This window comes from Hetaerina americana, unplaced genomic scaffold, assembly GCF_022747635.1.
Source record: "Hetaerina americana unplaced genomic scaffold, ioHetAmer1.1.p SCAF_7, whole genome shotgun sequence".
NCBI classification, from domain to species: domain Eukaryota; kingdom Metazoa; phylum Arthropoda; class Insecta; order Odonata; family Calopterygidae; genus Hetaerina; species Hetaerina americana.
Window position 1 is genome coordinate 34873547 of NW_027287316.1, and position 72089 is coordinate 34945635.

At 38.2% G+C, this 72089-nt stretch overlaps 1 protein-coding gene across 1 annotated transcript; it reads right to left on the bottom strand.

Moving 5' to 3' along the window:
• Positions 1 to 28662: 28662 nt before the first annotated feature.
• On the bottom strand, positions 28663 to 44831 carry LOC139696628 (ataxin-1-like). Its single transcript, XM_071595437.1, has 3 exons — positions 43005 to 44831; positions 31731 to 31959; positions 28663 to 29837 (listed from the first exon to the last, which is right to left on the bottom strand). Exons 1-3 carry the CDS (start codon positions 44829 to 44831, stop codon positions 29494 to 29496), a joined length of 2400 nt encoding a protein of 799 aa, XP_071451538.1. The 3' UTR covers positions 28663 to 29493.
• Between the last annotated feature and the right edge of the window lie 27258 nt (positions 44832 to 72089).

Sequence of the window (72089 nt, forward strand, 5' to 3'; positions counted from 1 at the left end):
GCATTCTATACTATTTTAGAGAGGTTTTCCAAGATGTATTAAAAATAGTGTAGAAAATACTATCGGGATTAAAGATAAAATTAAGTGACGATTTTAGCTTTTGAGTTCTTCTTAGGTGTTCGTGAGATGCCCTTTAAAATATAATTTACCAAAATACACGAGGTCACACCTTTTCAAGAAAAATCTCTCCGGCCAAGCGGCTCAAACTGCCTTCACGTATTCAAATTGCAATGGAACCGAATTCAACTGATTCCGTGCAAAAATTAAGGTAGATGAAAAATTAATATACTGCATTAAACATTTTAAATCGTGATATTTCTATATTCATATACACACAAAGTTACTCGAGTTACGAGTTGGAAAATATATTCTAAAACTGTCTTCACAATATCCTTCAAATTTTCAAAAAAACATTTAATTCAATATCAAAATCAACTTTATGAATGAATGCAAATGCTCTGAATGCAACATATTTATTTACGAACACTTTTCAGTGAAGTATAGCTCGCATATTAAGTTCTCGCGGGTTTTCCACCAAATCAGGTGCCCTCTGTATTCGTATTGAACCCGAGAGAACCCAACTTTTAGCATACGCCGGGATAACACCAAAACCTTCGATTTCCAAAGTTCCTATATTCTTACTGACGCATTAATCCGTTGTCCCACCGTCCCGTATGGATTTCGTTTATTCTGCCCGTAGACACTTCTGTGCAGGAGGACGCACGGTACTCCGGCTGCAGCGGTCGAATCGTATTTAAATCATTCCGGCATACAATAAAAATATCAGATCTGTATTCAAAATAAGATAAAGAAAAAATTATACTAGAGGAATTTCTTAAAATATGTCTTCCCCCTGTATCAGTCTAAATTTCACGCTCGAATGCTATCCAAATTGAATTCTACCATTACGAGTATTAGAGTCAAGGATTAGAAACAGTTGCATGGTTGTGGTGATTCACTCTCGAGCTGTTCAAGCATAGTATACTACATATATATGAGTATTCGCAATTGACGCTAGGAGCATAGTGCTTGAAATTATAATTTAACTTGATAGCAATGAATCAATAAATCTGAAGAACGCCTTTCAAACCGTATTTCATTGGGATGAATATTGACGGAGAGTTCTATGAGATTTTGACTAGCCTTACTAATGATCAACATATACTGAAATCATTTTTTAATATCTGGTATTTTATTAAATTCTGAACAAGGGAAAAGTGTTGTGAAAGGTATACATTTCGGAAGCAAATCGCTGTATTTCCTTCCGATACACCCTGGATTGTCCTGCCGAGAAGTTAAATTAGCGCCTTTCTTTGAAGATGCCTTTCCTCAGATATCATTCGTGGGTTCCTTTTCTTCCTTTCAAATCGACATAGCAAGGAGGAAAGGAACTCACTGTCTTCGCGGCAGCTCTCTCGGATAATATGCTCAATTTTGTCGAGACCCCCGTGGTTCATTTTGTTGCGTTACCACGATGCTGCGCCGGTTAAGTACTCGAAATCGCAAAAACGTTTCCTCTGCATCAGTGTTCTTTGAAAATGTCTGCATATCTGACCAGACCGTGCCGTGGGCGTTGAATAATATGTATGAGTCTCCGGAGCGTGTCACAAGTCAGTGGAAAGTTCGCGGTGATGGCCTTGGATTTGGGCCGATTGTAACTTCATCGAGGGAGACGTCTTTAGTGCAGGAAGTGAAAATATGATCAACCTCGTCGGTGGTATCTCCTATGTAGTAGATGTGAAGCTACTGCGTACTCATGGCATACTCTACCCGAAACCTTCCTTTACGTACGTGATTAATCCAATGCTATTTGTCTAAATCACATAAGATTTTATAGAGTTGGCTCAGCGAAAATAATTATAAGTAGGCATCCTCTTTTCGATGACCTGATGTTACGTGATTGATGGATTTTTTCGTAATTCCCTTTGAATTCGAGGTACATGCCGACCGGAAAGATCCTGTAATTTCGGTATTTTTAATAAATATTTCACAAAGTTGCCCGTAAATGTGTTTTTTTCAAACTTATGTACGTTTTAAAAATCTAATTCTGCCGGAAAAAGGTCGTTGGAATGGAAGGAAAAGTGAAATAACCCTTGAATAAAAATAATAAAAAAGCGAAAAAACCGAAAAAATACATTTACATTATACACTTACCCTACGAGTTGTCACATGGGCCTGTGGCAGGAGAAAAGTAGGATTATCAGAAAAGAGAGGGACTGTTTTTTGAAAGATCAGGATAAAAGAAGGAACTTGCGTTATCGGAGAAGAAGAGGAGGACTTAATGGTAAAACTACTTCATTTGGGAATTGGGTAGAGTTTGAGGATAGTAGCATTTAGTTGAGGAATGCTTAGGATAAAAATTTCCTACAATATTTTCATTTATATGCTCTTCTTATTCTCTTTTTCTTTCATTGTCATACTTCACTTCAAACTAATATGCGGAAATTATTCCCTCCGTTGAAGAAATCGTACCCTCAAGACTTGTTTCCTCCAGCGAATTCATTACCATAATTATTCAATTTAATTCCTAAGCCGTCCTATTTTACTACTCTTCTTTTATTATCTTTTCCTCTCTTTCTCACCCATATTTTTCTCTTCGTAATTTTTTCCAGAAGTAGGTATTTTTTTGACCAGTAAATCTTAATTCCCGCCTGCCGCACTAGTGTATATTTACGCGAAATGCTCACCTTAGTAATGATGTAACCTTTCCATTTTTATCGGTATACAATGCAAATCAGGTTCTGAATTCCTGCTAATTCGCGAAGGCAACTTAAATTGAAGTTACACGCAGAATTTTTGATCCTCAGACGTCGAATCCGCAACTTTATTTTTTAGCTTGGATTTGCAAATGGTTGAGGCAAAAAGGAACTGCTACAATAGCTCCGGAAAATCATCACGTTCTTAAGTGCTAAACGTTTTCGTTACTGCTGCATATGATCTACTGGAATTGTTTTGAGCAGTGTATTGCAGCTGATTAGTATCCCATGAATTCATGGAATAAAAGCATTATGAGCCAAAGGGGATTATGATAACTTAGATGGAAATTGTGTATTCGAATTATTTTATAATTTGGATCAGATAGAATTTTAAGCATTTTAAGCACCACTCTTCAAATTATTAACATTCTGTTTCTAATTCTCTCAATAAATAAAGTACACTCAAATTTGATGAATGAATATATTAACCAAACACGTAGGATGTATCTGTCCTCTATCTATTTCTTGTTGGATTTATAAAAAAAATCCTTATGGCTTTCGTTTTGTCTGTTTGTCCATTTGCAGTCAATGAAATCTCAGCGAAGAGTCTGTCCAAGAGAATAAAACTCTCATGTTGATTATTAACTATTACTTTTGATGTGTTGCAATTTTCGATCTCAATTTTACTGTAGACCAGGTCAAGGCCTTGGAAATTCGAACTTTTAAGGCGTAGACGAATTGTAGACGAATATTGTTTTTGATTACAAACTTTATATTAGAGCTGCTCTTATATTACTGGTGAAATTATGTCATCACATTTTTCAAAATGTTATCCGTAGAGACATTTTTTCTAATAGTTAACAAAAGAGTAGTTAGGCATTATTTAAACCAATGCCAATGCTGGAGGCTAAGAAATTTAATGGCCCTCGGTAAATTTTTTTATGATTGAGTTATCTTAGTTTACGTGTTTATTTGATTCATATTTTAATGTATTATGTTGATAACATGTATAAAATTTAAATCAAATCCCTGCAGAGTAAAATACCCTCCATCTATTGGCCCATTATTAGGCGATTACCCATCAATTTCACGCCATTATTTATCCAGTCAATCCATGATGGCAACGGATGCTGCCTGGGGAACACGATTACTTTTGCGAGTATTGTATTTCGGCCATCTTGTTCCCTCGGCGCGGTTTTTCCAGTTTCATTTGGTTATTAAATATTTTGGGTTCCAAGAGTAAGTTGCGTAGCCTGAAAAATTTTTTATATTTTTAGTTTGTGCCCTCAGCACGTGAAAAAATGCCGCTCAACTGCCTTTCCCATTGTTGCCAACAACTTTCGCGCAACATTCATAAATTTTCTTTGATATTTTGTTCTGGTTTTGTAATTCTTTGTCGGGGAGTCGTCATCTTTGATTGATATTTTCTCGCAAACAGGAAAGCGCGACAGACTACAATGATGTCACCCAGTTCCCTTGGGAGGGGTCGTGGACAATGTGGCGTCATTTTGGCAGCCGTGAAAAGAAAACGTTATTAATGTAATGCCGCTGTCGACCCCTCTTTCGCACTCAATCAATTTTGTACAATTTTAGCGTTCCATGCAAACGACCTAAAAACCTTATCATACGTGTATGATATTCCAATTTTTTCTTCCTGTTTAAATCTCTATGTAGTTTGTTTCCGTGGACCATTTATGAAAAAACATTAAAACCTCGTTTCGCCAAAGTATTCGGTACTTGATCGCCAGTGATCTATTTTGATAGTCATATTCATCCAAGTTTATTTAGGAATGGCAACGAATACACGGTCTTCAAGTAAAAAATGGTGTTTAACCTTGGTTTTGTTATGATCGAGACTTGAGTGAGGGTAGGAAAAGTAGGTTTATATTTAAACGCACTACGATAGGAGTCGATTGTTCCTATTTTATTCGAATGCACTCCGATATTAAGTTGGCTCTCAATAACTTTCTCTCTTTTGTCATAAATAACCTGGAGGGCCCTGTGTCTTAGTACAAGGTTTCTGTTACTTGCCGTCTTCAGGAGTGGAGGAACTTCTAACCTAGTTCCTTTCTCGAATCTAAAAAATCACCGCTCTCCCCCAACCTCCATCTCTATTTCTTCTCGCACAAAAGATAAAATCTTGCGGATCTTCTTCGATATTTATCTAGTTTCTCATTGATCACTGCCTTATACGATTTTGTAGGCTTGTAATATATTTTAAAATTAACCTAATGGGCGTAACTGAAACGACTTTTCTCCTATATTTTCAAAATTATTTTTACATAGTCTCTTTAATTGAGTCAGGTTTCTTTTAGGTGAACACGAATATTCTGGCTATGTTTGTTCTCTATGAAAGATTGGATGTTACAGTAATTCTTAATGTTTTGTTTAATCCGAGCAATGTAATTAAATCCTGCTCAAATTATATGTAATCTTGTGCTTTTCACTTCCTTTACCCTAAATGTGAGTTTGTTAATATGATAATAATAACTATGGTTTTTAGTAGGCTATTGTGCCTCGGGATAAGTTAAATTAGTATCCCTTTTCTTCTTGTTAACTGTCCTCCATAGGATACTCTCTTCGCCCACTTTTACTAGGACCTCTTTATTTGTTATTCTCTCAATACGTTGTATTTTCCTCATTCTTAGGCATCACCAAATTTCTATCACCTCCAATCTTCTTTTCCCAGCTGCTTTTATCGTCCAATCCTCACATCCTTGGAAAATTAGACTCCATGTATAGGATTATTGCTGTGATTTGGTTATTTGGTGCTATGCGTAATTAATAATGACAAAATGACACTATCTTCGGATAACCACGCTTTCCCTGAGCACTGTCTCGTGCCCCGATCGAGGAAGGGCTGAATTGCATCTCTCTCTTCCGCAGTTGGACGGCAACGGCATCTGCAGCATCTCGGGTCGTCCGTTCGACGCCACCCCCCGGCTCCGGGTCCTCTCACTGAGGCACAACCGCCTGGCCACGCTGTCCCCGGCGCCCTTCCGGCGCTTCCTCTCCGCCGCCGTTGCCGCCACGCCTTACAACTCTCCCGTGGGAGGTGCCTCCGCTGCGACCTCTTCGCTAAGGTCTCATGCTCTCCTGCACCTCGAAGGTAAGTCTAGGGGGCGACGATGATATGTGAAATTCCGATTGTAAATTTACGATTCTGTCATATGATCCCTCTCTAAATGTACGATTCTGTCGTAAATTTCAGTTACTATTGTGTTCCATTTGTACTATATTAACCACCGGACTTTTAAATTAATCAATTTTGATCAACTAAATTGAATTAATCAATTCTCATATGCACATGACCTTATGGAATTATGAAATTGTTTTACCAAGTTGCTAACTATGCGAATAAAGCGGTCAGAATCTAACTGGGTATCATTGTGGATTGGCTAGGAAATTGATTTTTTGTGAATGCTCAAGAGAGACATATTGGAGAAGAGGGAAGAATATTGATTTTTTACATTCATTCTCAGGTAATCCACTTTCGTGCTCCTGTCGTCTTCTTTGGTTGCAAGAATGGCTTCAAGAGATGGAAGGTGAAGGAGATAATGAAGAGGAGGAGATGAGGCAAGGAATAAAGTGCAAAGATGGTACCCCACTTCATCAAAAGCGCCTTTCACGTAAGGATTGCCAACGACAGTTGGCCACCTCTGCATTGATTAGCGCAAGGGGTGACTCCTCCTTGGTGGAAGATTTGGAGAACCGTGATGATGAAACCAGTTGCAGAAATGAAGATGGTTCCAAAGGTATGTTGGAGTGAAAGTTGCGGCTGTTTATTATTTGTATCAACCCTATATCATTCTCAGAAAAGTCTATCGTCTGGCCATAAGAGTTGCATTCCCACTGAAGAAGGGTTTCATACTGTCATGACATCCCTTCTTGTTTGAGACATTTATGGTAACTCTTTCTTTCTTTTATGAACCTAATATGCTAGAATTCAGACTAAGAGATATACATATTGGAAATATTTCTATGCCCACATTATGAAAGGGACTATTAGAAAAAGTCATATAAACTTCTGTGTCAATGTAGATCTTAAAATCTTGGGTGCACATAAAATTGACATTTTGAATCATTCATAGAAATGAAAATAAGACCTACTTGAACAGAGAATTGCTTTAATGATTATTTATAATTAAATTATGTTTCATCCGAACTTAATTATTTAATGTGTTCTTTTATAATAATATTAAAAATTTGAAGGACTATATTTAATATTATATAGCAATCAATATCTGAATAAAAAATCAACATGGTCTCTTTTAAAGGCCAGGGATAAGATGAAATGAGTTTTGTGTAATTTTAATGTTTCACTCACATATCACAGAATCATAGCATTACAACTGTCTAATAATGGGCTTTCATGAGTGCCAAGGATATAAAAAAAACGGAGAAGCTGGAAATACATAAGTACATGCCCATGGAAATGAAAAAGTTTAATTAAAGTGAGTTGGTTGTTATTAACTCACTTTCCTTAATCCTACTTCATTTTGTATGCCTTTTCATTAAGGAGCATTAAGCATTCCACTGCAAGATTGCTAAAAGTTGCCTCATTGCACCATTCCATGACCAGTGAAACTTTTAAATTAGGCAGTTTCGTTTATTACCTTCATTAAATATGTTTTGATTGCTTCTGTGGTGAATCATGCAAACATTACTTTAGAAACAAAACACTTTGGTGTGAATACATATTCATTTCTGCAAACAAGAGTAACCCTGACTGACTTTCAGATATTTTTTTTATGATGACAAAGAGCAATTTCCAAATAATTGATTTACTTGAATCTTTTAAGCAGTAACTTATTAAAGTGGCTAAAACATTGCAGCATTTTAAGAAAATATCATCTTTTCAATATTTCAGCACATGCTTCCCCACCCCAGGAATTGCTGGCCAGGCCATTACCAAGCTCTTCACTTCAGCATCAACAGCCACCATCACCTGAGGAATCTGAGTACTTCTACGACCAGTATGTTGATGAGATTCACCCTGCTGGACCTCTTGGAAATACAGGCAACAACATTGTGGATGACAGTCACAACGGGCATCTGAATTCACTGACTTCCACAACGACCACGACCACAGAACCTGTAACAATGCCTACCACGACTGAAGCATCAAACGATTACATCCCAGGGGACACCCCGACCATCTATGCAGGAACAAGGCCCAAGAATGAATCATGGATGGACAACAAAGATGGTGATGGTGGTACCGGTGGCAATGGTGGAATTTCTATATTTGGGATCCCATTACCTACATGGAGCAGTCTATTTGGTTCTGGAAAGAAGAGAACTGGTGGAACAGCTAAGGTTGCAAGAGTCAATGGTCCCTTCAGAGGTCAGGCAAATGGGCAAAGTCGCAGACGAGGTAACCCAAAGGTCATGGCAGACAGAAATTCCATCAGTCGCCCTAAACTCGAGTCTGGTTTCAGACCAATTTTCCCAGGTTCTGGTGGTTTTGTGCCCATTACAGGGAAGTTAGATACGTCATCTGCAGAGAATGCAACGCAGGACAAAGGACAATGGACAGCTTCCCTGAGTAACAAACCAATAGTGATCTCACATTTAACGGCTACACTTTTCCCCTCCAACAATTTTTCAACTGCAACCTCAGCAGAAACTCTTGATGGTTCACCAGTAACAGTCACCACTCATTATGATCAAAAAACTTGGCCACCTTTCCCTTCAAACACAGTGAAACCTTTTGATCCATTTCCAACTCCCGAGAGTTCCACAAAAGGTGATTCCACAAGAACAAACAAGAATGGGAGTGTGAGGGAGTTTTCCACAGCAACTGAACCGACAGGAATACCTGGGCCATTCCCATCTCTGGGAGATAACATGGGTAGGTTTCCAACAAAGTGGACAGGCACCAGGGCCATTGGCACAGTGGAAAGGGTGGAACTGAAGAAGAATGTTGGTATTGAGGTTGGTGCAGTAGGGTCTGTTTCCACAAGCAATCGAGGCTTGAAGGGCAGTGTAGGGAAAGCTATAATGGTCATTGATGAAGGTGAGAACAATGGTGACAGTGTGAAAACTGAGAATGTAAGAAGAGGGCCAGGTGGCAGTGTGCATACGGTACCTGAAATAATTACAGTTCGTAGTGGATTGCTGGAGAATGTGGATAGGACTAATACTACTTCAGCAACAACTGCAACATCCCATGCTCCATCTACAGGGATGCCCTCCTCATCCAAACCATGGGAGAATTCTCCTTCAGCAGTATTGCAGTCCACTGCCCACACAACTCAGTCAATGGGCAAAGATCATGTCACTTTACGACCTGCAAATGAATCAAACGATTTAATAATAACAGAAGAGTTCACATTACCAACAACATGGATGAGCTCTGCCAAACCTAAAGGTGCAACCAAAAGTTCAGGTAAGAAGATATATTTATGTTTATTTCAATAAGTTAATTATTATGTAAATTACCATAAAGAATCCTAGAAATGATATAATTATCTAATGAGATGGCAGTAACCAGTGGGGTCAAGGATTTATGACAAAAAAAACAACCAAGTTCAATGATGAGAGAGTGAAATTGATATTTCCTTAATTGAAGAAATTGACATTTCCTTGAAAGTACTTTCGGAAAAAAATCCCAAATTACTTGTAAATGTATACAATGTAGCGTGTTTAGCCAAATGTCACATGTGATGTTGCTGCTAAACTTATATACATTGGGCTACTGAGGATGTTCTCCCTCTGTTAACACATTCATCTTGTCTCTCTCTATAAACTTTGAGTTTACAGGCACTCAGTGTTAAGTAGTGTGAGAGTGTCATGAAAGCATAGAAATGGTTTTTTAAATACAAATTTTGATATCCTCAAAATAATGACAGAAAGTAGGCATTGCATAAAAAGGTCAAGTGACAGTAAATTCATGGGATCTTAAGAGAGAATATTTTCATATAGTATTGCATTGAAACTTGAAGCCATGTTCGTATTATAGAAACAGGGCAGCTGAAAGATGTTTTGGCCCACCTCCAACTGAAAATAGAGGAAGCAGAAGGTGAATTAGTAAATACAGATATGAGTGAAAAGAACTTGAAATTCATGTGCTCCTGAATGACCAAAGCTTGAGGAACATGTGAAGAAGTGTATAATAAATCACAGAATGAACGGGATGCCTATTTCAACAAAAATGATTTTTATTGAAGTGAGAAAATAAGCAATAGGTATGTGTATTGTTGATTTTTCTGAGAGAAAGCCATGATAGAAGGATTTGTGAAGAGAAATAGTCTCTGTAGATGTGCTATAAATAGGTGCATTCAATCTACGATAGAACAGTACTGCCATTTGAATATGAAAAATATGTTATAAGGCACCAACTCATGATGCCTCACCAACAGGATGAATGAAACAGTGGTTGATTTCTAATGTTTGTGATTGGTTGACATAGTTCTGTCAAACATTTAAAAGTGAGACTATCATAATATCTGTTTAGAAATTTGAAATAAGCACTGCATAGGATGGAAGTGAAGGTGAGATTGCATAAGAGGAAAGTGAAAACCCTTTTGTAAATAACTGCAGTAATGATTTATTAGCAGTGACGGCAAATTTCTAGAATTCTATGATAATAAACGCTGATTTAGCCACTGATGTAACAATATTTTCTTCATGTCAAGTTTTTACATTAAACTACTAAATCCTTTTCTGCCAGATCCTAGTGAGTTTCAAATTCTAGCCTGAAAATCAGAGTGTGTCTCATAGACTGGGAAAAATTTTTTTAAATTGAATGTAAGGCATATTTCTTTCACTTGTGAGGGCTTGAAAACTTCTATCCCTTTTTTTTCAACTGTTTGAAAAATATTTTCAAGAATGTAACCCACACAAAATTAGTATATGTACTTTATGAATGTCTTTCTTTTAATTTTGTTAGTAATGTACAATAATAGTTCTTTGAAGTGCATTCCAATTAGTTACAATGCTCACATCAAATACTTTTGGGAGTCATCAATCACTGATCCTGGGTGTTTAGGGTGCTAATTGACAGTTTCAGTTACGGCACTTGATAGGGATAGATACAAGGATGTCTGCTCACTTGAGAGTCACGTTATGACAAATAAGAAGCATGTTGATTGGATAATCAGAGTGGTAACAAAATTTTTCCGAACAGGAGTCAGAACAAACCCTTGTTGTGAAACTACATTTAAATTTAGTGAGCAAAGATGTTTAAATGGATTTAAATATTTTTAAGCATTTCATATGAAGGCAAATTTACTGTTCAAACTATGAAAAATGTTTTATGTGCCCATTTTGTAAGAAAAGTCACAAAAGTTGCAAATGTACATAGATATTTCACATGTTGCAAAAACTTTTTAATTGCATTAATAATAAGAATTGGAAATCAATAAATATACCAAGAGTATATTTATAAAAAAAAATAAAAAAAGATATATTTTAGAAAGGAATGAAAAGCTGGTTTAAGTGCATATGTACATAATTTGGAGAGAATGGTAATGGTAAATTAATTAGAAAGGTAAAACGTAGAAAAGGTAAAATGTAGAAATGCTAGGCATAATGGGGGAGCAGAGAGATTTGCCTGGAGAGTTCCAAAGAGGGCAGAAACATTGGGTGTAGAGTATTTTGATTGGTTCTAAAATGCTGAAGACTGATACAAGGGAAAAAGTTAGGAAATGAAGGAGGAGGAAAATAAGCATGTTCGATGGAATGATAGTAGAAAATATGCGCAGTTATATTGTCGAGTGTCAGGTTGTGTATTCTTCGGAGCAGTACAGTGGTAGCAGTGTTCAATCGGTGCTCATCCAAAACCTACCTTAAATGGTGGACTTCCTAATAATAATAGTTGGCAGGATTTTAAAAATTGGGAAGAAAATTAAAATGTTCCTGCTTTTCCCTTCTAATTTTATTTTTCTAAGGTGTTCTATCACATGGTAATCTAGTGAATAGAGCATTCAACTACTGACAAGAAGGTTTCTTCTTCAAATCCCTAGTGAAACCTTTAAGCAGCTTCAGCTATCATGTGAAGTGGTACGATTTTCTAGAAACCAGGACCTGATAGATACTTGCATTTGGCTCAGGGATAGGAACTTTTCCCTTTACTTTATGTGTGACCTTAGCACTTAGTAGAAATTCTATTTGTTAACTTCAAGGCACACAACCTATTATGATAGCATATTTGTTGTCTGCATGGAACTTGTACTCCCATATTATCTCAAAATAGACGGGAGAAGGAGGTTCAAAACATTATTCATCTCTTATAAAATAAATGCTGTTAATCATGATATCATGGAGCCTAATAACAGTGAAAAACTGTAAATCAAAATATTTTAATTTTGTTAATTCATTTTTATTATAAATAATTGGACAGAATAGAATCTTGTTTTATACCTCAATCACATTCAACTGCTTGAAAATGCTTCTCCAACTGCGAATTCTGAACAATATCCCTAAGGAGAAAGTTGCCCAAAGTAATTTTTACTGGCTATTTACATGCTGAAATGGCAACAGAGGGATGAATGCCAGGAATGTAAGGCAAAGAGAGGCAAACAATAAGCTCAAAAATCTTTCTAAAAACTGGTATACTGCTGCTAAAAATATGCATGGTAAAATTAAATTTATTTTAGGCAAATGAAAATTACTTTTAACAGTCAATATTTAAAGTGGGAAGTTCTTTTTTGTTGTAGGAAAAATGAATGGCTGCAATAAAATTGAAGTTACTATGAAAAATTGGAAAATTGATGCAAAACATTTTATTTTTTCTGCACCAATTTTTTAACATGATCGCAGTCATTTTGTCAGCCCAATAGTTTCACACTTTCCAAAGTGTGCCATTATGGTGATATCCTACCCATTGAGTAGGTACTAATGGCTCACATGAATATTCAGTTCCACAATCAGGCTATCAAGTAATTATCCCCCAATCATGTCTCTAGTGCCTCAAGTTTAGTAAATTACCTGGTATCGGAATAATAATAATAACAACTGTTTATTACAGGTCAATTACAGTTCAAATTTCAATCCATATATGAATTATAACTTTATTATGCATGCAGGTTTATATCCTAGATTCACCAGCTTATCATATTTTTATGGAAAATATTATGCTTGAACAATGCTCATGGCATCATTATAACACAATCATTGATAGCAGGTGATGCCTAGGATGCTGTATTTCCATTAGTGATTCACTCAAGACGATTTGTAAGAATTTTGATGAGCCATAATATATGTGCATGCTTTGAGAAATGGGCTCAGCACTTGGTGGCCTCAGCCCTCACCAATCAAACCAACCCTTGGGTAGATAGCTTTGGTTTGGTTGGTTCTGTTATGAGAAATACTATCATTTAAAGTAACATTCTATGCATAGCAAATTTGCCAATATCCCTTCTAATTTTTATAAAAACTTTGACCAAAATGAAATAAGACTTTAATTTATCATCATGTTATTCTCAAAACCAGGCAGTTTAAGTAACGGAACACCATCAATGCTAAAGTTCAAAACCTAAAAAAAAAAGGTTAAATTCTTTGGGAGCTGCTATGTCCCCATCATATCCATGGTATTTTCATTGAAACTATTAAAAGTTGTGAACCATGTATAAAAATAAAAAATCCTATTGAATGCTGCCTCTTGACTCTAACTTCCCTGATTTTGTCTAATTTATCCATTGTAATAATAACCACCCTGTACCTCTGTATGTCCATCATAATTTACCTCAAGGTTTACCTCTGTTTTTGATGATAATACATGACCTCCCATCCTAATTTTCTTGTGCATCATTACTTTATGAGAGGGGCAAGGGCCTGTCCACATTTATACACTAGTTTCTGTTAGGTCGCACCAGAAATTTAAAGAATGTTGGACTGGGTTGGAGGTTTGATGTTTCGCCTCTGTACCTCTACTGTTGTTTTTCCTGTCTGATTGTGGGAGCTGATTCAATTGTGTGTTGACCCAATGGGCAACAAGGCCTATTTGCCTAGGGCTCCAATCGAAGGAGTATCTGTCCCAACAAGTTATTCTTTTACTTTATTCAATTAATTAAGCATTTACATATAAGGTAAAGAACAGGAAGAATACTTTCAGTCCTGTGATACCATCGTGTATATCTTTGGTACTGTTTCTCAGGTGGTTCAAGTTGTTCTCAGGCAATGCATTTTTAAATTATAATAAAACTTGGTAGGTAATATTTTTGCATGGTTCCTCATTGGATTGCCCTGACTATATAAAGCTGCTTGGTCTTGACTAAAGATTAGAATGGGAATCACAAGTATCCGTTAGCCTTATTAAACTATCCAAAACAATGTATTTGCGACACTGACTTAAAACCCAAAATACCCTGAGAATATTTGGATTCAATTTATTTTTCAACTTGTTATCTCAGCCATCTGATAAATTATATACTTTGAACTCTGGGGAAATGCTTTGGCAGCTAAAGATTCATTCATTCCAAAGACAAAGCTGTTAGGAATATTGCGTATTCTCGTTCAAGGGAACATGTGAACCAATTTTCAATCAGCTTGGGGTAATGAATCATCATGGTCTTTATATTTAAAAATCTCTTTTTATGTGAAAAAAACCTTTGAAATTGGAGCCAATGTACACCTTTACAAAAGGAAAAGATAAGATTGTCGTGCATCAGAGTAAGCTACCGAAAGCCAACTCATTTTAGGTTTTTCAGCTTCTTACCCCAGGAAGCTAGAAGTGTTTGAATGCCAAATATATTTTAAGTAACCTTGTCAAAGTTTAAATAATTATTTAAATTTTAACTTTTATGATAGCATTTTAAACATACACTCCATTTCTTTGATGTCAAATCCCTGACTTAAAGTTATAAGTGATTTTGTTCTGAATTGTCCATTGATGAAAACTATTCTCGCTCTGCATTTTTCTCTAATGTCTGTTAAATATAGTATTATAAAATGTGTAATCAAATCTAAAGATCTAAGTGCAGGATAATGATATATTTTTCATAAAAATATTTCAATAATGAATTGATTTAACAATAGTGTAACCTTATAATTCTTTAGAACCATAGTTCACAGAAATATTGTAGTATAGGAATAAAAGCAACCTACAGTTACCTAATTGTTAACTTCCCCATTCCAGTTGAACAAGGAATAAATGTAACAAAAAGTGAGTTGGACTCCACAACTGATGTGCCACCAAGAGAAAAGTCCACCAAAACAACAACATCTCAGGCAGGCTCTCAAGGGACACACTTATCTTCATATCTTCTTGCACCAGGAGGACAAGCCAAAGTCACAAAGGTATACATATATGCTAATGTAATGTGCCACTGCTTAGATTACTTGTTCAACTTCTACAAGGTAGCATAACCTAAGTATTGCCAGCAGACATGGGTAATAACACCTTAATACATTGAGTTGCAAAGTTCATTTTCTAGTGACTAATTGTTGATATTATTATTGACTAATTATTGACTTGTTATTCATCTTCTTCAATGGTTATTTTTTTCAATGAGACAAAGAGAATATTTTTACCAGATTTTGTAGGAAAAAAATGTAATTTGAGGATTGACTTAAGCATAAATCTGATTTCACTTAAGTAACTGAAATTAATAAAATATCTTGGTTGTGAAAATTAGTGACATTTTCAGTGAAATAACAATCATTTCTAAATTAAGATTTATATTCTCCCTCATTCCTTTACCTACCGCACTACAGGATAATAAGTTTGCACATATGTCAATGTGTTAAGAAGTCAATTATTTCTTTATTATACTAATTTTTAAAATTTCTTAAAGATAAATGTAAGCAGTATATGAAATTTAATTAAATAGTTCAACTGTCCTTTTATGCCTCTGTCACTGACTACTTTACTATGGAAATTTACCACATTCTTGTTACTAATTTTTTGAAACATTTTTGTGGAAAATATCCATGCTATGTACAGAAAATGTCAGTGCTTATAAAGGGTTGGCTAATCTTGATATTTGAAGAGTAACGCATGCAAGTATCTGAGATATTTCTGATATAATTTTTTTGGATGTAAATTTCCTGAATATGATATCAATGGTGTTATAATTTTGAAATGTGACCGCCATAATCTTTGTATTTAGCATTAACTGTTACTATTATCATTTTTAGGTTTCTAAGACATCTGAGCATCATCAGCAGTACTCATCACAGTATGAAGGAGAGTATTATCCTCATGCATCTCAGGCTTCTGTCGACGTTGAGTTCCATGACATAGAGCTTCACAAGCAAGACAGAACAAAAAGTGGTATAGGGTTCACCAAATGGCCATCGGAAGAACATTCAAAGCGTTCACGTTTACCAGAGTGGTACTATGCCAATTACAATTCCACAGACAGAGATGTTTATAGGGGACCACTGGAAGATATAATTGTTACAGAGGGATACCCAGGTTTTCCATCATATTCACCAGGTTTTCATTCCAATTTACTCTCATTAAACTCAACGCTGTTTGTGGCCATCATTATAACAGTATTTTTAAAACCTATTAGGTAGATATTTTATTTTTGTATCTCAAATTTTCTTTTGAGAAAATAATCAAAATAAGTCTGATTCATTGATGCCTGTTGCATTAATGTGTACATAAATAATATAACTAATGGACTGTAGTGTGTTATGATTAGCCAAATGGCAGAACATTTAGCCATTATGTTGCATACTAATAACCAATAGGTATTTAGTAGCTAATGATGTATGTAATATGTTATTTGAGTAACATTTGGTTTGAAATACTATTGTAAACATAGGTGTCCTGGAAGAGTGATTAACCTAGAACTTATGTATCAACATATACCTGCATGTTTTTCATTGTTGGGATGTAGATCATTTCATTTATGGTTGATAGTAACATGATGCTGCTGTATAAAACTGAGAAAACAACATTTCCATCTAGCTATTTATGAAGTCATGTATATATTTTTATAGTTGTCCTTGTCAGTTTTGGTACCTACGTAAGAATTTTGATACTTTTTATGGAAAAATATCTACAGCAGGCATGTCGTAATGGTTTTCTATTGGATGTAAAATATTCATATAATTGTTAATATTCCTGATACAAATAAAATTGAAAAATATTGTGATAAGAATGGAAAAATTACTTAAATTTAATATTTCAGGCCTAATACAAGCAGCCCTCCTATTGATTACAGCCTTGACGTGGTGGAAGGGCTTCTGCGTTCTAATGACCCCAAGAGCTGTGCTGGATATATCATATGCATGAAGTTTAGGAGCCAGAAGAAATGTAGTCCTCAATGCGTCTGTTCCTCAGTGAGGTGGCTGCAAAGGCGTCTGTTCCCAGTGGGGCGGCTATTAAGTGATGGTGTCACCTTAAAAACACTATTGAGGGAGGCCATTGGGAACCACCTCAATTATTATTCCCGAGACTAAAAACAGACAGTGGAGAGAAAATCAGTCCAGGCACTATGGGGTTCGGCCCAATGTGCCGTGTTGTGCCCAGCAGAGGGAGAAGCAAGGCTTCTGCGGTCGTCATCTCATGAATACCTTGCAAAGCAAAACCGACAGCAGCAGAACAATATGCTGAAGAAGAAGAAAACCAAATTAGTTATAATAGGAAATTGGAATGGTGGGACAATGTTGAGGACAGGAAAATTAAAGAATATTAAGATAGAGATGGAAAGAGGGAATATAGATATTTTAAGTTTATGCGAAGAGAAATGGAAGGATAGCGGGCATTACTGGAGTGATACTAATAGAATAATATACACTTATAGCGGAGTGGATGAGGAAAAAGAGGGGTTGCCATAATATTGAATAAAAAGGTAAGAAGAAGCATAGTCAACATTTAACAAGCAATGGATAGAATATTACTTGGAGAGAGAAAAGCAGATCCGACGAACTTAGTCATTGTTCAGGTATACATGCCGCCAAGCAATCATAAGGAGGAAGAAGTCGATAGGATATTCGATCAGTTAGAGGACATAATAGCGTGTGTACTTGCAGGGAAATATTAGATAGTGATGCAGGGTTGGAAAGCAGAGATAGGCGAAGGAAGAGATGGCAATGAGGTGGGGGACTACGGTTTAGGCACGGGGCATGGCAGTGGGGAGAAAGCAATTAAGTTCCGCAGGAGACAGGGGTTAGTCATCACCAACACTTGGTTTAGACACCACAGAAGGCACAGGTATACATGAAAAATACCAGATGACTCAGAAAGGTATAAGTAAGATTATATTATGATTAGGAACAGATTTAGGAACAGTGTGATAAAGTCACACAGCTTCCCAGGAGCGGATGCAGACTCAGACCACAATTTAGTTGTTATGAAATGTAACATCTGTTTCAAAAAGATCAGGCAGGGCGGCGGGTTAAGAAATGGAATGTAGACGTGTTTAATGGATTGACAAGGAAGGAGTACCAGCAGGCTGCAGAGAAAATAATGGAGGATGGTAAAGAGCTGAGTACTATCGCAGAAAAATGGGAATGTATCAAGAAAGGGTTATCGAATGCCGCAAAAGACACCATTGGAACCGTTAACGTGAAAAGGACTAGGCAACCATGGATCACGGATGAGATGATTGCAAAGATGGATAATAGAAGAAAATGGAAGAATGTAAACACAGATTTAGGCAAAATGAAGTACAAAGAATTAAATAATTAATTTAGATGGGTAACAAATAAAGCGAAAGAAGCATGGTGAAAGATGCAATGCAAGGATATGGAAAGTCTACAGAGGAAGGGTGGAATTGGTGCGCCATACAAGAAGAAAACAGTTGCAGGAAATAAGAAGGGAAGATCTGTGCTAACAGTTAGAGATAAGTTAGGTATGCTAATAGTTGAAACAGAAGAGGTCCAAACAGATGGAAGGAATATATAGAAGAACTTTGTGGTAGAGAACTTAGGCCAACAAGCTTAGACATAAAAAAATGATAAAGGTGAAAGAATAACCAGCAGTTTGGAAAAGGGTAACTTATTCAATACCTTCTTTCAAAGTGTTTTCACCAATGTCTCCGATAGCTTACCAAATCGTGCCAATCCACCGATGCCCGAAAATGAAATATCTTATAATGAAATAGAACGTTTGCTGAAAAATATTAAGCCTAATAAATCCTCTGGGCCCGATGAAATAGCCGCTCGTATAGGGATCTCGCTTCGGAAATTGCGTCGTACCTAGAAATAATATTTAAGAAGTCGCTGATAGTTCACAAGGTTCTCAGAGATTGGAAAACGGCTAACGTGATACCAATATTGAAAAACGGGGACAAAGAGGAACCAAGCAATTAGACCTATTTCCGTCGCATCCATTTTGTGCAAGGTTAGGGAACATATAGTTACTAGTTCGATCGTGAGACACGTCGATAATCAGGATTTAGTAATGAAAAATCCCGAAAGGATCCTGCGAGACTCAACTTGCGCTTTTTGTTCACGATATTCTTACTTCGGTAGTGAGTAATGTTCTAGTGGACGCAATTTTCCTAGATTTTAAGGAAGTCTTCGACATAGTACCTCATAGTAAATTATTGAAAATGCTAGAGGCACATGGCATAGATAAAAATCTCCGGGTTTGAATTAAAGACTTTTTGAATGGTCGGGTACAAAGGGCATTCATAGATGGAGATAGCTCAAATGCAATAGAAGTTACTTCAGGTGTTCCCCAGGAAAGTGTTATCGGAACTCTTTTTTTTCCTACTTTACATTAACGACATTGAATCCGTAGTCACTATTAAGATACGTTTATATGTCGACAATGCAGTAGTTTACCGTGATACCCGTAATCCTGATGACACAGCCGCTTAATCAGATGACCGTAATGCTATACAACGCTGGTGCGACACTTGGCAATTAGAATTAAACTTAAAAGGTGCGGGATGAGAATTTTTTGGAAAAATAGCAATTGCCATCCGAACGCCTGCTGCATTGGGAACACCGAAATGGAATGTGTAGACTCAATTAAATACCTAGGCGTTAGCCTCACCTACGATCTCTTCTGGGTGAAATGCATACGGGGAATATGTGGCCAAAATAACAAAAAATTAGGATTTATGAAAAGAGCACTAGGTAAATGTGATGAAAAGGTCGAAGAGAAATGCCATCTTTCGCTGGTTATTGGTCATTAAGAATATGCTGCAAGTATACGGAATCCTCACGAAGGTGGATTAATTGCCGAATTGGATCGCGTTCACCGTAGAGGAGGTAGAATTTGCAAAACGTTGTTATGATAAACTTAGTAGCGTATACAAAATATTAGAGCAGCAATCACTCACGGAGCGAAGTTTAAATTACAGATTGAAGCTCTTTTATAAAATGGAATGAGGTCTCTTCTGCAGTGATGCTGAAAATATATTGTTACCCCCATCGTACTTCGGTAGGAGAGTCAATGTTAATAGAATTAGAGAGTAGAACAGATAGATTTTAGATGTAATTATTTTCCACGAACGATAAGGGATCAGAGTACAATTTTCCGATCGTAGGGTCGTATTCGGATCAAAATTAGTCTGGTGTGTATTCACCGCCTGCACACGCTCTAGCGGTGGCTTAAAAGGTACTAAAATAAAAAAGTAGAGAATATGACGTAGATGAAGATAGCTTAGGTCCAGGCATACTCGACAATGAGAGGGAGATGGGAGGGGGCATTAAGGGAGATGAAATCAAATAATGCCGTCGTGGTAGAAAACATTCCTGCGGAACTTCTAAAAGGCTTAGGAAAATGTGGTAGGGAGAGACTCTATGGACTGATTCGTAGAATCTATGAGGAAGGAGTCCGACTGGAAGACTTCGAGAGATCAGTGTTAGAGTAGTTTGATAGAGTGAATTGGGAAGAGCTAATGAGTATATCGCAGAAAATAGGAATACATTGGAGGGATAGGAGGCTAATCTGCAACTTGTACATGTCTCAGAAGGCTCAAGTGCGAGTGTGGAACGGAGAGTCCGGAGGGAAGAGGTATAAGGCAGGGTTGCCCATTATCACCGGTGTTATTCAATTTATATGTGGAGGAAATGATTAAAGATGCATGGAAGGAACTGGAGATTGGAATCAAAGTCGGCAGAGAAAACATAAAATCAGTTTGGTTTTCTGATGACTCAGCTCTAGTGTGTCAGTGAGTCAAGGGGTTGCAAGCATTGCTGAGCGAATTAGAAATTTAGTGCGATAGACATGGGATAAGAATTAATAAAAATAAAACAAAGGTTATGCGATTTTCTAGAAATAAAAAGGCTAAGCTAAACATTAAAATAGGTGGGCAAAAACTAGAGCAGGTAGAACAGTTTACGTATCTCGGTAGTGTTTTGGACCAACACGGTCAAAGTAGTAAGGACGTAAGGAGAAGAATTGCGTTTGGCAAAGAGGCTTTCACAAGGAGGAGGGAGTTGATGACGGGGACGTTGAGTAAGGATGTTAAGAAAAGACTCGTAAAAACTTTAATATGGAGCGTAGCTATGTACGGCGCGGAAACGTGGTCATTGAAGCAAGAGGATAGACGGAGACTGGAGGCTTTTGAAATGTGGGTGTGGAGAAGGATGGAGAAGGTGAAATGGACCGAAAGGAAAACAAAGGAGGAAGTGCTAGGTATGGTGGGCGAGGACAGGGGTTTGTTGGGAGAAATCCTATGGAGGCAGGAAAAGTGGATGAAGGGCGTATTGGCCGATAGTGGGACGCTGAAAACTGTAATAGAGGGGTGAATATTAGGCAAACGAGGAAGGGGCAGGAACAGGATAGGGATGCTGGACGGTATGAAGGGAGGAAGGAAGTACTCAGAGATGAAGAGGGACTTGATATAGAGTAGGTAGCTGGATTGCGTTTTGTTAGGAGAAACAAAATATTTATTTGCTAGTATTGTCCATCGAAAACCCGACGTTAACCGGCAGATTGCCTCATAAATAAAATCCAAGTAGACTTCACATCATTTATTATTATTAGGTAATCTACCGGTTAAGGTAGGTTTTTGGATGGACACAGCTCCTAAATAAATATTTTGTGACTCCTAGCAAAATATCTACATCGGGTCCCTCTTCATCTCTGAGTACCTTCTTCCTCCCTTAATCCCGTCCAATTCACACCATTATGCTCTTCAAAATATCCTTTTCGACTTCCATAACTAGAATGGTTATATATAGAACAAGTCACCATAAACAATGTTTACAATTGCTTTTAGGACTAGTATACTACCTGTAATACATATTGTATACCTTTTCGTCATGAATTCTTATATTGCTGCAGAGAGAAATGTATTTCATCACTGTAAAAATGAACTTGATTTGAATGACAAACTTGTTAGGCACCGGCAAATGATTATCATTTTGAGTGTAAAATTGTATATAAATCTCATATATAGCTTCTGCTTCTCCAGGAATGTTTGCAACCTTTTGCTGCCTCCAACAAGGCATACCAGATACCCTGTCCACTTCCGCAGTCCTCCACACCTGGGCCAGGCTGTGCCAGTCAGCCAAATGCTCACTTTTCATCTTCGTGCAGGGAAGTAAGATTTCACTTAACGAGAAATTGCAAGAAATCATGCCATACCAAATTAAGTGCAGTCGCTCACTTTTGTGAATGCAAATGGGTGAGTTTTCCATGAGGGATTAAGGTTCCAAACCTGGGTGAAATGACTTTTTACGGTGAATTGCTAACATTTGAATTAATTTGTTTATTTAATATTTAGTATCTTATTTTTGCAATAGTACAGCAATTATTCCCTTAAGTATTCTAAGAAAACACAAGTTCACCCTCGACACTACAATAAACCCCTCTTAAATTACCGTATTTCCCATCGACAACACGCTCGTTATCTATATAAAAATGTTCAGCTGATCGAAAAAATGACGATGTGCGTTATATAATGAAAATTGAACATAGACGTATGTTTACACACTCACATCCGTTATATATATAAACCCTCAAGATAACTATGAAGCCCTTGGCGCGCGGTATCTATACAAATTCATGATAACTGCAAAGTTCTGGGTGCGCGTTATACATAAGGTGCGCGTTATCTATGAGAAAATACGGTATATTCTTCCTCCCGTCATTCAGTCTCCAAAGTCTAGTCATAGGAGAACATAACATGCTAGGAGGTATGCTCGTAGAAGGTTCGACTTTACTTCGGCTACTCATACCCCGGATAATTTCCCCTCCTTTTACTCTCGCCACTGTATATCATTGGCTGAGGCATTCTTCCTGAGGCCACAAGTAAAGGAATCAGAAAGCTACGCTCATTGGCTGGATATTTAAAATGGGGCTGGAGGCTCCGCCTACACAGTCTCTCGGCCAATGGGATGCCTTCACCTGTCATAAGGGCATGAGGTAGTTTTCTCGCGGCTGTAGTAGAAGGAGTCAAGTGGGAACTTTCTACGAGGATACCTCCTAACATGTTATGTGCGCCTAATACTAAATTTTGAAAAAGCAGGAATTTTGGCTTGCTCGAGCGCTTCCGAAGCTCTCGAATTTGCAGAAGTATGATATTTCTCTAATTTCTTCGTTATTAAGTTACCAAGAAGCTTCGAACTTATGCAGCAAATTCAAATCATTATATATTAATGAAAAAAACGTCCATATTCAAGATTTAGCTGCTTGAATGAATAATTGTAATGTGGGTGACTAGGTTGACTGCTTGCCTCCACTCTTACCAATGACTTTCTCTTCTGTTATTATCTTTTATATTTACAACTCATGAGTTATTATTCTTCTCAAATATACATAATTGTATGTTTAAGTCTGGCAATCATTGTCAATTGATAGCATTCATCAGGTTACTCAAGGGACAGAAAATATTTAAAAAATCAGTTTGAGACCACACTGAAATTGAAATAAATTAATATTGTGATATTATTGTGGTTTATCACTGTGCCTTTTTCCATGTACTGGCTATTAATGGCATGAATTTCAGTATTTGAGAAAGAATTTGATTGGTAAATAATAGTGCCATATGTTTTCATAAGACCTCTGAAATCTCGGTCAATAACTCATTTCAAATTTATGTTCTTAATCCCCGACATTATTCACAAACAGCCAAATTATAATATTTATGGCCATATCAACTTTCTGCATTTGGGTGATATATGAAATCTCTTATTGAAAATTTTCTGTCATTTTGGATGAATATGCTGTTATATTATTTAACTATTTTTTTATGTACGAGATACATGCACATAACATGATATTTTGGAGATCTTTGCTCTCATGCTTTTGAGATTGGGTAATAATTAATGACAGTTAGCCATTTTTTTGTGTTACTTTATATTCAGTGGTTGAATAAAGTTTTTTTGATGCACACCCTTTCGATACTTAAATTTTTCGAGCATCTTGATATGGTGACTCCTCACTGATGTGCAACAAGGATTTAGTAGAGGTGCATATGGCCATTTAATTAGTCTAAATATTTAATAGGTAGTTTAATGTTATTCTATCTCATAAGAAATGTGATGGTAAGTCATTTTTCTACTTTTATTTCTTCAATTTATTTGATACTTAGCCTATCTTCCAAACATTTTCGACATTAATTAGGAATAGACAAGGAATACAAAATATAAAACTCTGTAATAAATTGAAAGTTTGGTTGATTAGGTGACGTTAGAACTTAAATAACAGGTACTAATCTCAATAGTTTGTAAAATTCATGAATTAGGGTAAGTAAGCCTTTTCCTTCCCCTGTATCACCCGAAGATAGGTATAAACAGCTAAAATCTTAAGAAAGCACACAGCTTGGATGAAGCTGGCGCTGCTCAGAGGAATTCCTTGGGAGGCCCCCAGGTCAGTTGCTCAGCCCTCCACCCATTGAACTGCAATGTATCTAGTTTTTATAGTAGCAACCACAAAAAACTATTTCCAAAGCAATTTTTGCTCCTCTTGGCATTCAAATATAGTTGAAGTTAGTCCATGTATCAAAAGACATTGCCAGCTGAGAAATTCAGAGCAATACTTAGACATAAATGAGAGTGATTAACCAATGCATGGTCAAAGCAATATCAAATTCATAGAATCATTATCAGAAGGTTAATGTCTTTAATGTGCATTAAAATACAATTGACAAATACTAAAAAAATTGGTATGCCACTGCCTTGTCATACTGCCTACTGATATCAAAGGAAATATGTTTAGCTTATAGTTTTTATGGGAACAGTTCAGAGGCATGGTTTGAAAAATAATTCTCATAACTCGGTGTGCAAGCCTCATTCTTACAAAACATTTGACGCTGGTATTCCATGCATATAATCCATTCTCATATAATTCATATTAAACAACCCATAGGGCTGGTTGATGGGTTAGGGTTAAACTCGCCTTGTACTAATAATCCCTGTATGGTATATGAAATTCCACACATTCACAAGGTACGTGGGGACAAGTTTCATTCTCTTGTCACCTCTAGCTTCCCAGGAAGATCTGGTACCCAGAAACTCACACTTTTTGGGGTGTCCAGGGGCATCACGCAGAATCAAACATGAGCCCTTCAATCATTAGACCAGCTCTCTACCCATAGCACTACCATACCAAAAATTTATCTAATATTTATGACCAATTTAATGAAAATATTTTTTTGGATGGTACTCTTTCTTAAAACAATTGCACCTTTATAATTCATACCTAGAATAGCTAAATGAATAATTATAGGGCTGGAATTGGTAAGGTGTTTTTTGCAGAGCAGGTGCATTTTGTTTTAATAAATTATTGATAATACCTTCCTTCATACTTATTTCATGGACTGAATAACATCAGTTTGATTTCCCTCAACTACCAAGGATACATATATTGAAGTTGAGTTGTTCAACATAAGGTTATAAAACTTAAATGAAACTGAATTAAACTTAAAACTTAATTTTATAAAAATAAATGTACACAAAAAGAGGTAAGATAGATGTCTTTATTTTGCAATTGTATAGAAAGCCCTAAAATATTCTTTTTTACATGTATTACTTATAAGTTATGTGAATTCCTTTGACATTCAACATAATTTTTATTTGTTGTTATGGCCACCCTTCCATTGATTAGGGCATCTATCATCAAAATATAACAACGATAATAATCACACAATATGGACATTTACTCAAGGCACTTGCATACCTACTGTTCTCACAAAGTCTTTGTCATGTTTAAAAGCCTTCATCTGCAGTGCAGTGTGTCACAGTCTTCCTCATGTTAAACCAAAAGTGAGAAGTCAGCCATGATCTGTCATCACCTCATGCTGGCTTATTGGTTCAACTTAGAACATTCAGAGATTGTACATACATTATTGCCACCAAAACTGAAGATGACCGAACTCACGAACTGTTGGAATTAAGGGTGAATTAGCTGCTATGGTCACTTCCATCGATCAAATACAATTTTGCCACAACATTATTAATCATAATAATAAAGAAAAAAATAAAATATTATGAACAATGTCAACATTGTTTAAGTGTTTCCTAATTTTTTCCATAATCAAATTCAAAATTCAATTAGCTCTCGAAATTGGTGCTACAAATTTATGTAAACAAATTTTCAGTAAATTTATCATTGTTCATGGAAACTAAATAGTTTTTAAATACATTTTATTAATAAAACAGGGTGTTTCTCAACGATACATTTTGGTAGCATGGGTACACCAATAACGGTATGCTATAATCAACCCCACAGAATCTTAACAAATGCTGTTTTTTTTAACCACTTTTTCCGTTGATACATTAGTATATTTTCTCACCTTCAGAATAATACACAAAAGTAGAGAATGGAAAAATGTTCTCACAAAAAATAAAAAGGCATAAATCCAGATGAATATATGCAAAAGAGTCATAACTGATAGCCAATGTGGTTGGCCCCAGAATGAGGTATAGTTGTATCATGCAAAGCAGAAGTTTATCATAAACAAAAAAAAATACATCCTGATGATGTTTGATTTTGAGGACCCAAAAAACTGGTCCGGACATGACTACTGGTTGGAGAGGCAAAAGCTTGGTTTTTAACAAAAGCTAATCTAACAAACAGCTTTAAAAAGCTACATTAACCCACAGAAATTCAGGTGCACAGCACCACAGGGAAGGAAAGTGGGAGTTTTCCACTAGCAGTGGGAGAAGCCGATATTGCCTTACACTGTTGCATCTATGAACATTGCCTCTCAGATACTTGGAATTTCACATTCAATATTATACTAGAATTCAATTCAAGAAATATTGTTCAAACAGCTGCTCACACCTGCATTATCAATCATTAAAAAAAATGGCAATCCACAAGACCTTGAGGCATGTCAGGTGTCAGGAATTAAGGTAGGTATGTACTTCTTTCATCTCTTTCCAGGACAATAAAACATTGAGTACATTCGAAAGCATTTGAGGAATGAATTTTGAGAAAATTTTGATACCTAAGGTCTATATCATGTGTTATTGATCATGCTCAAGTACACATAACAATTCATCTGTGTATTTCAGGTCGAAATAAGTGATACTCAAGCACTCATTTTAAGTGTACACTCACCATTGTTTCTTGCAAATTCTCTCATACCATATCATTGAAATTCATTCGTTTAAATCATCATAAAAAAACTATGAATGGAATAGTTATTACTGGCATCCCTTGACTAGTGCATGATCAAGTGTCATATGATACAGACAACATTATGTGACGCATTTGGAAAAACTGAAAGAAACTGATACCACTCTATTAATTTACCCTTGGGTATGAGTTTGATTTCTTAAACTGAGAATGAAAATGAAAACTTATGGTCCCTCTTTCACAGTTATATTCCTAGCATGAAAAAACATTTGAATATTATTTTGGTCAGTTTAATTTTTATTAAACGAATGTTCTGCCAATGTGTCTAATTTCTCTGCAATTTTGACACATTGTTTCATTTTTCATTAAGTACAAAAAGAGAAAATTTTTCAAATCAAAATAATAAATTTCCTAGTCAGTTCGTCCGCACACAGATGCCCAAGCTTCCTGGAGCTACACATGGAAGCAAACCACACGTTATAAATTTCTAGGTAGCATTCAAAGCATTCTGTTTGCTCCAAAAATATCTGTCCAATGCAATTCATCCACTAGGTAGCCACTTAAATATTAGCTTAAGTGTTCTGGGCTTCTTTATGGATGTGTATTAAATGGCTCACATATGATTTCCACCAAAATCATTCAAATTATTTTCTATGCTTGGCAATTTCAAAGATTTGGTTCATGCTTTGTGATTAATTTCAACGGTGGATATGGGAATTTCAAATATGGTAATATCTCAACTTCTAGCTCTGTGATATAGACCAGTCACTAGGTCACATGGTTTATTCTCTGGGGCTATTGTTATGATATCATACTTCCCATTCCCACCATTTATTATTTCAAAGAACAAATGCTCCTGAAAATTTATCAAAACTGGTACACACTTGACACAATTGTATTTGACTGGACACATCTGTTTGCATCAGGACTGGTTAAGAACGACTCTTCAAAATTTACACATATTCATCATTATGAGTAAAATGAAATTTAGCACCACAGACACACACCTTCATCATGAGGCAGCTAAGCGTCTTAACAACCATAACACTCACTAATGAATTTTTTGTAATCATGGAAAAAATAGAAGAAATAATTAGACTCCGTAACATGATGAAGTGATACCAGCACACTCCAAATGCCTAATTGCACTTCACAAGCATAATCATTTTATGTAACACAGCTTCAAAGTAACACCTAAGAGAGTTGGACCAGCAGTTTTTAAATCCTCTGGCCATTGCATCAATGAGATCGAAAATCACTCTTTTTTGTATTTGTGAGCCTGAGATAATTTTTCTTGTACAGGAGGGAGAAGAGGGAAAACACTGGTGACAAAAATCATAACTATATAATCTCCTTATATGTATATATGTATGTATGTGTGTGTGTATGTATATGTGTGTCTGTGTATATGTATATATATATATATATATATATATATATATATATATATATATATATATATATATATATATATATCATAAACAGTATTTGTAGTTGATAAGCCCAATTTATTTTTTCAGAATGCTTATCTCTGACAGAAAAAATTAAATCATTCACATAGATTTCCATTGTAAACAAATATCACGTTAAAAGTTCTTCCACTTCAGGAAAGAAAACTCACAATAACTTTAATATATTTATATATATATATATATATATATATATATATGAATATCTATGTACACAACTATATTGCCTAGGTAAACTGTTCTTAGGACTCTTTCCAACTTTTGGTAGAGACGCTAAGAAACAATTCTTGGAAGGAAATTAAAAATCCCTGATTCTCACACTTTTTGAACAACAATCACCCATCAAAATATGTGTTGTTAATCAACTATGAAGTGGTCATCATATCATAACTCACCAAATTGTTGGTAGAGGCCAAGGAAAAAACACACAATAAATGGCTCTTAGAGGGAAGTTATAAATGCAAAAAACAAATTGACATATGTACACTCATCCTTCCAGGAAGATTTTAAAATCAAAGCATTAAAACTCTTGTCTTTATCATCCCATCTTTGCCGTCACTACCATGGAACACAATTTTTGAAATGAATCCATTATTTCATAGCAACTGGAAACACAAAAGCTAGGATTTTCCAAATACCTATGTGATTCAGATAAAACTATTGGGGCTGGGATGCGCCTATAGGTAAAATAAACTCAAAGACATTTTTGCCTTAGACATCATAGTAAAAAAATGCATGCAAGACACATGTACACCACCAATCACATTCATTCAACTTTTCTGCACTTTCTGACATATCTGCTCCCCACTCACATTGTCACTTTGAATGGAACTCAATTATCTGACAGCAACACTAAATATAATACATGCCTTTTTGCTTAAGCAGCACACCCTTTGTTGGTGGTGAGAAACAATCCTATGACATCACACCAACTTTTTCTCCTTCAGGAGTCCACTGAGGTGTTGACACTTGTCACTCCTAAACTGGTTCGGTTTTGTCGAGGTTGGATTGGATTGGGATTCTTGGATTTTTCCTCTTCATCGTTGGAGAGGGGACCTGGGGCAGACCAACGCCTCTTCCTGCTGGCGGGAGAGAGGGCTCTTTGCTGACTCTTATCACTTCCGTCTACATCGTGAAGAGGTTTTGACTCTGGTGAGTGCTGCACCTTGGAGTCACAGGAGGAGGAGTTCAGGTTCTCTAGGTTCATCTTCAGCCTGCTTGAATTGTTAGAGGCAGAAGAGGGAAATGAGGTTGGCTGGTGAGAAGTTTTGCTCTCACCATTCTTAGCTGTGGAAAAGAAAATATGGATGGAAGTTGTGAGAAATAAATGCTTATTTGGCAAAAGGAAATGTCATTACAGTAGCATTACAACAAGTTTTGCTAGTTTGATCACAAATGTAATAGGACTAGAAACATCTGAATGGTGAATGAGCAATGATGCATTCAAGCACCATACAAATTTTAAATGATTTATTAAATCACAAGTCATTCATACAATTTGTCTAATGTGCTAAAAATATATTGTGATTCATTGGAATAAAAATTCAGGATACTTTGGACCAAGAAAAGAGAACTTTGCTTGTTTTTTGAATTATTTTAGCAAATAGAGGGTGGTGTACCAGACATATTGATACAGAGTTTCAAGATATCCAAAAAGCAAGTTATGCATTTGACTACTGACCGTAGAGTTCTGGGTTCGATTCCTGGGCAAGTCTCTGGGCACCTGCAGCTTCACTCAAGCTATGTGATTTTTTGGGGACCAGATCTTCCTGGGAAACCATAACCGGCTCAGGGAAAGGAACTAGCTCCCCTACCCTGATGTGTGAATTTCACACCCCGTCGGGCTTAGTACTGTGTGAACTCTACCATCACCTACCAAACCGACCGATATATATATATATATATATATATATATATATATATATATATATATATATATATATATATATATATGTGTATATACAAATGTACATATACATACATACACATATACACATATATACATATATACATATATATATATATATATATATATATATATATATATATATATATATATATATATATATATATATATGTGTACACGCACGTGTGTATATACGAGATATCTATTCTTTTTTGGCCAATGCCATCTCGCTCCTTCATTTGAATTAGCTAATTATATTATGTATAAAAACACAGTAATCAACCTGAAGGTCGGTTTGGTAGGTGATGGTAGAGTTCACCCAGTACTAAGGCCGATGGCATGTAAAATTCACACATCAGGGTATGGGGCCAGTTCCTTTCCCTGTGCCAGTTATGGTTCCCTAAGAAGATCTGGTACCCGAAAAATCACACTGCTTAGGTGAAGCTAAGGGTGCCCAGAGAGGCTTGCCTCGACCCTCCAGTCAGTATTTCAACACTCTACCTCTGGACTACCGCCTCCCACATGTATGATATATATATATATATATATATATATATATATATATATATATATATATATATATATATATATATACATATACACACACACACACGTATAATTAATTTAGAAAACTTAATAGAATGTAAGCTTGCTGAAGACAAGCTTTATCTTTACAAGGCCCTAAGGTCACTCGAAATACTTCATTAAACTTGCAAATCTTTTGAAGAGAAAAAATGGGAAATTGTGCTTTCATATGTGATACAACTTATGAATCTTCACTTGTCAGGTGAGCTGAAGACCCCATGTATTCATTTAAGAATAGCAATCTTCTTTCTTATCGTAGTACTGTGTGTGTATGTGTATACTATATACAACCCTGTCTGATGAGTGAATATATGCCATGCAATAAGATATTTTCCCCCTCTTTCATTTAAAAAGAATTGCATTTTTAATTAAATAGTTTTACGATTTGTGGGTCACATTATACTGATTTGCCCTGCAACCTATTACCCTGGATACATAATCGAATTGTAATTATTTAAATAATTTCATAAAATTGTCTCCACAGCCAGTTGAATAAATAAAACATTAATCTATTTCTACATACTATTGACACTTGAACCTTTGCTGAAGAAATGATGAACTACAATGCAAGTGCTGAAAACAGTTATTTCTTCTTCACTTTCTGGCATTCTAAAAACTCTCAAAGCTATATAAATGTCTTTAAGTGAGGCAAATTCAGGTTGAAAGGCCGAATGTGATCCTTTGCTCACCTTCAGAAGCTTTGATCTCAAATGGACCAGGCTTGGGAAGCTCCTCTTTCACCGCCGTCGAGTTGGCTGCTTTGGCATTGGGTCTCTCTGTCAGGGAAATGCACACGTGGCCTATCTTCAGTGGCAGGCATGAGAGACCGAAGCGGCGCAAGGAGCGCTCTGGGCAGACCGAGGCCCACCCTCGCCCCACCACGAAGAACGGCTGCTCCAGCGTGGACTCCAGTTCCACCTACCAAGGGAAAGAGTTTCCTTTCAGTACTTGTCATATTGATACATTTTCCATTATTAAAACGAATTAGTAATCCGGCCTCGACCTTAAAATGTTTTTATTGAATAATTATAGTCAGCTCTATACCCCCTACTAGATATGATGCCTAATTGACAACAGCAGGGGACATTTTTGACTCTTGGGTTCTCAAACATTTTTGACTTGCTTGCAAATAAAATAATTCTGGTGGATAGGTTTATCAGCACGATTGACTGAACAAGAATATACGAGTTTATTAAGCGTCAACACTTCGAAAAATCCTACTTAACGATCCCAATTAAGGAAAAGTGCAGTAATTATAAAATTAATGAGCTTAGAAATTCATTTTTATAAGTAGCCCACGGAATTTCCCTTGAATAAAGTCTCAAGCCTCAGGTAAAATTCCTTATTCGATTTGTATTCGTAATTTATTTATTTAGCCTTTTTTTGACTGCATTGAACAGCTTAAAATAATTTTGCTTAATCCATATCGTGTAGACGATTAAAAAAAAGATGAATGTTTCCCTTGAGTCAAGTAGGTCTCGGTCTCGGCTAGCGTCGGCTGTACTCCAGCGAGTGTAATCTATTCCTCTTAAAAGGACATCAAGTGGAATACATTCTCATCATGAATCCCTCACAGCAACGATATTTCAGTCATCATTCATTCTGCTTGCATTTAATGGCTGTGGGAGAATGCATAGTAAAATAAGGTTGGAGTGGTATTGTTATACTTATTTTCCGCTTTGGCGAGGCTCAACTGCTGCAATTTCAATGGGTCTGTGAGCTTTGGGATCCAGCAAAAAATGTGAATTAAAAAAGAAACTCTATATTATCAAGATTTTCTTCTCGAACTGTTTCTGTTTGTTTTTCACAACATCGATTCATTCAATTAACATTTCAAAAATTAAAAAAAATAAAATAAAATAAATCAGTGAAGTAATTTAGGATTTTTTTATATGACCCTTTCAAAATCACCTCGGATTTGACCTTTATAGAGAGAATGGAAAATGAAAAGTGTAGATATATAACTCTTGAATAATATTCCAACCTAAAAATCTTTGATTCGTCCATGATAAACTATTGCCACATGAATATTAGATTTTTTAGGGTCTATTGTTCACAGGGACGGCATACTATATTTCCGAAATCACTTTTGGTATATACGTTCGCATTTCCTTTATGAGATTATAGTAATTATTATTTCATTGCAATCAGCTTCACATCGAAGGAATCCGTGGTACGTTGAAGGGAAAATTAAAGCTTGACGTTTCTCGAAAGATACCGATCAACCAAGTATATGTTTAATTCGGTGTGACTGCGGGTTCCCCTTGGTGACCAAATTTTCGCATGATATCGGTGCTCTTCTCGGAACACTAAAGAGGATCATGATATTAGTCTCTTTACCTTACATATGTGTACACATATTTGACGTGAGCGCGGACCCGTAAAGAACCTCGAGAAACGACGAAGGAATCCATTAAAATTTCGGACGTGCGTGCACTCGACTGTGATAACGAAAACCGTGAGAAATGCGCTTTTATAACCACCGCCGTTTCTTTTTTTTCTCCCACCTCTCAACCTCCGGCGTCTTTTCGTGGAAAATAAAAATGAAAACAAAATCGCAACGTGGATAAGTCACGAAGGCCGCTCAGCAGATAGGTCCACGAGTTGTCTTTTTTCTCCCGCCCCCCCACCCAACCAACTCCCAACTTTTCACGCCAGGAAAAAGAACTTCAGTAAAACTATCCGGATATTAAATGTTTACATGCCTTAATATTTTCATGCGCTAAGTGCGTACCGTGCCTAACTCTCCTTGAAAACTTGGATTATGTCGCTTGTTTTGTGCAGCTGAGATGCATGGAAGGGAAAACTTTGAGACTTGGGAAAACGGGAGACGAGGAAATGTTTCAAGAGTCTTGAAAATTCTCATACTCGTTCACGAATGAAATTAGGGTTTATTCCGATTAACTCTAGCGTTTAATCCGTGATTAATATCTGCATTCCTTAACTGATGGGCCAAAATATTTCACGGACCCAACCGCGGAAAACCATTATCAAGCGGAAACTATTATTTCAATAAAACCTCGGTGACCACTGGAAATGTTTAGATGCTTGGACACTCAACTTCTCAAAAAGAATTTAAAAAAATTAATATTCTGTATTTACAATGCATGACTGAACCTATTAACCTCTAGATACGTAGTTAGTTATCATCAAGAGCCGCTTGAAGCAGCCGAAAACGGGTACGGAGACAAGTACTCAAGGAAAAACGATGATGGCGGTGATGACGACATAACTCGACGAACCGTTGTGTCATGCCAAAAATAAGTCTTAAGCAGGCCTAACTTATATAACTTTATTTATTTATGCAATTCGGTCAAGCAACCGAAATCATATGGGCTTAATGGAAAAGTATTCCAGAACCTTCCCGGAGGGATGTAATAGGAGTGGACATAAGGAAAACTGTAGATTACAGTAGGCATGAAATGTCGTTTAGTCCGATTCACTCCAAAACGCCATATTAAAATTTGAATTTAATTCGTAAGAGTAACCATATAGTTACTCGAATATACGTGGGGAATTTGAGAAATAAACATTCAATTTACATTTTACAACGAAAAAAAGAAATGCGACTCTAGCTCCGTGTTTAACAGTAATCCTTGCTCCTTTCATTATATTAAATCTGCGGCGATGGCGGATATCGTCAGGATTTCGACGATAATTGAAAAGCATCTACTGTTGCGGAGGAATGTGAAACATCATTTAATTAACAAATCCTCTAAATAAACAAAATAAATGATTACAGTATGACTTTTTTTGGGTAAGAGGTATAATAAAAATAATACGTAAACTAATACACGACAAGTTTTTGTGTTGAGGATCTTGGCGAAAATTATTTAATGCTTTGTATCCGAGAACAATATTCCTACTGGAACACGAAAAAAATTATTTCAACGGAAATTTGATCGAAAAATAGAAGCACGCATACGCAATTTCATCTGTCGAGATCTAAAGAAAAAATAAACAACCCAAATGAACAAACATTTCTGGCATTTCTCCTTGCTGTATATTTTTCATATAATTCAAATTTTCACCCTTTTACCAAGTTCATTTTAGGAGAATGAAAACGAATGACAAAAAACATCGTATACTCGCAGTATTGCAACTGCTTTGGAGACTTTATAAAAAGGAGTGGGAATGATTCCCTTTCACACATTCATTCGAAGGCGCGCCAAGATACAGGATTGAAGTAGTGAGGTTATTGAAAAATTAATAACATCATCGGAAAATATCGGGAACCACAAAGTGGAATGTTTCACGAGTCATCATGCAGCAAAATTTGTTGCCGCAGGGTGTGAAGGTCTCATATATCACATGGAGTAAAAAGCAATACGTACAAGATATAAAATAGGAATAAAATGGGAATTATAGCGGTTAATCACCAAATGTCTCGTAGAATTTAATTAATTGGAAAATCCATACATCTGCAGATGAGCATTAAGTTAATATCACGATAAATGACTCATTATACGCACGTAACTAAAGTAATTAATTATTTAAACTCAGCTTAAGTTTTTACCCTTTCATGTTTTACATACGATGATAAGTCTTGTATAGCAAAATTCATTGGGATGTATGGGTGGTAGTAAAACAATTTTTAACGATTGTAGTCTTTGAAGCTTCGCCATGATAAATTTGAGGAAAGACCACGAGAGTTTGGAAACCCCGGGATATGGAGAAATAAATGCACGTTATGACAAATCGATCTAAGAAACATATTCGTCCGAATAATTTTATAAAGCATAAAATATCTTTTTAGCAAATATTTTGAAATAATTTTCATCATAAAATCGAAGTTTCTTCAGAAAAAATCGATCCCTTGGAAATCATAGTTTTTTATTGTAAAATATTTCCATGTTTTAAATAATGAATTTGAATATCCAATGTCTTTTGTGTCCTTAGAGGTACCCAACCATGGGAAAATAAAGTTAAAATGTTATGTGTGAGCAGTTGTATTATCCTAGGTTAAATCTTACTAGGCTAAGCTCGTATCTCAATTGTAATTTAACTATGAACACACATGCCAGCCTCCAAATAGTGGACACTCGAGGGGGGAATACGGGAAATACCAGGGAGACTTATTCACCAGACTCAAAATTTACCTATTGGTGAAAATGTTAGAACTAATTTTTATTTGATGTTATCACTACTTTATGCAAACCGTTATATTCTAGAGATAATAGGTTTAAACGACAGGGAGCAGTGGTTCATGTTTGATCCACTTAACCAACTCCAGAGTAAGATTTTGAGACATTTTTCTGAAGGAATTTCACGCATAGTTATTTTGAAGAATCAACCAATTATTTAAGGGTTACCATTGGAAGGAGTATACTCCCATTGCAAAGAAAAGATGGGCCCGTGTTCGTAATTTAGTGTGCTCCTTATTTAGAGGTATTAGTCCCATTAATTTCCATATTAAGGTATCGTGCAAATGTAAATAGTCCTTTATCAGGAGATGTTTGCTGCGAGAGTAGAGGCTTCCCTGTATTGAATTCAAAAACTCACGAGGAAAATCTTTCCGATTAATGATTACGCGAATAATTGATAAACGAAAGGGGGAGATAGTCTTCATGCTAGCGTTAAATGAAACCTTCCTAATTTTTAAGCACACGTACACACTAACAGGTTTACAACATATTTACTGGCAAAATTTCAGTCGCCCTCCATGAGATTTTTCGAGAGAAATATGTCACCCGTCGCGCGGGGTGGCGCTAATGAAAGGCCAGTGGTTCTCCCCCTCTCTCCCCTAGTCAAAACAAAAACCTCCGTCCGTAGACCTCGAGTGATCGGAGGGGTGGAGAAGGCGGTCCCACGCGATTGCTCCCCCCTCCCAACCATTTGCCCTGAGGCGCAAAAAAAATACAATCAAGGGTTTTTTCTCCTATAAAAAGAAAACAATATGAAAGGAGCCGACTAGGAATTTTTTGGCACAAGCGGCGACACGCAAGAGGATGCTATCGGACGCCTTTACCTGTTCCTGGGCACTTATTATGTTTCCACTGGCGCGCCCTTTTAAGGTTCTCAAAGGGATTTCGGAGTTTCCAACTTATTGCTAAAAGAATCCTCACAGCTTTGGTCGAATTTTTCAGGAACCGCTTATGCGAACTGGGGTTCTTTTAGGGAACTTTTCCATCGACGGTTGTCGAGTGAAATGGCATGCACAGTTTCCGCATTTCTCCATTAACATCGATTTTCCTCATAAGCCCAAGTCCTCTAAACCTTCCCTCGCTCCTCTATATACTACCTTCATTAGACAAACAGTATTAATGGCTATGAGTGATTTCAGACTTCGTGACATCCTATTTCTAATATTAATATTATTATTATTATTATTGAAGTTTGTTATATATGGCAACGTCACGCAGAATAAGCGAGTTTTTTCGATGCCTGTTTAAAGCAGAAGTTGTTGCGAATGCAGTAGTCACTGCTATTATAATTTGAATATCTAAACGTGATGAATTTGTGGGAATGTTTTGATTATTTTACAGTTTAAGATACTAAAAATATTTATTTTTTAATTTAGTTAAACTCGAGAGCGTTTCCTTGGTGACTCATTGTCAGAAACCTGGGTGAATGCCAGAGAAATGTTATTTCAATTCTAATAAGCCGTAACTTCGGTGACGATACTGTATGAAATATATTGTGCCTTGACAATAAATACTATGGTTAAGATTAAGGAAGCTACTATGGCCAAATGCTACACATAAAATATGAGTGAGGAAGGTAATCACTATTTTATTACATTAATGCTATTAGAGTAGCATTTCCAGCATTGTCAGCTGAAATATTTTTATTGAATTTTCGGTGACTCAATCATCTTTATTCACTATTTATCAGGGAAAAATATGGCCAATAATACCCGTGAAATTCAGAAGAAGCAATCGGGTTGCCTTTCAATAGAAGTGTCCCCTTATCTCCTCGAGTGCCAACTAGTCGGAGCCACCCATCTTACTTCGCCAGCGGCTAAGGCGTTCATCGTCGAAACATTCATGTATTGAGACTGATGGCCACAACCGGGCAAAGTGAAAGCTTTCGCTGAGTCTCGAGAAACGGTCAGATCGGTCAGATAAAATAAATTCATAATACTCGCGACAGACTCCACCGGGCTACTTTCCGTGCAAAAATATTGCGACAGATTCGAGCCTGGAGCTTAATTCCCCAAAATAAAGGTCATGGTATTTCCGCGCAAGGGGAATGGATGGAAGATAATTTTCGCTGCGTTAAATGAATGAAAAATGGTAGTCTGAAAAATATCCCCAAGGCTCAATTTCGGAGTGAGAACGAAAAGTGACCACTTTTTTTTGCGAGGGCTGCGACTCCTTGGCGTCACTTTGTCACTTTTCAAGGTTCAACCGAAAGGAAATTTCAACAAGAGTTACTGTCTTACGCTTACGTGCACAAAATTTAAAATTTTCGACATCATTCGCCTCGGGAGATTAAATTAATTTGCGAGATGATATTTTTCACCGAAATTGGGGAGTTTGATTGCATTTTTGGATTGCCTAGAGTAGCTGTGCGCATGCATTTAGTAGAAGTATCAGAGGAATGGAATTTCAATTTCGAAGGATGACATTACATATATATATATCTGAGATATGTGAACAGTTGCGGCGGTGGTAACTATATGCTTAAGGTGAGGCCATATCCACCAGAATATTGCGCTCAAAATATTCAATGTAAAAAAAAACAAAATCAATGAACGAGGCAGCAACCACAAACTCCGGGAAAAATGCTGTATTCTTTGATAGTATTTTACATAATGCCCATTCGCACCCGTTTTCTCGATTCTGCAAGGAATATATCGATATACAATATTGGGCATTGCAGTATTGCGGATATTCTCCTGTTCGGTAATCAATAACCTCATCGTCTCGATATATTTAAATTATCGAGGTTCCTTATTTGTTTAAAATATTCAACATCCATCTTTGGAATAACGAATTAAGATCTAGCCATGGAAGGGGAAGAGGAAACGACATTCGCCGAAATTTGAACGAAAAATGAATGCGGGAGATATTCAGAGTCCGTTGGACGCTGAGAAGACAGTAACAGAAGGAATTCTGGGTTATCGAGGTTGATAGTGAGGTGCTTAATGGACTGGATTCCCACCCTAAGGGTCCGAGTTTGAATCCCTGAGGTGGCAAATTTTTTCAGTGGCATCTAGATCTTAGACTTGGGGTGTTGTGTGGAGAGAACCTCAAGTTGATTACGCCGCCCATCGGATAGGACGATACATAGTGACCCCTTGGCGCCTTTCGTTAAAAATACCGGTGCCAGATTTACTTCCACCCAACCCCAATTGCCGGAACATTCATCCTACCCCTACAGAATCACCCACCTATTCCCAAGGGCGCAAATGACTTTGGTGAAGCAAATAACTTGGCAAGTGATTTGAAAATGTTATAGTTTTATGCGCAAATAACAAAACATTGACGACTTGACACTACTGCAAGTATGCATGGAATCCTGGACTTCAGAGCGCGGTATTCCTACTCGCTTATTTCCTCCATGACCCCCACTTAATCTAAAATCTAACATTTCCTCGTCTTTTCGCATTTCCACGAGGCATTAAAAATATATTTCATGCGCAAATTTTTACTTTTACGCCGGCCCGGGCCTCACCGAAAAAAAATATCATAATAATGCGCGAGCATTCCATCGCGGACCTGAGATCTTTTTGAGGGAAGAGAAATTTAATAAAGAAAATAAAATAAATTTACGACCTCTCGGACACGCCGTGAGAATATTTGAAAATAAAAATGAAGCGTAGGAAAGAAAAAAAATACAAAAACTCTCCTCCTGCTCCGTGGGTATTAAAAACGACGAGACTGCAAGATCGTCACCCGGGATAAGTCTGGCTGAGGGAGGCAATGTTTTCCCGACGGGAAATTAAAAACAAAAATAAAACGAGGGGTAAATAATTCCGGTGAAACTTAAATAAATTTCAAAGCGAGACGACGGGAAGGTGCACGCGACACCGCGGAGTAAAAAAATCTCCCGGGAGATTGAGAAAAATCGTGGATTTATTGGCGTCGGAGAGTATTTATCGTGGATATTTTTTTAGGGGATCTGCACTACACTTTGCGGGAGATGAGAACTCCCTTACCCAAGCAACACGTGCTGTCGATTCATTCTTTCTCGCCTTTTTTTTAAAAGATTAGTTTGACCACAACGCCGAGAGAACTCGGAGGACTTCATAAATTATGATTGCGATGCTTCGAGTTTTTTTTTTCATTGACCGAAAATTCCGATCGGTTTTATCGGGAAAGTTTGTGATTAATCCTTAGAGCAACGCACCCAGTAGAACGCAAAAAAAATGGAATTTCTGGCCTTGCGTCATATTTCCGTGATACTTTTCGGTCGGATGACAAGTCAAAAAAAATTATCAAAAAAAGGTTCAAATTTTCTGCGAAATGTGCATCGGTCATATTTCCTAACTTATTTTCACCGGAAAAATTACGTCAACCTCAACTCAAGAATTCTAAAACGTCATTCGTTTAATAACATGGGGGATATAAATATAAATTATCAACAAATCATGTTAATTTCATTTACACATACATTATTCAATTAGGTGGGTCGCGGTAGTTCAGGGGTAGAGCGTTGGACTACTGACTGGAGGGCCCGGGTTCGATTGACGGGCGAGCCTCTATGGGCACCTGCAGCTCCACCCAAGCTATGTGATTTTTCAGAAACCACATCTTCCTGGGGAGCCATAACCGGCACAGGGAAAGGACCATCACCAAACCAAACCGACCTCCGGGTTGATTACTGTGTTTACGGTTGTTTTATTATTCAATTAGCACGACAGTAAGAGCGCAAATGAGAGAAGTTTAATGATTGAATTTGTACCTTTACATAAATATTCAGTGTATCAATAATTGAGTTTTTTATTTTTTAAATACTAAATTGGGTTCTGCAATTAAAAACAATAAGACTACAGATTTTATTATTAAACGCTTCTGAGTTTTAGAGATCTTTCGAATTGGAAAGGCATAATAATGCCCGGTTGAACGCCGACAGTAAATTAGAAAAAAATATATACTTAGTGCATTCACCTTACTTGTCTCCTTGGATGTTTCATTAATAAAATGGGGATCAACGTCCGAAGTTTAAGAATTTCCTTAGAGATAAAAAGAGAGTTCAGTAAAATCGCACTCGGACGTTACAAAGGTCAGCCTGAATATCACTCTTACTTCCCCCTCCACTGTACGGTGGGGTCCTACAGTTACACACTGACTCGCTTAAAAACAAAAGACTTCTCCAGTTAATAACGGAGTGGATACGAAATTACACAAATCCACTTCAAGTGTAAACTGAACTAATGTTGAGTCGGGAGTCGTTCGAATCATATAAAACAGTGTTAATGAGGTTTCGCGGATTTCGAATGTCGAGTGCTAAGGGAAACACTAATCTCCATATTAAGTAATCGTTGCACGGCAGCACACGATTTGAGCCCGTGAGACTTCGTGACAGTCTCTGAGTACGCTATCTGCGAGACGTAATATGCCACTTGTAAGTTTAGACACGAATAACCAAAATGGAAAGTCGATAGAAGCCAGAATGAAGATCGCAGGTGTAACAGGATTACCAGATAGGTAAGAATTGTAACCATAGGAAAGTGTAAAGAAATGTTAACGGAATAATTTTTTTGCACACAACCTATTAGTTTATCGACCCAACGAATGTTTTAAGATTGGTCACAGTTTTTTATATTAGCCGAATTAGCTGAAACCCCCTCAATAACTGTTTATTAGTCTTAAAAACAAAAGCCTGATTACTTCGAAATGCATTTTACTGTCATCAATTTACATAGGAACATTACATTAAAAAAACAGTTTCTATTTATATGAAGGCCCCAAAAGGAAATCTAAAGCCTCGGACTAATGCGAAATTCAGCAGAACAAAGTCGTTAAGTATTTCTTGGGATTTCGTTAGGTATTATCCGAACAATGTAATATTTTCATTACTACACTTAGAACAACAGTCGCCACATTAACGACATTTCACTATTTTTCATAATAATAATTAAATAGCGAAATAATTGAAATAAAATACAGGAAAGATAAAAGATGTTTGGATAAAATACTATTGAAATGTAAATTTTAATTTAATTGCCTTATGCTGACATCGCGTATGCTACGCTAATTTGTATTGCGAACAACCAATTCTACCCTTATCCTTGAGGAAATTTGGTATTTAATGGGAAATTTTCAGTTTAAAATATGGCCACATCCAATCCCCAGAAATTATCATAGTTTGTGAATCCGCATTGTCCCTCCAACGACTGTCATATTTACATTCTAAAAAAATGTGAAAACAAATATTTAAAATCGACTGTTAATACGCGTATTATTCATCGTTTCCGGTGTTTCAGTGGCATCTCTCCCAATATGAACGGCCATTTTTATCTTAAGTAAATAGTTTTCTTAAAAAATAAACATATTATATAAAATACAGTCGGTTTATTTAGTGAAGGATAACATGAGCGAGAAAAGTTTTGAAATCAGCAATTTTTAATCGTGGTGAACTAAATTATATAAATAGCTCAAAGTATTAAAAAAGCTGAATTGGACTATGTGTCAACAACTGGTGGTCATGTTGACTTAGCGTTGTAACCGAGTTTTTCAGTTGATAAATATTTTCATTACACAATGCTGACTTGAAGGGAGCGGCTGAACTCCAAGACATTTAGCATTTTCCGTGTGTGTGTGTACATATTATATATATATATATATATATATATATATATATATATATAAAATGCATGTATATTATATGTATTACATTTATACACACATATATACACCTATATGTGTGTGTGTGTGTGTATTTACAGATATATCCAATAGGTATCATGCAACATTTTTACTAGCCGGTTAGCCTCGTTGACGGGGTTTATAAGGAGGATACGGACTGCAGAATATCGTTCGCATACCGTCGATTTCAGTCGTTGAGACGCTTACCTGTGACCTCTGCTTGTCGCTGCCGTAGGCTAGGGTAAGCCTCGCGGTACCGTCCTCTGGCCTCTCCTCAAGGGCCACGACCGTCGAAGGGTCAAGCCGGATGGCCTCACTGCCCTCCGCGCTGCGGACAAAGTCCTCCGTCTTCAACTCTTCCACCCTAACCACGCGCCCGCTCCTCAATTGTATGAGCGAACCCTTGGAGAAGCACTCCTCCAAAGGATTACGGGTCCCGCTACCCGGAGTGGACGGAGTGGGCGGCGGGGGGGAGGGCAGAGCCGTCGGAGACTTTAACGCCCCACCGCCTCGGGAGCCGTGCACCTGCTGCTGGTTCGGTGGTTGCTGCCCCTTTGTCAACCCGGCGCCAGGGGGCGAGGGAGTCGACGAGGTCGAAGAGGACGAAGAAGAGGTAGATGGATTGAGGGCGGAGGGGGCTGGGACCTTTGACCCGGAGCTGCTACCCTTCCTCCGCTTGACCCCCGAGGACGGGGGCGAACCTTTGTGGGCCGGGCCCGAGGGGGACCGCGGGGGCTCCGCACCGTTCTGGGCTGCCTCCGACCGGGTGAGCAGGAGGCGGTGCTTGAGAGAGCCCTCCTTCCCGGAGGGTACCTTGAAGGCCGTCGCGGAGGAGGGGTGCTGCGGCTGGGGCTGAGGCGGGGACGAGGCCGGGGCCGGAGCTGGCGGTAGTGGCGGCGGGAAGTGCGCCGCGTTGGAGATCCTGGGGGCGGCGGAGAGGGAAGATGCAGCAGCTAGGACCGGGGGCGGCGGGGGCAGGGACGGCCTCCTTAGGACGGACTGGCCCGGTTTGACGGGGGAGGTGGGGAAGAAGGGGTCATACGGGGGGAAGGAGGAAGAGGCGGGAGTGGTGATGGGCCCCACTGTGAGGGCCGGCGAGGTGAATGTTGGGGCGATGGGGATAGAGGAGGGTGGTGGAGGGGGGAGCGGGTGTTCCGGGGAGGGCCTTGGTGGGGAGGCGTGGGATGAGGCATAAGGGTGCACGTGGTGCATATGGTGCTTGGGAGGGGAGGAGTGGAGGGAGTATGGGGAAGATACGGGGGGAGGGGCGGCGGACGTAGCCGTGGGGGAGTATGGCGCGGGGGTCAATAGGGAGGCCGCCGTGGACGTGGAGGAGGATTCGGACGAGTAATAGAGAGGCCCCGGGGGCTGGTAGATGGAGTGCGGGGCGTAGCCCCCGAGGGTGTTGGCCCTGTTCCCTAGGCCCCCGTTAATGGTCACCATCCGAGACCGCTTGGCTCCCAGAGGGTCGGGTTCCTGGTGGGCTGGGGTTACCCTCTTGTGGACAAGGTTCACCGCTACTCCCTCTCCGTCCTCCTCGGCGGAGGCCATATCGACGGCCTCCGCGCCCTCCTTGAGCCTCTCCTCCAGCCTCTCCCCTCCGCCCCCTGTCTCCAGGCCCTCTGGACTCCGTACGCCATTGTATGAGGGCGCTGCGGGGGCATGCGGGGGCACCAAATGGTGGTTGGGTACGGGCCGGGAAGGCGGATGGGGGCGCAGGAAGCGGGGCGGCGACGGGGACCTCCCCGTCGTAGTTCCCTGGGGCAGCGGCGGGGCCGAGGCGCCGGTGATGGGTGTCCCCAGGTGGTGCTGTGCGGCCGCCGCCGCCAGGTGGTGACCGGTGTGGCGGTGCTGCTCGAAGGCTATCATGGCCGCGGCTGCGGCGGCCGTGGCGTACTGGGAGTGGTGATGGTGATGGTGGTGGTGGTGCGGGTGCAGCGGGTGGTAGGGGTGCGGTGGCGGGGCAAGCTGGTGGTGGGGATAGAGGGGGTGGGGCAGGGGGAGGGGTAGGGGCAATGGGGGCAGTTGGGCCATGGTGGAGGGGGCGGTGGGGGGCGGGTGTAGGAGGGAGTGGTGGGGTGACAGGGCGTGATGGGGCGATGGGGGTGGAGGCTGCAGGGGGCGAGGCGGGGGCGGCTGCTGCGAAGAGGGAGGAGGCCTGTGGGGCACTGCGGGCCCCTCTTGACTCACTGTCGCTGAGATCATGGGAGTTGACCGCGGAGGAAAACGAGGGCCTGCGGAGAGATAGAAAGAGGAAAGATCATCAGAATGGAAAAAGAATGGGTTGAATAAGTTATATCGTGATCCTGGAGAAAAACATTTCTTTCATTCCAATCGTAGTTTATGCATAATCCAGAGCCATTACAATCAACGCTCATATTAAATTTTTAGCTGTTTTATTATTAAATTGGCGCGTTTTGATTTCATGTGATAACGATTTTTCGATTTTTACTTAAGTTTTATATCTTCAAAAGAAAAGGGTCCTCGATGTTCCTCCTATTAATAATATAAACACTGCCATCGGTGATGATCTATTTATTGTTGTCAACCTTTTGCAATCGTTTCAAGGCATGATAGTGGCACTAAAGTGAAAGAGATCGGCCATGTTGCTATGTAAGGTATGTTTTATAAAATTCTCGCATCATATTCCAAATATATCTTAGGTAAAATATATACTCGAAAAAGCCTTTTTTAAATATTAGCTGCTGTTATTTTTATAACGGTTAATGCGATTTTTAGGTTTCAAGGCATGTCGTATTTATGAGAAATTATATAATTCAATGAATTTCAAGGAATTAATATATGATAGCATGGAAATTATGATGATAACTCTTTAAATGTTAAATATTAAGGGTTACCTAATTCTTTTGTCTTATCCCTTCTCCAATAGTGTTTTATATTGAAACAAATACGACTATACGGTGATATTGCTCTGAGAGAAAAAAACCGCCGGCAGACAAACGCTGTATTTTAAAGAGAATGGGTGAGGAGACGAATTTTCTGCGGGAAAACTGAAAAAGGCTGAGAAGCGGAATTGAGTTATATGGAAAAGTAGTAGGATGTAGAAAGTCGTTACAGAAGATAGGACGTTAAATAAGCGAGGTAAAGGGAATGAGCAGAAATAAATTACACCATGAAGGCAAGCAGAACCTACGAAGAAAAAAATGTAAAAAACCAAGACAAAAAAGAGTAAGTTTTCGCGATACGCAGAAGAAAATAGGTGTTAAACACCGTACAAAAACCTACTCTGTTTGCTAGAATACCTTTACCTACCTATCTGGTTGCTAACTGCTAAGAGCAAAATTGATCATTGAAGTTTCCTATCCGTGAGCAAAGAACAATACAATGCATCGATTAAGGCACATCATACGGAGGATACGATCCCTAATTAACCAGAAAGGTATTCATTTTATTAACTGGTAGAGGATGCGCCTTTAATCGGAAACGTACTCCGGTAAATTTTGGCCATTGATTGGTTAGGGGGAATTTTAAAATAGGTTAATATAGGAACTGAAATTTCAGGATGCATTACATCAGAAAAAGAAAATATGTCACCAACATGTGGGTAACTAATTAAACACAATCTTTCATTTTCTTCAAAGTTGAAGAAATTTAGCTGTAGCTGCAGTTGTATTAGTAACATTTTATTTTTACACATATTTTATATCGTTTATTAGGACTATTTCCTGGAAATATTTTATCGCCAGTTGCTAATCAATCCAATACACCAAACTCACAATGGAAAAAAATTTAGGTTTTATGATTCACTTTGCATAGAGAAGCCGATTGTATTAGATCAAAATGTCAATTGTCATCAAATGAAATGTTTAGGCACGAGCTCTGCTCTCCCGTGCAGTTTTACTTGCACGACGAAGTGATGAGGTGATGGCGACGCAGCACACTTTGCCGAAAACGCCAACCATGCAAAAGGCAGCGACGGGAAAGATATACGACATAAATAGACTCGAGAAACGTAAAGAACCAAATTGGATACTTTTATTCCTTCCGTTCTCGGACTGGGAAACGAAATTCATAACTAGCGTCGTTCCAGTCCTCGCGGGTACATTAAGACGCTATCTCTCCTCATAAGCCGATGCTGCTCCAGCTTTCTGACATGAGATTCCGAAAATTAAGAAAAAACGAAAACACAAAGTGGGACTCAAGTTTTGAAACTCGGTTATTCTCGGAGTCTCCGCGAGTCGCATCGGATGAGAACACCCTGCAGTGCGTGCTTATATCGGACGGTCGCGGTAAAAACCTTACGACCTACGAGACTCCTTCCTCGTTTCTGCGAGTGCTTCCGACTGGGTTGATGAATGCCGAGTCGTACGGGCACGGAATATGGTGACAACTCTCTTGAGCCTGGTTCGGCCGAGAACCGTGTTATGTATTTGACAACAGGCGCCGCTGTGCTCATAGAGGATCATCTCACTGGGGTGAGGGTTGAAGTCTCGACGGGACCTACCAGATTGGAATGAATGCATGTACGTACGCCGGGAAGATTCTAATTAGTTCACGAACGTGACCCTCCTACTTCTCTCTCCCTACGGAGCTCTAGGCGGGTGGGAGTGGGGGGATAACTTGTCGCTAAGCTATTCTGCTCGCCTCGAATGTAGCGAGTTGGGAGAGAAGGCTCTACGCGTAATCGCAATGCTCTGTTCAATTCAACTGAAAATGGAGCGTGTTCTCTTAAGAAGCAGCCATTTACTTCACATTATGTGTTCGTGTAATGAATTTGGCACAGCATTCTTGAGATGCTAGAATGTGAGCTGATTGCGAAACGTGAACACAATCTTACGCACTGCAGAATGTTTCATCGGAAAACCAAGAAAGCTGTGAGAAATGGGAGGCATACCATCCAAGTATATTCGCATAATAAAGAGAATAAGATTAGAGAAATTACTACTTTTGAATGGGAATTAAATGATGATGGGAACTCTCTTCATGAGAGCTTTTGCAGTAGCAAGAGAAAATCGACCTAAATATAAATTCCATAGCACTAAAACTGGAATAGAAAAAGGGAAAACAGAATGAAATAAACATGTCGAGCCAATAATTTTTGAACTTTTTGTTTCAATTCTCACTCAGTTGTTAATACTCAGTACGCGAAAGAATTTGAAGTCGCGTTTAATTATAAATGTATTGCTCTACTTTAGTTAATTCATTCCCTTATCAAAGTTGGAAACGAGAATCTTATGTAAATTTCAATGAGAAAATATTAACCACGAATCAAGTTGAAAAAATGGAATTTTTTTAGGATTCCTCTTTGGATAACAAATCCAACAAAACTGTCAGTCATGCAGTTTTGTTGGATTCGGGACAGCAATTAGTAATGAAAAGGCATGATGTACAACACTACCAACGACTAAAGCAGAAAGATATTTTACTTCTTGTACATAATATATTTATTTTTTTAATCAACATTAATACTTCTTTTTCACACGAATGGGACTTCGCAATGAAGCGTCACTCTTATTAACGCATTTCATAAAATTTTCTAACCTGCCTCAATTATTGTTTTCCTTCGAGGGTCCGAAATGAACCGCATAAAATATTGAACATAAATAACAGTCCAAAAATTAAACAGAAATGTACTTCAAAGTAGAAAGAAACATTCGTACAGCACGTATTTAATAAATCACTTGTATAAGGGAATCTTCCGGAGATTTTCCAGCGCTATTTTTTTTGTGCACGTAACCTGTAAGAGACAAACTCGCAAATTCCTCTGTTCAGCATGTAGAAGGGTAATTTGCTGCCATGCGTGACGGCAGCAATGGAATGTCCCGACCCATTATTGTAGTAAGGAGTATAAAAAACACGCAGTTTACTACATCCCCAACGACATGGCGGTGCACTGACTGAAAATCGCCTCGCAATTCCCTCCTTCCTCGAAAGCGGCATGCTAAGCATTCGACATAGTTAATGCTCAATATGCAAATCGAAATTTTAAACTCTAATCACCTGATCTGAACTGCGCCTTCTAAGGAAGTTGGTCCTATAGTAATTATTACTGTGGATTATTCGCTTTAGCCTTTAAGTTAGAATCGAGCCATAGGTGGTCAACAAAAGAGCCGAGGAGCATTACATTCTGGCTGTATGAAATCTCCATTATCATTATTGTAGATCTTGAATAAGGAATGATACGGAAGAATTGAAGGCACCAGTCAATCTCCTAAGTGAATAAATGGCTCAATTGACTAGCACCACATACATTTATAAGCTATATGTCTTGACTTATATGACTTGATCGGTGGAATAGTTTTTCACGGTAAGAGACCACTTTTTTAATTCCGAACAGATCACACAGGGAATTTACAAGATCAGCCCTATGCCTACCAGATCGACAGTAATTTAAAGTTGTACGATTGGAATAATTCAATGTGAAGGCATTTAAACCTTACATTAAGATAAGGCTTATCCTGGGTCCGAGTTTTCCTCCACCCATTTCAATCTCCACCTGGAACGCTACGCATCTAACAAAAATCGCCTAAGTCCCAGTACCGACAAGGTTTCTCCCAAAAACTAGTAGAATGATGGTTATCGTCTTTTTCGACTCAAAAGACATTATCCACAAAGAGTTTGTGCCTCAGGGGCGGGCAAGGAGCAGTAAGATTTAAATAGAAGCTCTCGAAAAGCAGTAGAAAAGTGTGTAATGCGTAGAGGATTAATTTACCAAGTAGATGATGTAACACGACAACGCGCCGCTCTGCACTGCCTTCCCGACGTGACCGAGTGCCTGGGCAAGCACACGGTGGCAACAAAGGCCCAGTCACCCTACAGCCCCAATGTGGCAACTAAAAGACTTATTTTCGTTCTCAAGACTAAAAAGGTGCTTGAACGGCAACCATTTTGGAACGCTGGATAACTTCAAATAGGCCATGGCGAGGTGCCTGAACGAGGTTCCCGTCGGCTCCTTCCAGAAAGCGTACTGTGGCTGGCAGATGCACTGGCATCGGTGTGTCGATGCATTAGGGGGCTATTTTGAAAATTGTTAGTAATTTGTTACTTCTTTGTAATAATTTTTTCCCGGATCTATTCTACTCTTCTATGTATTTCGGATATAAGATGATACAGGAAATCTCATTTCCGCGACGCTTGCAGCTATTTATTGTCTGCACGACAAGAAGAAAAAAATTAGTTTCACGACAGTAGACAGCGATAGAGCTTGAGAGGTTTCACTAAGGGAAAAAAACTTTTGGCTTCAAGCGTTTCATCGTCATAACTTTTTCTCGGTGATTATTATTTTTTAATTAATAAAATAATATTAAACTACAAAAACAAATTTTGTGAAAAGCAACTCAGCGGGATTAAAGGAAGCAATCACTGCCAAAAACTTTGTTTTTGTGTTCAAGAAATAACACGAGAAAGCAAACGAAAAGCAAATATTTGAATACAGAAATGAATGAGACAAAAATGAAAAAAAAAGATTGGGTAGCATATAAGGTGGGAAGTAAGGAGAAATATTCATGGAGAACAGTGTGACCTATGAAAAATACCTAAAAATTGATACCTACAAATGAGATAATGGATTTATACGGGTGTACTGACATCTTGACGTAAATTAAAGTTTGTTGATTTGGTAGATTTGAAAGAGAGAATTCTTATTGTCCAGGTATTCTACTGTTTAATGTATGTTTTGGATGGACACAAATATAGAGACAAATGGATACATTTCGTAGCCACTTCTAACAAAACAAAACCTAACATATGACAATGCAAAAACCCCACCTTCAATTCCGCAAACTTCCTTTCTCTCTTCATTACGTTCAACATCCCTATCCTATTCTAGCCCTCGCTTGCCTAACATTATCCCCTCTGTCACAGTTTTCAACATCCCATTGCCATTTAAAATGCTCTGCATAAAACTGTCCTCCTTCCTCTGGATTTCTCCCAACAATCTGCTCTCCTCCTACACAGAGCCTTGAACCTCCTTGTTTGATTTCATTTCCGTTCATTTCACCTTCTCCATCCTTTTCCAAACCCACATTTCAAACGCCTAAAATCTACGTTTATCATCTTGCTTCATCGGCCATGTTACCACGCCATATAAAACTACGCTCCATACAAAAGGTTTAACTAATCATTTCTTAACACCCCTAATCAAGATCCTGGTCATTAACTCCTCTTTGTGAAGGCTTCGTTGCCTAAATCAATCCTCCTTATGTCCCTACCACTTTGACCGTCTTGGTCCATAACACTTCAAAAACTTTAAACGATATTTAAAAATGTAAAATCTCAGTAACACAAATTATTGTGCACACTTTCACGCTTATGTACAAAAATGTGTCTCCAGTGGTACTCCCAAATTAATATGAAGCCGGGGAGTTCCAAGTGTAGAGCACTGCCTTATAGATTGGTACATACATAATCTGCAACGCACGTTGCAGTTACAAGTTGCAGTCACAAGTAACGCAAGTTTAAAGTTTTCTTAGACAATTTCCGCTTATCACGAGAAAAACAGTATAATTTCGCTTTCATTTCTACAGCATTTTTCCATTTGTATGGCAAAACAAATTCTTAAAATCAGTGGCGTCGCTGCTCGTATCTTGCGCCGATTCTGCAGGTAGGACACAAACGAAAAATGTATTACTGATAGCCATTAATGCGTATATTATTTTTTGGCTCTTTTAGTGAATTGATTGTCAGCTTGATTTTGACTTTCCATCCGTATTTGAAGTGTCTTTACGGCTAGCGAAATATGGATAAGAAAATAATATTTCTCCATAACAGACATGTCCTCCCCCTATTCGTAGAGCTTTTCTACTCGTTGGACATCCAGATGAATGTTTCCCACTCGTATTTTTCAACCGAGTTCCATGTTCACTGACTGGCTTAATCCTTTGAGAGTTGAGGAAGGAACTCAATCTGAATTATTGATGCAAGACCGTTGTACCAAAACTATTCGGATTCCGGATCACAAACTTGCTTAACGTGTAGAATGACCTCATCAAGACTTCAGCGTTATATTCACGAGGGAAATACATGTATTTAATTTCTGGAGAATTCCATTAAAGACATACTTGAAATTTTACTTCCATTCCCTTTGGTGGAAATAGAGAATTTATTTTTCTCTAATTCAATATCAAAAAATGAATTAATAATCATTCTATCATTGATATAATTCCTTATCAATAAATCAAACCTCTAAGTTTCCTCGAACCCCTTTCGCGGGTAGCACTGTAGGACTTTCCAAGCCTGATCGAGCCATGGGGGCACAGTTCACCATCACTGATAGGGGTGGTCGGAGAGGGGCGAAGGGAAAAGGAAATTCATGTAGTTTATAATAACTTTGTGCGAAAATCCAATTCCTATGATGAAACGATCTTTTATTTTCGTAATAAGTGATACTCGGGCTGTACACGAGCCTCTCCAACCCCGCACCGACCATAAAAAGCAATACACGTAGTGCTTAATGCCCAGCGAATCCATTGCCCGAAGCACTTCGCTCGAGGCCACTGCATGACGATTTGCGACGCAATTTTTTAGGGCGCAGTGTGGGTTTTTTATGCGGGAAGTTGATGGGGTGGTAAATAACTCAGATAACTCCAAGCATTAGCCTTTGCTATTACGTGAGCTTAAACCCTCTCTGTAATCTTAAATGGAGCAGGTAGAGAAACAGGTAAGCGATTACTTCGTGACCGCGGAAATGAAATGCCATCCCGGCGGAATAAATATTTAAGGTTTAAGACTCATAAACTCGAAACTCATGTCTCCTGAGCGTGTCAGAATTATTACCTTCGTCGTAATAAAATGTTGTAACACTTTTGACGGGTAGGTGCACTGAAGCGGAGCCACACTTTCTGTCTACTGATGACGAAAGGTCATTCCAAAAACGCAGCTAATTGTTGACAGAAGGATTTAATTACCGGCAGCATGCATATAAAATCGGCGAGATTAAATAAAAATTTCATTCTCATTTCAAAATTCAAAATAATTAGGGAATAATTACACAAAAGGAAGAGTGAAATTTATACCATGAGTGATTACATCGATCCGACTTGACTAATGACTCCAATAACTAAAAAGAACGTGAAAATTAATTCTTCATATTCTTTAAAATAAATAGAGTAAAAAAATGAATGTTGGGAGTTCATTAAATAATATGTACACAGCCGATCCGTCACCAATGTGATGTTTTGTACAATGTAAATCTGGTCTTACTCTCAAGATGGCTAAAATAAATAATTCATCTGAATATCTTGTTACATGATCGAGTCATGACGAAATACCAAAATATGCGAAATTATTTTGGGATTAATGCCGTCGATGAGCATGTAGAAGGTGAAGAGGATCTATCACGCTTCATTGAGGGACGCTGGAGGCTTTTCCCATAAAATTGAAAATTATTCCGCACAAAATACGTAATATTGGACGCCGATGCGTGCACGATAAAATGCCTCTTGGATGAATTAACGGAGGATGAACTCCATGACCGACGAAGATGACGCACAGTATGCTGACCGTTCGGTCTCAGAGAAGAGGAGTCGCATAAGCCTCTCGGTCGAAATAAATGGGCGGAGTCACTTTGGTCACCAGAGATGGCCAGGCGTTCGACTTGAAGAGGTGGCGGTCAAAGGGTGTACGGGTTAAGTTGACATATTAACGCTCTTGGGGAAAACCTTTAAGTACCACATCCCTGTTATCGTGGTCAACCTTTGGTGGCCTTTGGCGAAGCAACATTTCCGTCCGTATACATAAAGGAGAACCGTAGTTGGACAGCCCAATGCCCCAGGTAGGTACATCGCAACGTAGTGAAGAGCCAAATCAAAGTGTGAATACTCACACGAACAAAACCCTTGAAACCAAAGCTAGATTAGGGTCCCGAGGATGACGAGGGGAAATTACCTAAGGCATTGAATTTTGACTGGAAATTCAGAGGAGCGAGTATTAAACTAATATTTACAGCAAACGCGACTACATATATGTGATGATTTAATTGTCAACCTACTAAACCCTACCGTTTTGAACTCAGATTTCGAAGTATCATTGTTGTATGCATTATACTAAAACTCGCATACATATTTAAGAAGAACAAATGTGTAGATAAGATCATGATTGAACCAAATGCCAGTGGTGACATCATTCTCGTGCCATTTAAGTAGTAAACATACTACTCTACTCGGACAATAACATTGATTATTTTATAAACCCATCTATTAACACAATGAATCCATAACAATTATAACAAAAACGGGATCCCTTGCCACTATCCATCTTATCAATGTGTTGAAACTAATTATCCAAAATCCATGTTCATTAAAAAGGAATGGTTATGATTTTCACGAAAACATTAAGGAGCGTAGTATTAATCAACGAATCAATAAATACCATGTTAATACGTAAAGTAAGTCTCTCAGATCCATTATTATTCTAATTAACTCTTATTCTGCAGCGAAATAAACCTCACTCAATCCAAAGCCTGGAATTCGTGAGGTTAGTCTACTTGACCTGCCCACATCCTCGGATGTGTGGCCTTTTGTTAAACAGAGTTCTGGGTTGAAGTACGGCGTTTAAGTTTCGTGACCTAACCTTTCCCTCAAGCCACTCAACATGCCTCCCGGGAAGGCTGAGAAGGTACCGGTGTTTGCCCAGGGGCATGTCCTATCATATTTCCGCATCATAGACCCTTCAAAGCGGCGTAGATAAGGTTAATTACAACCAAAATACTCGGCGGAGGAATTATGCGTCTCTCGGCTAGCCATAATATATATTATAAAAGGCAGATCAAAGAATATTTGAAGGAAATGTAGACTGCAAATTTTTACTCCATCTCTGTCCACCCAGGGCATTACTGGTTAAAAACTCATTTGTGTCAATAAGAGAGGGCAGGTTATTTTAAAGAGACTTTTCCGGAAAATTGACATTTAGCCATTAAGGTCGGAGATTGAAACTACGCAGCGTCACGCGAATTCTTTTCATGTGCTAAGCAAAAAGTCAGATTATTACGCCGATTACGTCGGTGAGTTGACCCCCTAATTTCGGACAGGGAATAGAAATAACTTCTATCATACAATGTACATTACTTCCAATCTCATTCATGTATCTCTTCGTAGAATTTCAAATCACATATAACGTGACATTTTTTTTACCCATAGAGGTCGTCGACATTCAAGAAATAATTGCAGGGTGAATGTGGATCAGTTAACGCGAAATATGAGTTCTTTTTTAGTGAAGCGAATGATATCATTAGGAGACTGACACACAATTGTGTTCTTGAATTGCCAATTATATAAATATTGTGACATGATGTCACAACAATGACAATCTTAATTGTTAGCATAATATTTAAAACACCTGTACATCTTGGGGTACACTGATTTTCCGATTCTGATGTCGCAACGTCAGAAGCGGAAACGCAATTAGCACGGTTATATCTGCCTAACCTGAAATTATAGAACCTTAGGGAGACACGTAGCCCTATTGCAATTATAATACAACACTAGAGCGAGGCTGTGTGCTTTCGAAACTGTTATGCAGCATGCTTGGGTCCTCTATCTAATATTGTAATTAAAATATTAATCTAAAGGGCTTCTTCATTACATCAGCAGTATACATTACTTCCAGTCTATAAAACTATTTGTACTTTGTATTGGTAATTTTTGGGTTTTAGTCAGTTTTTATTGTGATTCAGTATTGATCGTTTTAAATAAAACACACTCGAGGATAAGTTTTTACATGCGTATGTTGAAATGCATACGCATTTAAATGGAAATTCTCAAGACAACATTGTAATCTTGCTATCCGAACCAATTTAGCCTCATTCAAGGAGAGCTAATAAAAAAACACGACTGCGCGAAAAATACCGCTGACAAAATCCCTGTTTTTTTATTTCGTTAGTTTATGTGTTATTCAAGGTGTGCCTATGTTATTCGGGATAATGTAAGAATCCTAACGATACATCATTTATCAATATCGGTGCAGCCATTGTGCTGTTACGATGGGATAAAAAACTCACTTGCACGAAGTCTGAAATCACTAGACTCCATTTTGAGCAGTCACTTAAAAACACTTCAAAGACTAAACCGATATATTCACGACCATGAACTATATGTAGCCAACCAAACAGTCATAACACCATCACGCATAAAATGAACAGTTAAAGAGAGAGGTGTAAGTATGTCTACGTAGCAATTTGGTTCTACGGGTAAAAATCAACTTTTAAAAATTATAGAGGCGGCGTATGACTACAGAGTTTTTTTCCAAAGAAGGAATTTTTTTATCGACAGGCATTCTATATGTTACTTCTTTCCGTGAACTTCTCAAAATATTTTGAAATAAAGGAAACAGTTAATGACAGGAAGATTTCCTTCTTCAAGGCACGTATTCCTATGATCGTACTCGACGCAGTGGTGACAATTCTTAGCGTTACATTGGATTCCTACCTGACACTCGCCAATGTACAGGTGCATCTAGCTGAAGTTTTAGACTTCGCTTTATCCATCGCGGCCTACCGGATAGGAGAGTGAAGAGAGACAGTCTACGTCCGAATCAACACTCACTCAAATACCGTGGAATAGTGCCTGCGACACCCTTTGGCAGCGGAACTGACCATCGAAACGAGTCACTGGTGGTGATATGGAGGATTTTGCAGGGCTATGGAAGGGTGTGCTGGAAAAGGGCCGGTGGAGGGGGAGGACGTGGTACCGTGTTTGGGCAGCATTCGTACTCAGACATATTTGCATTTCGCTTTAGGATCCATGCGTTAATCGCGGGGTTAATTGAATAAGCCCGTCCTACGGCGGTGGCAGGATGCGTCTAATTTGATCGGGCTAACAGGTGCCCGCGTCCCGAACAGAGTTTCATGACCCCTTCTCCCCCTGTTCCCCCCCCATTCTTGTGTAACACGTCAACATCCCTTTCGTCCTGTTCAATTGCCCCCCCCTCCACTCCCCCCGCTCCCTCATTTGCAGCTCAGGGGACCGAATTTTGCGACCACCAAATTAGTGACTGGATTGCGGGAAAGGGAAAGGGGGAGAAGCGAGTCTGAGTGCATACAAACCCTGATCAATGCACGCGTTATGTACCCTAACTCATGCGGGGTGATTCAAAAAGGTAGGAACCAAACGGGAGGTAGAGGGAAATGTATTTCGAATGATTACTACAGATATAACCATTGGATAAAATCCTATAGAGGAAGGATTTTGACAGTTTATGTCGTCTATCATACATTTCCGTACGTTTGAGAAATACGAGTACTTTTGAAGAACCCAAACATTTTTCATCTCTTTCTTACAAACTTTAAAGGATTTTAAAAACTTTCCTAGATATTGAAAACATCTTTTTCTTCTGCAATACTGCTTTTTTCAGCTCTACCCTTTCTTCATGGCGTCCAAAATTTCTATCTTTTTCCCCTCTCATCATGAACTGCTCGATTTTCTTTGCTCTATTACTGAGTTTTACATTATAGCATTGAATAGAATGTAAGTGCGCGTGTCATTATGTATACATGCAAATATTATAATATTCCACACATTAGGGTTTTTTAATTGTTAGTTACAATTAATATGTAAAATAATTCAAATAATGTAGTTAAAATAACTACATGTACAATGGACAGGTAGTTATCTTAGCCTGAAATGATTCCTTGCCCATAAGGGATGAGCTGCTGGTTACAAAAAGGACGATAAACTGAGGCTAAATGAAATAATAAAAACATACTAGGCTACTATGAATGAACAAGGAGTGCGATTGCGGGTTTTCAATTATTCTTAACTTTATTCTTTCGAGGGAAAAATGACATCTTGAATGCATCGGTTCTTCACTTGAGCTCTTCAGATCTTATAGTCATGATATCTCAGAACGTAAATGGCTGGTACCCTAACATCCTCCACCTTAACACAATGGACCAAGTGCCCGGGGCTCCTGTCAAAGGCTCTTTCACCCAAAAATTAATCAATACCCCCCACCAAACGCCCTTGCGGCGGCTTGCGGAGTAACATGTATATATAGATGTTGACTTCGAAATTCCACTGGCTCTCAACAAGTCCTCATTCACTCTTTATGTCTTCTTCGAACGATTTTTATAGCATGCGTATAAGTATATGTGTATGTATACCTACAAACATAAATCAATGCACTTATGCGCACAAGATACTGGGGAATAACATCTTCATCGAAAAAATAAACAGAATACAAATATTTCTAGACGATTTGTAATCCGAATATAATAACATTTACACCAAATTCTAACGCATTCGTTACAGATATTTGTAACAAATTTATCTTATTAAGTAATAGATTTTACAAATCGATCATGCAAATTCAATGGAAATCTGCCTCGAATGTTACTGCATTGCTGCCAATTGAGCCAAACCTCAGGCCCGCGGCTGTCGCTTTTCCGCAAGTTCTTCAACCTGTCTCGCGAAAGAACATCGAAGGAACGGATATGTACATTTTATTGCCACGAGCTCATGTGATATTTAAATTTACATTTAGGAAACAGGTAAATTTGTAATAGATTTATGCTAAATATTTGGTGGACTAAAAATTCAGTTTTTCATAGTGAATTTTCGCAGTAAAATCAGTATGGTTATTTTAAGATATCATCTTTACAATTTCTAGATTCCCCAAAAAATGCCGTGGCCGGTTGACTTATTTACTGTAACACTTTATGCATATCTAATATATTTGCCGTAAGTATACTTATACCTGAAAAACGTACATTCGCGCATATGTGCCATCAACATTATCCATAGGAGTGAAAGGGTACAAAGATTCACTGTGGAAGTGGGGGAACTGTATTTACCCTGAGGAAATCACCTTTTGACGCTGCAACGTACATTTAAAGAAATGCCCAATGACTACACTATTCGATGGTGTAGATGAGCGCAATAAATAACACATATACAAGTATTGCAACATGCAATTATTTAATAACATCTACATTGACCTGGCTACTTTTCAATACAATAAACTCATCCTTAGCCCCTCGAAGAAAGACTCTGAGATAGTCTCTGAGATATGAATAGGAGGGAGATTAGAGCTAATTAAAAATGGTTGAAGGAGTAAGGAATAAGAACAGAGTTAGGGAGGACAGAACACTACGGAACACAATGCAGAAGACGTGAATTCGCTGAATCCGGGGATTTGTTTAGTGGGAAAGGGATACTAAGTGTACATATTTATTGAGGAAAAAGCAGAGGGTAGAATATGTAGACGAGAAAGGGAACTGATAATCTCTGCTAGCATAAGGAAGATTGCAGGGGACCAATGAGTCGACCCAAGAAAGAAGGATATGATGGTCGGGTACATAGTCTACTGCTCAGCAGAACACCATACGATATGCCACCCTAATACAGATTTAATTAAGATTTAGAATATTACTACATGCGGCTTTAAAAGATTTAAAAAAAATTCGTATTGGGGGTGAAAATCTATACTCAAAGATGTTCAAATTTCTAAGAAGATCCCATAATCTCATAAAACTAGCTCATAGGAAGATTTTTGGCTTTAAAGAAATGAAAAAGTGTTGCATATAGATCGGTTTTAGTAACCTGAGATTTCGTTTAGACACTTCTTGGTTGCGATTAATTTCAACTGACATAATGGAGCACAAAAAGTAGCTAAAAATAAATAATTAAAATATTGGACATGGAAGTTAAAGAAATAGTCAAAAAATTTAGCGTTGTCAAGGTCCGTTTTAACTTAAAGGGGAAGAAGACCTGTGACAGGGGTTGAACTCTCCAGAAAAATGACTATGCTACTACAGATAACTTATCCAGAGGTATATCTGTATTTACTGGGAAGGGGCGAATATTGTTAGTCCATCTACATTCAAGAAAAAAAAGAATCTAATGCCACCACAATTTGGCCAAAATTCTACCTTATCCGATGAACAGGAACAATTCAGGAACAAAGCGTTTGGCACGTGTTCAAAATAATCATTTTCTCAGCTTCCCAATATTGATTTGTCTTTAAAACTTGGCTGCTGAGAGAAGACGATAAGCGTGTAACTTTTCAGATTTCAGCCAGGAGAAGAATGGACAAAATCAATTGGACAAAACGGAAGACAAACAAAAAAAGTTACGAGTATAGTGGCGGTGGAAAGTAAGGTTGTTGGAAGAAATTGGAAAAAGGGGAGAAGAGTGGATGACGACCACAATGAGTGGCAAAGGAATTTTGAAGTCTGTGATAGTGGGTAGGACGTTAGTCAAGCAGAGTATAGGGAGGACAAGTTTTGGCAGGTCGGACGGAACGTAGGGAGGCGGCAAGTTATGCGGATTTGAAGAGAAGGTTTATAGTGCTGGAATATAGGATATTTAGCCTTGTATTCAGCGGGATTTTGAAGCAGAGCAGTGGATGTTAGTCCCTGGGTCTATCAGAAACACACAGTGACTGGTGGACATTGAAACTATGGGTCCTACATGCATGGTAAATTTTGGACTAATATCACGGATCCTTGGGAGGGATTGCGAAACATCGCACCCCCAGTCTACGAGCTTGCATTAAACCCAACATGTTTAGCACTAAAATCCCGGGTGGTAGTTCTAAGGAGTGATAGAAGAGTATCTCCCTCGCCCATACCCCCTGCTAACGCCAAATTGCTGGCGTAGAGTTAACGTCGGCATCCGCAAGGGAGGGTGCGGTGGGATTGAAGTGGACAGGGAAAGGGGAGGGGGAGAGATGTGAGAGGGTGAAAGTTCACTCTTGGTTCAAGGCCAGGCGCAGTGCTCCCGGCGTGTGGGAGGAAGAAAGGGTTAAACTCGGGGAGAGAGAAGGGAGACGGGGGCCGGGCATTAGGGGGAATGGGGAGAGATTTCACGCGTACCATGTTAGAGGCGCCGAACGTGTGTCATTTGTTAAATGATTCGGATCGGAGGGCGTCGAGGCGGGAGTGTGAGTGAGGGGCGAAGAGTGGAGATTGTGGGGGAGGGGAGGGAGTGGCGGGGTGGGACTCTCGCGCATTTGCCGGCTCAGTCGCTCCAACACGAGGTGGGGTTGGGGGGCGGGGTGCATTACCCACCACAGTGGTGTGCGACTGTCGTCTATACACTTCACCTTTTGATTAACGTTAACTACACGGCTTTCCCATGAATATAAATCTTTATTGAGATTAAAGGAGTAAATACTGAAGCTGTAACGGTAGATTCGGGATTGCGACCTCATCATCACGCAAACTTCTCGGCGGAAACATACCGAGCAGGTTGGCATCTCTCCAACAATTATTTCCATTGACAGGCAAAAAGAACTATTCAATTGGTATTTTAATAACATATGAGTCGAAGCGACCGTTAGTCATAACATCATGGGAGGAAGAAGAGGGGAGGAGGAAAACCTTTGGCAAATTCTTACATTATTGAATTGAAAGGTTAGTTAAGTGATTCAAATATGTTTATGCTCTGATTTTCAGAAAAAATCTAGTTCATACAAGTAGGATGTACTTAAAAAAAGAAATTTCAAAAGATTACTCAGAACTAAGATCTCAATCTAATATTGAAACTAGAAGCGTTTAAACCAGGACGGATTCTGAAGACGACAGCCGAGCTGTCGAAACGTCAAATAACAAATTGTGAGTGTCCTTTCTTTGTGTCTCTATATTCTAAAAATCTACATCTGTGTTTTTATATATTTGAGCGTCGCCGAAGAGCGTTCCATTTCGAAGATATTATATATATATATATATATATATATATATATACACACACACACATATACACACATATATATAGAAAAATAGTTAGAAAAAAGTAAGAACAATTATATGCTTTATATATTATATATATGTATGTGGGTCGCGGTAGTCCAGGGGGTAGAGCGTTGGACAACTGACCGGAGGGTTCCGGTTTCAATTCCTGGGCAAGTCTCTAGGCACCTGCAGCTGTGTGATGTGATTTTTCGGGTACTAGATTTTCCTGGGATTTCATTTCCAGGGAAACCATAACATACACATACATACGGCACAGGGAAAGGAACTGGCCCCCTTACCCTGATGTGTGAATAATCACACATCGTCGGGCTTAGTACTGGGTGAACTCTACCATCACCTACCAAACCGACCTTCGGGTTGATTACTGTGTTTATGGTTTATATATATGTGTGTGTATATATATATATATATATATATATATATATATATATATATATATATATATATATAAGCCTATAATTTTTCGTTTTAATATATCTTTCATAGTCTACCGAGAGCTTTATTCATGAATCACTTTATCATAGACAATTTACACATATATCTCACCACTCAATATCAAATCTAGTTGAACCCAAGAGAAGTGATTTGATAGTATAACTAATCCCCGCAGGGGATTGAATACTATCATGAAAAAAGTGATGCTCAAAAGTATGAACCGAAGGTATTTAAGCAAACGCATTAAGTAAATCGTGCCATTATGAAGTGGTAATCAAAAACTTTCACTGCTCGAGGAGATTTTCATATTGAACATGCATTTAGGAACGGTAATAGATTCTTCATATAATCACTCCAAAAGGTGAGTCGCAGCAAAAAAAATTAGCAATGAACTGATCTGTTGCAATTCATTTGAAACAAACTGGCCATTGAAAGTTGTAGAAACCTCATACACTTATTTTTCTCTTTTGAATAACGCCAAAACTTCTCACCGTCGGAACTTAATATATCAAGATATTTTTTTATAAACGCACCTGCATTGCGGAACGTTGATGTGCCAGCGAGTGAATGATACTGAAAATTGTAACTAAATGAGATTTTAAAAATGAAATCGATCGCTCTACTTTAAAATGTTTACCAATATTTGTTTCTCACTGATTGCGTAAATAATTAACCCGTACCGTGTAAAAAACGGGAAACAACGTGTTATGCTAATCGAGGAAATCGAAAGAGAATCAAAACTTCCACCCTATAGCATTCATTCGGTTGTAAAACTGATCATACCAGTTACGGTTTTCGATAAAACGGATGATGAAATTTTATCATGTAACACCGAATTCAAGTAATTTTGAATGCAGCAACAAAAGGCATAGCTGAAAAATTAATCTCTGGGTAACATTTTAGATGCAACCTCAGCCAAAAGCTTTATTAATGATTTACTAAAATCATTCGAACATTTTGGGACATTTCCGCTGAACAAAAGCTCCGACGATAAAGGCAGGCCCCAGTGGTGGCGGGATATTGTCCTCGCCTACCAACCCAGAGGTCGTGGGTTCAATTCCCACGTAGGTGGATTTTCTTCCACCTACGGCTTGGCTGTATATGATGGTCTTCAATGTAATCTCTATAATTTAAAGGTTAGGTGGAAGAAGGGACTATAAGTCTCAACCTTGCCTAATTAAGTCGACAAATGAATTTTAAAAAATTAAATAAAAAATACCACATTAGAAGTGTGAGAAGAAAAAGTCTGGATTCTTAAATGATGAGCGTATTTTACCAATTATACCATTTCTATCGGATATTAGTTTTCTTGGGTGTTTTCGGACTTGTAATTAAGTAGAATAAGAATAAATTATTGACATTTCTGGGTATTGTACATGATAACCACAAACTCTACAGACTTTAGGTCCCTGGGTCTCATAGTAATCAGTAAATATATGTGTTTTCAAAACAATCGTTTATGTAAACAAAACAGAGAAAGCAATCTAATTAAAATCCAGAAAAATGTATACGACAGATTATTTCGCGAATAATAATCTCATTAAAAGGTTTTGGAATGAGCACCCAACAAAGATTTGTCGAATGACTCCTAGATATCTAAAAAGTAGCCCGTTTTTTAAGGGTATTGCAAAAAAAAGTTTAATTTAATATCCGGTAAAGGAAAAAAAATGCTTTCAAATTCAGCCCAAGTCTAGCCCAAACCAACCTACGAGATGCCTGTGGGCATCACGAGCTTCACGGCGAGTGGGCAAGGGGACCTTATGGGAAACCGCAGCTCAGGTGGCGAAGAAACTCTCACCCTCAGGCAGATGGGCGTGAATGTTACACGCAAGCAAAAGCGAACAACTCTAATCTCACATAGCAAAGCAATGATATAGTTTGATGTGGGCTGATTACCATTCGCACTCAAAGGATAATGTAATATGGTATATATGCACGTAAACGGGACACTGTGGGAAAAAAATTATTATACGCAAAAAGCAACATTACGATAAATGCTGTTTACAGGAACTGGCTAATTAATTGCCTCCGCAGGCCATTAAGAGGGTATCCGAGATGGTAACAGGCAGAACATCATACCACGGACCCAAGCGAGGACTAAATCCCCACGTGGGGGAGGCTTGGGAAGTTCTTGCCTCGTGGACTTTTGGGAGCTCTCGCGGTTGGACTCGGGAAGTGCGGAGATAAAATGGTAGCGCGGTGTTTTGTGAAGGGGGCGCGGGAATAATTGGAGACACGTGCCTGATTGCTGGAGCGCCATTCTCACTACTCCTCTTTTCTCTCGCCACCAACCTTCCCTTCTTCCCCGAAAAGATTTCTTCCACTCCCTTTGCATCCCTCTCCTCTCCCCCCAGGGTGGCGCGTGTCCTATCTCCCTCTCGCGACGCACGCGTGCTGCCGAGGCAAGCCGGCGACGACGGGGTCGCACGGGGCGGATAAAACTTCCCCCCCGACGCCCTCGGATTCTGATGACAGCAGTAGGCAGACGGTGAAATGGTGGTTCGCCCTCGGTGCGTAACTACTGACCACCGCTGCTGTAGCGGTAGTCCTCTCTCTCCACTTCTTTCCCCCTTCCCCTCTCCCATCTACAAGCGTGAGAAAATCTACATGCACATGATATCCTGCAAGCCACCGGCACTGAATGTTAACATAGCGAAAGTGTTCAACTTTCCCCAATAGTCGACGTACCCGTGACTGCCGCCAGATTTTTGGATTTGATAGAACATGAAGGACTGGTAAAAATAAAAAAATCGATTATTTAAGGCAATGAAAAATTACGAGTGTCAAATATATTAAGAAGAGACATCCCGATTTGCAAAAAAATCATTCTAATAATGAAAAAATCTGGCTACCACCAAAAATAGTTGGTACTCGTATGCTAAGCAGGAATAAACACAATGGAACAAAAAAAATGACGCAAAGATATGTTTTCGGTGTTAGCATAGGGTAGGACTCGCATTAAAACAAAAGAAAAAAGAATGGAAAAAATAGAATTTAATCAAAATAGTTTCATCAAATACTACCGATGATGAATAATATAGTCAAAACCACCGATTTACGATATTCCCTAGCTGGGAAAGCCTGCCATTTCAATTCTATGATTTTGCTTTGCCCTTATTTTCAATAGCATTATCGTCACTATCACTTGCTTTCAATCACTTGAAAGACTGGTTTTGGCCTTTCAAGCTACCCCGTAATTAAGGGAACTTGCGGCGGTGCGTCGTTATGTTGGTAAGCTTTAACACTCGTTTTGAAGTCAACTTACAAAACATACATATACAGCATGTCAGTCGGCGAAGTTAATTATTATTAAGTGGCATTCACACAGTTTAAAATTGAATCGGTTATGCTGACAAAAGATAAGCTCCCCGATGAGCGTGTTGAAGCACAAAGGAGCTACCACAAAAACATATTTCCTTTTATGAAAGCAGTAATGAGTGTTTCAGTGAAGACTCAATCCCCAGGAACTAGGCTTAAATAAAATTAGAGATATTTTTTATTAAAGTTAAAGGAGAAGTTCACATATTTCCTACATTTTTCAAATTTCTACACTCGTCGCGTTACTTCTTCAGGAACAGGTATTAAGCACTATTTGCAAGTATAAAATTATATGTGTGAAGTATAATGCCAAAAGATATAGTGCCACAGTAACAGTTGCAGGGATTTTTTCCTTGAAAAATATCTGAAAAAATGGCCTTGTAAAAAATATAAGAACAAAAAAGGTAACCACATGGCTCCCGAATATGTTTATTTGAAAGTTACTTTCATTTACCTCGCACTGTTAAATCTTTTTCTTATAAACATAGTCGGAGCGTCCATTTTGTGATTTTTAGCATGCATGCATGAAGCACCGAAGAAGTAAATTAAGATATTATTCAATAGAACGACGATTAGATTTTTTAAACGGAAAATGCATACTTAACATGTCAATGTGATTACGATAAGTTCGACGTCTGTCTCTCCTTATTTTGGTCGAGGCATGCCAAAAACTCCTTTCGCAATTCCTGACGTACTTAATTATAGATCAGATCGTATTTTGTGAATGACGCGTGTTATTTTGGGATGGGGCATACACTCAGCTCGGCGAAGGAAGATATCTTTCTCTCTCTCCCTCTCTCTCTCAGGTCGGGATGGCTAAATTGCGATATATCGCGTGCGAGGCGACAGTTGAGGCGGCGATTTTGCGTAATTTCGGTATGAAGCACGGCGCTGAACGGCTGAGGGAACACGCCTCTTCGTGATACTACCCGAATGGCAGGCCCAGGTGCGGATTCCTGGAACTCTGGGGAAATAAAAGCAAAGATAGGCTAACGACCCAGGTGATAAGTGAAAAACATAGCGGAAGAAATGTAGAGTTTTGTAATTATGTGGGAATAAGATACGTGGAAAACTACTGTATTCGTGCCGCCGTGATATACGCATTTGTGCTTTCTCGGACGACAGGCTCCGAGATGAAGAAATTGATAGATAATTTAAAGAAGTAATTTTTCCGATCATTATTTTACCTTTCCTATTTCACGGAATAAATTTTCGTCTATGTCTAGAAAGGGGAAATTGATATCTCCAAGGGAGAGACGCGAAAGTCCATGGAAATGTGAGCGTATAAAACCATTTTTCCCATAACACTACGCGTAGATAAGATACATACATAGGCATAATATGAATATTCATTAAATATTCTTTGGATTATAAAAAAACTTGAACCACTGCCATTACTGCTCAGAGTGAGAAAACACTTTAATTATTACTCAAAGGAATATCGCCAATGTGGCTTTTTAAGCTGATTTGGTGACACGCAGAAAAAAATACACGGAAAAGGAAAAAAAGAAAAAAAACGACTCACTTTTGATATTTTGGTGATACATTACTGTAGGAGGATTAAATCGTATCCTTTTTCATTGATGAAGGTAGTTGGGACCACCGATAGATTAAAACTGTCTTTTCTTTTACGTCTATTCCTTTTCTGCGAATTTTTTCCTGCATGAGACTCATGTAAACGGTTTGTATATGTATATACATATTTTAATATATGCATCAATTAATTAATATATATATATATATATTTATTTATTTTCTTATTATACATACACGAAAACATATCATATACATACTCATTCATTGACGTAAGCACACATTGCTATTTGTTATCTGTTTGAATCGTCAGATGTTGTTTAATCATAATTTAAGACCATTTCACACCGAATGTAGGAACTAAAGGACTTTACTTAGAGTTGATGTAAGCATGGCCTATTTCTTGCATGGTTTGTAATGACTTACGCCTTCTAAGTTTAACCAATTAGTAATAGTTTACCCTTAGGCTGACCAATTTAAATATTTTGCTTAATGCTGGGTGTTTTATTTTAAACCTAGTTTTAAAATGAGAAATAGTTTCACACTATCAATATTTGAAATGAATTTCCAAGAGTCATAAATTATTTCTCTCATTTTTTGCGAAATAACCTGTTCAAAATTTTATTTGTTGTTCACGATGGATTAAAAACCTTTGGGCATCTCTTGATGCTAAAATTACGATCCACGATTGCAGGTGAATGAAGGACTTCAGAACATGTTCTCGCCCGTGATTGGGCAACATTTAACGACTCCGAATTAAAATATGAACATGAGTCAACAACTCTCGTGGAATGTCAAGCTCTCGAGGCGAAGTGTGGGAGAATCCGTTCCCAAGCATGTGCTCAACTCCAAATTAAGAACCATTAAACAAACGTCTTCAGTTAAATTCTTGCATTTAATGTGAACCGGCCTTCAAGGTTTACTAATTATTTCAATATTTAACAATATGGTTTTTTATTACTGGAAGTTTGTAATAAACCACACGTGAGGAATACGGTGTTTTCCATAATAAAATAAATAAGTAAAGAAATAAATTAATCCGTGGAAGTAATGACTGTGGGGGTTGACAGCACCGATAGTACCTAATAACATCAAGCATACTTGAGTTAATGTTTCTACATTTACATGCCTTTCTTACATTGATGATTTGGGCACAATTGATCATCAGCAATTTTAAATAACACATGCATATTTTACAGCAATTTTAAGTAACGAACGATAGTTTTTTTGAGTTCGCATACACACATATACTAAAATATTTCTTAAAAGGAAAAAAGTGACCCTGAGGATTGAGTGAAAAATATTCCATCTCTCAACCACTAAAATCTCATGTGAGAATTAAACATGGCATTAAACATTAAAACCCAGAGGAAATCCAAGGAAAATTGGTAAAACCTCTCCGTTTCGAGCAGCGACATTATCACTTGCATGCTACCTTGCGCACTTTCTTGTCCTATCCTATCGCACATAAGATCCCCATCCCCGTTTTCAAGATACAGAAGTGGAGTTTTTTTCTAGTATGTTTCCTTATGCTTTCGTATTTTTTAGCACATTAGGCGGATAGGATCCATTGACGCGAAGAGCAATTTTACGGCGATAAAAGAAAATGTGTGGAAATGGTTCCTTTTATTTTACTGTGATAGCAAAAGGGGCCATTTCCACTATTATTTTTATTTGACCTCTCGTTTTCCGCATAAAAAGTTGATACATGGGTACCTTAGAATTTCCATAATGCTTCAACGTTATAAGTTTGGAAAGAGAGTAGGAGAATCAAGTAAAGTACCCTTTCACCCTCTCCAGTGTAGGCAGACGCAAAGCAGTTATGGAATTGACTTAGCCATCAAGTTGTCTACAATATCCTGGTTTTGCTGTATCGTGCTGTTGGATGCCTAGGAATAAAAAAACCGATTGTTAGCACGTACAGCACATTTTTAAAATTTTGTTGGTTGGTAAGATCGTTTTTATTGATGGGTACAACATAGAAATCACGATCACGAAAAAAGTGAGTCGTCTTTTGGGCTATCTCCAGTTTTTGCACCTTAAACCATGCATCAACTCCAGTCAACTGACATAAGCAATGCCCAAGCATCCTTCTCGCAAGGATCCGACTCGCAAGTATCCGTTTTATAATTCTCGTTATTTACAACGCAAATAACGAGACGAGGATTCAAAGAAGAGTCGGAATCGGTTAAATTTTTCAAACAACTTTCCTATTAAGTGACGATTCTTTGAGAATCACATGTGTTTCACTCAATTAACCATATTGACTTCATTAATGTTTGTATCTTGTTACCGATCCGCATAGAGCACGTATATAATTTCTAATTCATGAAAGAAAACAGACGAGCTGATATAGGGAAGAAGCATTAGGTTTCATAACCTTCAAGGGAATCAAATAGAGTATCAATTTTCTTGAATGAGGTGCCAGGGAAAACTCTGAACTGGATAAAATATATGCTCTACTTAATAATTGGACTATTAAAATATCTATGAGAGAGTACCTATACTTCAAGTAACAAGAAATATAATTTTACATCCAGTTCATTAACGAAAAAACGGTAAATATATACAATTGTTTTCCTTGGAATGGGAAATATTAAAGGAAAGCAATGGAGTAATTGTTTGGCTAATATTTGCCAAAACCAATGCCTCATAACAAGGGAAAGGTTAAGCGTAACGATTTCAATCGATGACTGATTCGATAAGCGATAGTCTTGTGTTTTCGTGGCGGTAAACATTATCCCCTCTCCTCCCGACGGGGAGGAATATTCCGGATGAATTGGTACAAATCAAACATCTCCCCTATCCCATCCCTTAACCTCTCGTTTTCCCCTCCTTAAACACTCCCCCACCTAACGCTCTTCCCTACCACACGGCCAAACAAACCCTTTCCCTCGAATTCATCCCCCGAGGACGAAAACAAGGGCCGGGGGAGTGAAAGAAGGTGAGGGAGAGAGAGAGAGAGAGAGAGAAAGAGAGATCTTTTGACCTTTTCCGAGGGATCGACCTTTTGCGAATCCCGCAGGATGGTGAAAGGGGTGAGGATATATTTGGGGGCGCATGGGGTTGGAGGATGGGTCGAGGGTTGCTTTTACTCATGGGCGGCTCCCATGGAGAAGTGGGAGAGGAGGAGGGGGGGGGTTGTCGAAGGGGGAGGGGGGGCGGGGTAGGAAAGAGTGCGAGAGGAAATCCCTCGTGTCTCAGCAGTGTGCCACTAAATTACTTGCTTCATGAATCTGCCAAGGGAAAACTATCAGGTCCACCTGAAAAGGATCAATCGTTATTACGGTAACGGTGGGGCTCCATGCTCAAAGTGCCAGAAGTTTTCAAAATAATTCACTCCCACGGATAAGGGAAATAAGGAGAGGCATCGTTAGGTGGTTAAGAATTTAATCTCATAATTCCATTTATTCAATTACTTTTACCATTAGTTGACAACGATACATTTATATACATATTTGTGTACAAATATACATATTTGTCACGGCAACATCTTTATCACGCAATATCAATTAGAGGACTGGTTTGTAGTGAGCCTCTATAATAGGAGGCCTCAGGATGTGACAGATTAGTTTCCTCCATGTTCCTGTACTGTGTACTCTGTAGGATGCTTCTATGTTATTATTATAATTATTCTGTAGCATAGCATTTCCGACGCCAACAATTCCGAGATTCCGCCGCAAGGGTGTGTGGCGGGAGGTATTGGGACGCTAGCCACACATGCCGAAATATTAAATTATACATGCGTTTGGAGATAGCTATTTAGCTCTGAGTATAATTTAGCTAGTTTACAAAAACAATTTACTTCTTCACACTTCTTTCCCGTGCTGCTTTCTTCGTCGTCGAAGTGTCACATTCGTGGAAAAGGGTAACTCTATGAATAACTTTTAACGAATTCTTTCCGGCATCAATGCTAGTACCAATTGCCGTTAGCAGTTATTTCTTCCGAAATACGGCTACAACAACTATGCATACAAAAGATTGTTGAGATTCAAACCCGAAAGATGTTCCTGAAACTGTTGAAGGTAGGTGTGCGCTAAATTATTTACTGCCTACAAAAATCAATATTTTGACATGATATTTCCGAATACCGTGATCACAACTAAGGATAGCATAGATTAATAATATAAGACCTGTTCGAGAAAATTTAAGAATCAACATAGAAAAAAAGAAAAATGGCATATAATTTTGCTATCACTGAGTAGATAAAAATCAAAATAACGCTCCAAATAAAAGTTCACTCTTTTCTAAATATAACAAAAAAGACACAAAACCTTTGATTAGCAAACGAGCAATAATATTCCTTGCCTTGGTTAATTTAACAAAAGCAAAAGGCAATGATTCTTTCTACGATAAGATCCCACTCAACGAGTTTTTTCAAATTTGAGATTTAGCTCAAGATCCACAGCAACTACATTATCGAGGAATACTGAAATGTTGGATGAGAAAGATTGTACAACCGGATATCTTCTTGATTTCTGGTGGAAATGAATTCATTTGAAGATATTCACTTCTATCTGGCAATGCATGCGAGATAAAGAAAAACCAGGTACGGAGTATTGAAGCGCATATTTCTTATTGGGCACAGAGCTTCAGGAATGTAAATGATTAAGGACAAAATTTATTAATCATAACAATATTTAACCTCATTGAGAAGATTTATAGATTCTTATAAAACATGGTAAGGGAGGCTTCAATAATGCGAAAGAGCTGATCACAGCCAAAAAGTTCCACCCTTGTGCTTTCTTTGGAGCGCCATTCTTTACGACGTAGACTATTAAGAGGAAGGTTGAAATTATTTTGGATAATTTTGAGATATGATTCTAGAGGAAGCTGTCCAACTCCACTTTTCCACTAATAGCGTGAGGTATGAGCAAGCATTAGAAAGTGAAGGAGAAGAAAAACCTTTGATGAAAATGATAGCATAGATGAATAGGCCACACTCTTAAGCATTACTATTAAATGAATACAACATCGGAGAAAAAACTGAATATAAGAGGTAAAGAAGGAATGAAATGAATGTAGGGACTAGGGAAGAGACAGGAGTTAGCAAAAAATGAATAGGTATGCGCAGGACAAAGAAAAGTGGAGAAGAACCTCGAGATGATACCAGCTTGAAGACACTTGCATCCAAGAAGATTAAAGGATATCAAAATAGAACAATTATTTTCTAGGGATTCGCTAAACATGATTGCTGATGACTAAAGCCTAATATGAACTTGCATGCTTAACAGCTGGTAACTTCAGGTACGCCGGTGTTGTCTGAGAAGAGAAGGGTATTAATAGCCTAATAAATTGATTGCTAAAATATTAGGGCATTGAAAATCGTTCAAAATGAGGCAAAAATTTTTTGCGGGAAT

Coding starts and splice junctions, on each gene's coding strand:
- LOC139696628 (XM_071595437.1), bottom strand. CDS start 44,831: ATGGCCCAACTGCCCCCATTGCCCCTACCCCTCCCCCTGCCCCACCCC. Junction 31,960..43,004: donor GCGACAAGCAGAGGTCACAG/GTAAGCGTCTCA, acceptor TTCCCTTGGTAG/GTGGAACTGGAGTCCACGCT. Junction 29,838..31,730: donor TGAGATCAAAGCTTCTGAAG/GTGAGCAAAGGA, acceptor TCTTTTCCACAG/CTAAGAATGGTGAGAGCAAA.